The sequence below is a fragment of the Scardinius erythrophthalmus genome (genome assembly GCF_964197995.2).
Source record: "Scardinius erythrophthalmus genome assembly, chromosome: 23".
NCBI classification, from domain to species: Eukaryota; Metazoa; Chordata; class Actinopteri; order Cypriniformes; family Leuciscidae; genus Scardinius; species Scardinius erythrophthalmus.
The window spans coordinates 8,530,966-8,598,223 of record NC_138243.1 but is presented as its reverse complement, the minus strand read 5'-3'; the positions used below and the strand labels follow the sequence as shown (position 1 = coordinate 8,598,223).

Sequence of the window (67,258 nt, the reverse complement as noted above, 5' to 3'; positions counted from 1 at the left end):
TCCAGGAGAGGTCAGTGTTGTCTACTGAAGGCGATCCTCTGAACAGCTCTAGTCTTTGCAGTTGTGTGAAACCGCCTGCTGTTCTGATTTCACTGCTGATCTGTGACCAGTTTTATGGTTCTTGTAACAATACTGAAGCATTACGTTCAGGCTTATAAAGCTGATCCTGCATACGGGCAGTTTGGTAGTTTGGTACTTAATGGTAGTTTGAGCAAAGTCCCCAGCAGGCCTGCCAGGCTTCCTGCCCGCTGTTTCTCAGAATTCACGGCTGGTGATGTTGCTGTGAGAATGCTGGGAATATCCGGAGAGGAAAAAGGAACTGACGGCTTTCAGTGACCTTCCGGCCAGGGCCACATCACCTGCTCACACACACCCTCACACAGAAACAAATACGCTGAAGCCGTAGACAAGCATGTACAGTGGCTCCAAAAACTATTTGGACACTGAATGCATGCCTAAAATGTCTGGATTTCATTGCATTAGTTTCAAAATATCAAACCAAGTTTGCGCTCAAATGTTGCTGGAGCTTTTCTCAGAACTAACTTCATGATTTTAGTGGCTGTATGAAGTCAGTTCATGTCCTAGCAGAGTAACTACAGTTACTCTACAATAAAAGTGTCCACAGTATTAAAGGGGTGATATAATGCCCTTTTCACAAGATGTGAAATGTGTCTCTGATGTCCCCAGAGTGTGTATGTGAAGTTTTAGCTCAAAATACCCCGCAGATATTTTTATATAGCATGTTAAAGTTGTCACTTTTTGAGGGTGAGCAAAAACGCACCGCTTTTGTCTGTCCCTTTAAATGCAAATGAGCTGCTGCTCCCGGCACAGGGGGCGGAGCTTCAACAGCTTGTGTCCTTTTACCTCACACAGACATACACTGAAAATTTCAAAAGCCTTTAGCCTTTTATGTTCAAACTGAAGTCAGAAAGATGGACTCAAGCAGAAGTGACAACATTTCTGAATGGTTATTTGATGAATTTATGTAGCTAATGGGTAGTTATCTTCTAGTCATTGATTAGCATATTCTGTCTTGATAATTTTTAAATCACGTTCCCGGGGCCGGGTTTAAGTAAATTTTAGGGTTAGTGATGTCACTAACCTGGGAGGAATGTTGTGTAGTCCCTACCATCCGTTTGTTGTAGTCCTTAAAAAGCAATTTCTTTAAAAGCAAATATCTCCCTTTGCTTTGAACTTTGAGCATCGTAACTTTGCAGATGTTGTTTATGCTCAAACAGCAACATTACACACTAAATAAAGTTAGAAAAGTGAAATCATATTCAACCACCCCTTTAATACAATAAAACTGCACAAGACGTGTAGTGTGTACATATATAAACACACAAACATCCGCACTTACCAACACATGCTGATGCAGCAAACACAAACCCACAAAGCTACAGCACACTCATTTTCACATAACACATTTTCAGTTTTACCCAACCGCACATTGCAAAATCTGAACTTCTTTAGAAATCACACACTTGTGTGTCATATGCTACAGGTGTTTGCCCAAAAAGCACCGTGTGAAAATGCAAAAACAAATGTGAGCGACCGCCCCTGTCTTCACTACCAGTTCTACCAGAAAGACTCAGGAGGCAAAATAATGTAACAAGCATACATTTATTAACAGCCCAGCAAGCAAGTATTGTGATATAAAGTTCTTTGGCGTAAGCCCCGTCCGTAGCTCGCAATCCGAGGGTAATCCGCATTTCTTGCCTGAAGACGAAGGCAGGGGCACAGCCGACCCCCGGGAGGTATATGGGAAGAGACCATCCTGGTGGTGGTGGGGAGGATGGAGGGGAATGAAAGCGTCAGCATCTGCGAACTCAGACGTGTAAGAACCGATCTTTTATACTACAAGTATTAGAACACTATTGGATAGATGAGAAGGTAGTGACGTAACAATTGAGTCTTCCCAGCAGAACTTATGCTAAAGCTTTCATTTGATTTCAAACCCGCATCCACCTACTGTGTATAAATGTTTATTAGTGATTTACTTTAAGACATGCTACCAGCGATCATACTCGCTGGGGATGGAGATTTAAAAAAATAACGTGTATCTCATCCTGCACTTTTTGTACAGTGGACATGAATGACACCTCAAATCGTGCAGCTTGTTGTGAAGAGATGTACTATTACTTTTACCACCCTGAACACAACTGCATAGCAACACCCTGGAAACCACCTAGAACACACTAGAGCAACTGGGTAGTTGACAAATGGCCAAGAAAAAGTACTTTTACATATATTTATGGAGTATGAAAACTGCAGTTTCATAAAATAGTAGTGGTCACTCATTTTGTCAATGACCTCACATATTTTTTTTTCACGTTTTCATTCAACAGTACTGCAAATGTGTCCTATGGTGTGACATTTAAAAAGTACTAATAAATTATATTAAATAACAAAAAAATACTTGAGACAGAATTGTTCACATTATTAAAACATTATTTTCTTAAAGTGATATTTATTTTACATGAAAGTACTAATTAGAATCATTTTCACCATGAATAAATGAACTTGATAAACTTTTCCCTACAAATGTCAATAAAACTTTTTCGCCAACCTTACAAAACTGTTTGAAATTGCACCTATCTAAGAGGAGATATTATTGTAACTCCCCTAATGCCAAACTTGACTCTTTTTTTAAATATTCTAAAATAAGTATATTTTTCTGTTGTTAAATAGGACAAAACGTCACACCAAAGGACAAAGATAGTCATTGCATAAAAAGAGTCAGAATATATAGTGTTTATTGTAACAATTATCAGAATCAGAATCAGAATCAGAAAGAGCTTTATTGCCAAGTATGCTTGCGCATACAAGGAATTTGTCTTGGTGACAGTAGCTTCCAGTACACATACAATATAAAGTGACAAGACAAGTGACAAGTAACATAGGTATAAATAAAAAAATTAAAATAAAAGATTATAAATTATAAATATATATATAGTAAAGTTATAAGGTGCTATAATGAAATGTCGGAGGGAAGTATTGCACATGTTTGTTCCACAGTAGGGGAACATTAAGTGTTCATGAGGTAGATGGCCTGGGGAAAGAAACTTTTCCTGTGTCTGGTTGTTTTTGTGCTCGGTGCTCTGTAGCGTCGACCAGATGGTAACAGTTCAAACAGAAAGTGTGCTGGGTGTGACGGGTCCAGAGTGATTTATAAAGGAGGACATTTGCTTTTATTTGCTTTTATTTTTCAACAATATAAACTGTGCAAAACATAGCACACCATAAGTAACTTTGATACTTATAGATCCATTAATAATGTAGTCTCCAAAAAACGTCAATAAATATTAAAATGTAAGTCATTATTGAATTTAAAATCATCAAAACTGGTCAAAAAAAGAATGAAAAGTATGTTAACAAACTTAATCTATTTGTTTTAAAAGCTTCTTAAGGAGATCTTGTCCTATTATCTGACATCTGTGTCCTATGGTGTGACAGGCCAAAGTGTCACACCAAAGGACATTTCCTGTGACATTTTCTGTCACACCAAAGGACATTTGAGCTTTTGTGGCAGTTAATAACCATGCTAATACTAGCTGAAATGTCATTAGCAATTGGCATGATACATTTGCATAATATCACATAGTCCTGCTGTTAAAAATACAAATTTGAATTAAAAAAATGAAATTTAGGGGTGTCACACCAAAGGACAAAAAAACTTAACAACTTCAGTGGTCTGAAAACATAGTTAAATATTTGAACAATTCTGAGAGAAATACTTGCCATGTGCACTGCTCATGGGCTTCATAGGGGTCTTCAGTCACATGACCTTGAATGGGGTCTTTCAACTAAATGTAGTTGTCCATGATATTGCCCAACTTCAGGTTATTGCATAACACCAAAGGACATTTTTTTCTGTGACAAACTTTATGAAATTCCTACACTTTTAGAAATTGATGTATAGGAAAGGTGATGGCCACTTAGTGAAATAGACACTTAGTGAAATAGTGAAAATAGGCACAATTATGCCAGGAGTGTTCATTAAGATTTTTAAACATTATTTTCTTTATTTATAAAAGTTAATATTTATGAAATAATTTTGTCTACCATCACACCATAGGACGCTTTTGAGATTTGCCTCAAAGTTGTAAAAAATAACTCTGGAATTAAAACAACAAATTCATGTAAAACAAGAAAATGTTTAACCATTTACATTATTCTAAATGATGTAAATGTGAAATAAATATTTTTTTATCTACTGTGACGGTGAAAAAGCCACATCACGTCAACTACCCATCTGCATAGCAACACCCTGGAAACCACCCAGAACACATAACTGCGTAGCAACACCCTGGAAACCATCCAGAACACATTAGCAACTGCATAGCAAAACCTTGGAAACCACCCAGAACACATTAGCAACAACACAGCATTAATACAATTAAACTGCACAAGATGTGTATAGTTACACCCTGGAAACCATCCAGAACATCTTAGCAACTGCATAGCAACACCCTGGAAATCATCCAGAACACATTAGCAACTCTACTGCATTAATACAATAAAACTACACAAGACGTGTATGGTAAGTCCCTGGAAATCATCCAGAACACATTAGCATCATGGGTGGAGAGTTTTACAAAGGTAAGCACCAATCACATTTTCCTCAGAAAACATATAAATGTACTTTATATTGTATGTCTCATTGGTGAAACACTCTGGCACAGCTGAAAGGTGTTACACATAATTGAGCCTTCTTATATACATGTTGAGTCATGAAGTCAGATGAGTCTACCAGCTGTAGAGTTCCTGCAAACCTTTGATGTGCATGTTTCCCACAGGGTTGCAGTGGTCTGGGTAAATGAAGGATACATAAGGCATCTTGTGTGCGTCTATATGTGTGTGTGTGTGTGTGTGTGTGTGTGTGTGTGTGTGTGTGTGTGTGTGTGTGCGTGAGACTGGGACCAGTTTGTGGTGCTTCTTTACTGTGGGAAGACTGCTGATGTGTAAATATGAAAAGAGTGTGTGAGCGTCTGTGTGTGTACATGTGTCATGTCTGTTGGCAACTCAGGAAAAACGGTTTCAGACCGCTGAACAGGATCAAAGCCAGTCAGCTTAGACAGAAGGGTTCACTTCTCCTTCGAGATACACACATGGTCACACACATATACATTTTCACACACATTTTCAATCACACCCAGACTTTCCCACAGAGGGCCACTTTGAGTGAGCAGCTATGCAGAATTGCATAGCACACACACACACACCCTTGAAGGTATGGTTCACAGAAAAATGTAAAATTCTCTCATCATATATCAACCTCAAGTCATTCCAAACCTGTGTGACTCTTTTTTTCTGTGGAACACAAAAGAAAATTTTTTTAAAGAATGTCTCTTTTTCCCATACAATGAAAGTTAATGAAGTCCAGTGTTATTTTGGACACCATTGACTTTCATTGTATGGACAAAAAACAATAAAGGTGATTCAAAATATCTTCTTTTTTGTTCGACAGAAGAAACAAAGTCATGGAGGGTTGTAATGACACGAGGTTGAGTAAATGTTTTGGGTGAACTATCCCTTTGTCCCCCTTTCCAGTTCTCATCCATTGAAACAGCATGGAAAAAGTCTTTGGAATTTCTTGTTTTCCACAGAAGAAAGAAAGTCATGCGGGTTTGGAACAACATAAGGGTGATTAAATGATGAAAGAATTTCATATTGGTTTGAACTAATTATTTAAACCAGTTTCACTATGTCAATACATGCATCACCACAAGCACTCATTGCAGAAAAAAATAAACCACACAGAACATGATTGACCAGAGATGAATTGCACCTCTCTTTTCCATAGCAATTAAACACAAGTTCAAGCAAAAACCCGAGTGGGGAAAAAAAAGGGTGCTTGGATTCCTTTCTCCGTCTCCTTACAGGCTCTGAGCTCGACCGTGACCACAGGAAGAGTGAAGCCACTGATTGGTCATTGAGTCTCCACTCAAGCACATTTGTCAGCTTGGTTGTGTACATAATAAAGCCCTCAGCAGGTTAGAATTAACTTTGTCAAACACTTCCCTTGCATATGATCAAAGCTGCCCTCTTCCTGTGAAGATTTGACCTTCCTTTCATGTCTGACTGCTTCTTTTATTAAACAATAACTTAGCAATGTATTGACAATATTAGAGGTGCCATTTTCTTTCTTTTTTTTATTACTATTGAAGCTTGTTGAGACAAAGAGACTGCTTCTGTACAGTAGAAAATAAAGCTAATGAAATTGAGGCTGTCACTCTGTAGAATAGAAAAAAAAGCTTAAAAAAGGTCCAAGGACATATACTTGGGGTATACCTTTCACCATCCATTAATAATACATACGTTTATTATGAAAGACAACCAAAAGTGAAAGAGGGACCCTTAATAAGCAAGAAAGCCTAGTAGGGGTTTCTACATTTTTTACCCCTCTCTGTCCCCATTCGGTCTTCCCTCGTTGATCCCAACCCCCACTCCTCTCTCCCACCCAGACATCTCTCTCTCTCTCTGTCTTGGGCTGTATGGGGCAGCAGAGAGAAGGGGAGATGACAATGGAGAGAAAAGAGGGTTGCAGTTTGGGGGTCTACTGAATAGTCCCATTCAGCCTGCCCAGTCAAACAGAAACGCATCTCCCCACTCACTTACAACCCATAGTTTCACTGCAAACAACCAGGGCTTTATTCCCCACAATCACTTGCCAGCGCACACACTCACACTTGTGTTGCCCAAAAGGAGTGACGGCATGGCCAGACATACGTACGTACACGCACTCACCCGCAATCAATAGGAGGAGCACTGGGGTGACACACATAGCATATATTCAGCTTCAATGTGGAGCAGAAGTGGAACTGGTGAGCGAGATCTAAAGTGCTCTCTAGTGCTGTGTCGACATGTACATGGTCACATGGAATGATCACAGAATCAATGGAGGACATGAGAGTGTTGACGTGGTGGTCAAGAGGTTTGTTGCAAGCAGTTGTTTTCAAATGCGAAGGACACTCTCAAACCTGAAGAACTCGCACAGTCAGCAACAAAAGATGATTTTAAAGCAGGAAAAAATGTTGCTGATGGAATCACACTGATGGTTGCAAGTTAAGCTGGCGTGAAATGGAAACTTTTCTAAATGAATGTTATCGATCTTACTGCAAACGGTTCATCTACCATGTTTGTTTTCTTTTTCTTGACCTTGTACATTTTAATTAAAATGTCACCTTGATCTTCCAGTGAAATGACAGTCTTCTCTCTAGTGATATAGCCTATGTCAGACTTCTCCAATCATTTAGTCTGCTTAAACCCCGCCCCTTTCGTATAATTAAATGCAAGCTAGGGTTCAGATCTGCCCAGAACCAAGTCCAGCCCTATTTGTTTTGTTAACGATAATCCGTTTCACTTGTACATCCTTCACAATACAGAAGAAAATATCAGTCGCTACTCTAATCTCGACTTTAAGGATACATTTTGGGATGTTTTATGAAACCCAGAAGATTATATAGTGTGTATTTTTGCACTTCAGTTCATTCATAGTTTGTGCATTTTTAGAATCTAGATTTTTCCTCATTTTATCATTCGTCAGGTGAAAATTGTCATTTGTATTGCTTAGAAAAGTAAAAGCACAACTCTCTTTAACAAGCTGCACAATTTGAGGTAGCATTCATGTTATAGCTTGTCATTGAAAGAAAATAAAGCTATTGAAATTGAGGCTGTCACTCTGACTGTAGGATAAAAAACTTTTGTTTCTGATGAGCTAAAGGTACAACAAAATAAGGTTCTAGGACAAAACCTTTGGGTATACCGATTTTCCTCATTTTATCCGGGTGAAAACTGTAATTCGGATTGCCTAGAAAAGTAAAAGCACAGCTCTCCTGAACAAGCCTGACAATTTGAGGAATCACTCATGTCTGTGTGAAAAGAACAGTGTGGTTATTGCACCAATTTTAGTTCATCTGTACTTTTCACGTGACAGATAAGTTCACTAATTACCTTTAGTGAAATCTGACTTTCTGAAATCTGATGTTTCCCTCACATCGATGAACTCAGACATGGACGATAGTCACATCAGAGCGTCCAGCTGGGTGAGGTCAGTGACCTCTGGTTACAGAGACCTGAACATGTGTAGAGAGGAGAAAGTCTGACCCCAGTGCTCGCACCCTACTCCTTAACCTCAGCTCTGTGTGTGTGTGTGTGTGTGTGTGTGCGCAGGGGAGCGCCCTGCCCTTGAAGCCTGTTGCACGAATGCGTCGCTGACCAGACATGCCCTCCTAAACACACACTCACACACCCACACCCTCCCTCTTTATGGTCTGTTCAGGAATGAGGCAAACAGCAGTGAATGAGACGCACAATAGCAGAACAAAAGGTGCAGGCAGCAGGAGGGTACAGCGATGTGACAGGGCGAGGGCTGTGTGTACGTATGCATGTGTGCGTGAGTGTTAATGCGCGTATGCTCCATATGGGCGCTCCCTCGCGCAGAAAGGCAGATGTCACATGAGTGGCCCCGCCCCGCAGGCCATTGGGTCACGCCGCTCGGGGACACGTCTAAATAGCTGAGCAGGAGCGAGGATGGGGCCTCTCCCCAGCTGCCTGCTCCATAAACACATAACCATATTCATGCACTGAAGCGCCCGGGTTCCCCTCCTGCTTTGTTAGTTCTCTTTTTTCAATGTTTGTTTACTTCTCCATGCTGATTTCTGCTCGATTGTCCTCTGTCTATCATGCTTACCGTGCACACACTTCCCTCTCTCTCTCTCGTGGTAAACATCACACTACATGTTTGTGCATAAAATAGTTTATTGTCATTCCAATGGTATAAAAGTACATTAAAAGCAAGATACATTTATATATCTGTGGTAGAAAAGCAAAATGTTTGACCAGAGCAGTCTTGCATATTATACAGACACGACAAAGAAATGACTAAACAATACAAGCACTAAATGCTGATACACTGTAAACAATAAATGAATGTAAAATATCAATAATGTACATGCAATATTTTTATATATAGGTAGCTTTAAGGGTGTTGTTACATATATACACTTTGAGTGCCAAAAGTATATAGTAGTACAAAGTCACAATTCATATTTTGATGTGTTGAATGAGACGACAGTAGAAGTCATTCAAGAATTCACCCACACAAGTTTTCATTTTGCCATAATTGGCATTGTGTGTTTGCACACACTCTGTATTTTACATCTGAAAGCATTAATATTCAGGTTTAAAACCAAGACCAGTGTTCATGTCACCTATTATAAGCAGCTTGGGGCTTGTTGTTTTCTGTTTTTGGAATTATAAGGCACATATTTGGGCTTGTTAGTGCTTGACCATATCACGTTACATTTTGGCTGCTTCATTGTTATTAGGCGAGATGATGTTTCTCACTGTTGCAAGTCACTTATTTTAGGCTTGTTTTGTCAGACTTCTTTTTATAGTAAGTATCACTTATAAAGATGCATCTAACCTCATAATCACAGATTTCAGTCTGTCTGCAACATTCAGACGTTTTTTGATGAATGATAAATGGATTTTTGAATGGATGAAAGCGACTTTAATTAGGCATACACTCATTTTTAATGCACTTCAGAGCCCTGTGCATAGTTATAGTTAAGGAACAGTTGTGGATATTTAACTGCAGATTCTAGCCAGAATCAATATGTGTCTTGGATGATATTCAGGCCTTGGATTGGGAAATCCTGTTTAAGCAATTATAGGAGAGATGGTAAAGGTGTGGGCCGCCATGTAAAAACTGAAGGCCAACACACACACTGTGTTAAGTAAATCTCTGCTTGAAAGTAGGGCAGGATTATTGTTACTCTTCTCACATGCCTTTATCTTTATTTTGATATTTCTTTGACCAAACCTCAGTTTATTATGATGATACAGAGTCGTGTCTATGATTCCCTGTCATTTCCCCATCTCTCTATTCCTGAGGTTCATTAGCATAGCAGCTGCTGAGTGCAGGGTGTGTGAGGTGGAGACGGCTGGTGTGTGTGCGAGTATGTTTTGGAGGGGGTAAATGTAGGGGGGATCTAATCAATGGTGGTCCGTCTGGGAGCTGAATAGCGATGAAGCAGAATCCAGCAGGCTGGACAAAAAAAAAGAGGAGAGCATAGAATAGACCGAGAGAATGAATGTGCTTGTCACTGTGTGCTTGAAAAAGCACAGAGCGGAGCGAAAGAATGAAAGAGAGTTCAAACAGGAGAGGAGGGTAAGGAAGGACAGGCCTTGCCACCTGTCTCATTCTCTCTATATTTTTCCTCTCGGTTTTCAATACGAGAGAACTTTGTTTTACATATTTAACAGCATGCATTAGTGCGGTTTCTCATATTAAACTAAAGTAAGCAGTTTTCTTTGCTTTGACAGTGTTCAAGAGCACCGATTTTTTAAATCTAGATATATCACCTGTTAGTCAGCCCTACATCTCCTTTTTCTTTTTTTTTAATGACAAAAGCAATAATATAGGACAAGGACATTGTAAGTTGAGCAATCAGTCAGTGCAACTGAAAATAGTTTTACAGAGAATAACGCGTGGAACTACATTTCATTGCAAGTTTAATGAACCGAAAGACAGAAATGGGTCTGCACAATTAATAACATATTAATAACTATTTATATATAATATTTGTTTATATAAATGTATAATTAATATATTAAATGTAATATATTATACTTTCTATAATATCTAGAGCTAATTATTTTAAATAAGTTAAGTAAATTTGATGCTCCAAAACTAAATACAATGTTGGTCTGATTATAAAATGTTACAATGTTGGTCTGATTATAAAATGTTACAATGTTGGTCTGATTATAAAATGTTACAATGTTGGTCTGAGTACCAAAAACGAACAATAAAACCATTGCATCTTTAACACTATCACTCATTCCCACCAGCAGAAGAGTGCATTTATTGGATTATACTGTGTTTGAAATAGTTGTGGTCATGACTAAGCCATTGCAATAATCACTCATCTTCATTCCCTTCTGGCTATAATGTTCCCTGCCTTCTGAGAATTCGCAACAATTTTTGCGGCCGCAAACATGTTTTTCTCTGCATGTGTGTACTTGCACCAGGGCAAGCAATGTTGTGGGGCCTTTGTGGAATCACACAGGAAAGTATGTGAAACTACTGATGTGAATCTGTCCGTGCGGAGAGGTCGTTTTGATCTCTGAAGCACTTGCGCTGGATTTCCACAACTCTGAAGGTACGGGAAAACAAAACATTCCTGCGCACCTAATTACAAACAAAAAAAGAAAAACCTCCAACTCAAAGCCTCCACTTCAAATTCTCCGCTCTAGAAGAGGAGCATGTTTCCTTCTCGCTCTCAAGTACATTCACAAAATTCTTTTTCACATTGTTGGGTTTACACATCCCTCCCTCTCTCTCTCTAGCTAGCGGTGGGGGAAGGCTAGCGCGCAGAGCGACGGGACTCTGTTAAAATCATTTCCAAATTCCTGCGATGATGTGTGTCGGGACTGAGGCACATGAAGAATCTATTAGGGGGCCTCTCTATTGCACTCTGGGAAGGTGGCCAACTCAGCCGCCGGACAATGGAAATCCAGCTCAACAATAACATCCTGCCCGGGGAATGGAGGGGGGCATGGAGGGGGGGTGGAAACAGAGAAGGATGCCATTGAGGTCACAGTCTTCTAGTGAGGGTTGTCTTCAAAAGCATGCAGTAAACTAGGTTTACCTGCAGAAAACACCAGGCACTCAGAGCGGTTTGCTTGTGCTCTGCTGCAGTTCGGATTACCGCTGCAATAAAGCAAGCTCTGGGCGATGTCAGATAAAGTTTTGGGCTAATTTGTGAATCGCAGAAATGCACGAGCTGGACGTTCCACGCTTTGCACTAATACATCAGAACAGCAACAGAAATCAGCACACCAACTCTCTCGTTTCATGAATGCATGAAATGCAGAATACATTACTTCATTTCTAACGCTGTTAAGTGTTTCCAAGTTCACTTTCACTGTAAAAAGTGATTAGTTGACTTAACTTACAAAAGGTGAGGAAACCTGTTGCCTTAAAATTAAGAAATAAACTTCATGCGTAATCAAAAAAAAAAATAAGTTATGTGAACTTGACAATTACACATAACTTAATTTTTTCAATTACACATGGTTTATTTACTCAATTTTAAGGCAGTGGGTTTCCTCACTTTTTTAAGTTAAGTAAATAAACCTCATGTGCCGTTAAAAAAACATTGTTATGTGGAATTGTCAAGTTCACATAACTTAATTTTTTCAATTACGCATGAAGTTTATTTCTTATTTTAAGGCAATAGGTTTCCTCACGTTAAGTCAACTGATCGCTTTTTACAGTGTTGGAAGTCCAAAAGAAACTGAGGCAGAACTGCATGAAAATGAACAATTAAAGGTGCTTGATATGTGCTTTCTTAAGTTTGTAAAAGTATGAAGAAATGCTACGAGACTCCCAAAGAACAGAAGGGCAGAGAGCTGCTCCATGCACAGAGTAACATAAAACCCACGCAAACACACGGGGAGGGGATCTGTCTTTAAAACAAAATTACCCACAACCCCCTGCACTCTTTTATCCAGCATATGAAAGGACTAGGCCAAATGAATGACAAAAAGGAGAGAATGGAAACCGGGGTCAGGTTGGCCCAGAGAGGAGGCCCAAACCAGCCCAATTCTTCCTTAAAGATAGAAAGAAACTCTCACAGCCACACATTGAGGAAGGTTTAATTATTTCTTTACTGGCTTGAACACACACAAACACACACACATACATACATACAAAAAAAATATACAGCACTCATATTCTCACCACACATGAATCACAGTGTTACAAATGTTCAAAAAAAAAAAACTTACAAACAAAACAAACACACACAAAAAAGGAAAAGATAAAGTCATCACAGAAGAACATTCGCATCACTCATAAAACTTTTGCTCGCTGGAGACACAAGATGAAAAATAACTTGGTCCAGATAAAAGAAAAGAAAAAATACAACAGCACTTTTACTCATTCATATACACCTATCCAGTCATTTAACCCCCATGCCATAAATGTTATGACAAATAGTGGGATAAAATAACTATACATCGTGCAATTTATTTTTGTTACAATGATCTTACCATCACAAGTATTATTCCCCTTTATTAACATCAGGAGGAGAGCACTTCAAATAAGAAAGTGCTCTGAGATATCAGCGTCAATATATCCATATATACCATATATGTATACACATACACCCGGTCACAGAGATACAAACATCTTTGCAAACGTAATGTTATACGATGTAACACACAAAAAGAGACAATATAACCTGGAGCTTTTTTTTTTATACAATAGTATTTTGTTGTGTTCCTTTTTTCTATTTAGAAAAAATAAAATGTTGACCTGAAGTCAACGAATTAACAACAGTCATCATCAGTGCAATATTTTCAACAAGAGTAAAAATATCAAGTTTAAGACAAGCGATGCATATTTGTTCTGCCTATACCAATCGAATAGATGATCATGAGAATCACACCTGTTGTGTCTCCAGGTGTACGAGGAGCTCCTGGTGTGGTTCACCAGGTTGAGCGACAGGGGCTGGAAACATCAGCAACACCACTGAACTGTGGCATGAGTACAATCACACATGCTCACACAACTGCATGGGGCTTCTCGCAAAAACAACGACAAAAAAACTGAATCTAACTGATATTTTTCCTCATTCACTCACCGTTGGCCATTGTATCAAGAAAAAAAAAGAAAAAAAAACTTACATAAAAGCAGCATTGAAACAAACATCAGGTGCCATGAGTCTTAAAGGCGGCAGGCAGTCTTTTTGAATGAATCTGTCAATGTTTCCTGCAACAGAAGTCATAGTCTTCTCAATGTTTATATAAAGTCCTGCTCAGTAGTAACTATTGGGTAAGCCTCAGCTCCTGCAGTTACCCGACCAGGCACTAGGGGGCGTAAAAGGCTCCACATATATGTGCAACAAAACTCCCTGCATTTAATAGTCATGCAACGCATTTCACTTTTTGCAACTGAAATGGAAACAAAAAATGGCAATGCAAAATTAAGCACTTGGCTGAAATAAAACCTACAACCATGCTTGACGAAAGGAAAAAAATGTTTCGAATAACCAATGGATCTTAATTTTGGTTCACGGAGATAAATTGTCCCGAGTGAAGATTATAAAAAAAATGATTAAAAAAATGGCAATGAGAAAATATCAAGTACAATTACCCAAACAGGGCATGCTGATTCTGTTGAGCACTAGTGGGTAACTGAGAAGGGTTAAGGAGAAGGCTTGAGAAAGAGAGCATATGATATTGTCGAATACTTTCAAGTCGAGGTAGCTGATGCAGAGAACCAGAATAAAAGTAGAAGGGGACGCATTTCCCGGGAGAAAAAAAAAGAAAAAGAAAAAAAAAAGAGTTGTACACGTAGGGGGGCCGTGGAGAAGAATCTCCACACGGGACAGTTTAGCCTGTAACGAGTCCGAAGCAGCTTTAGGTCACCCTACATACTTTTACACTTAGGCTATAGTCTTAAAAATAACCACAACATAATTTAAATGCATCATCTCAATGTACCTTCATAAATAAAAAGACAAACCCAGCCTGTATTCACAGTGATGACCAGGGTGTTAATTCAAAAATACTGAAAAGAAGATTATAAAGTGTGTCCCAAAGGCGACTTTCCTGACGTTTTGATACAAAAAAAAAAAAATACAAAAAAAAAAGAGCGAAAGCAGCGGTTTTTAGTAACACGTTAACCATAGACGTGGGTCGCACTGGCCTGAAAGCTGTGTGGAAGCCGTCTGCTAGGTGAAGGCAGAGCACAATACACTACTTGTACAGAGAAACACAGTAAAGCTATGTGTACAGTACTTAAGAATAAGTCAATTGTTATTTCCGAGGACATATTTCAGCACTGGTCACCAATGCCACACGATCTGATTGATGAAACGACTTACGGTTTGTATTAAAGACAGTGTTTAGCCAAAACAGAGGATCATGGCCTTCATTCTGGAGTTCAACTATTCCAGCATTCAGCCACAGCATCAAGTGCCATCTCGATTTCTCCAGGTGGACAGGTCAAGAGGTCAAGCCCTGGGTAAAGCCACACAGTCCAGATCTGATGACTTACACATTCAATAAAAAGCTATAGTACCAACGCACATCCCCAAACAGTTTCTCGTCGCCAGATCTGACCATATACGTTACTCACGGGAAAGAAAAAGGCTACAGCCCTCATTTTGGTTTAAGGTACAAGGGAACTTCGCCGCCGTCTGTCGTGTCAAAGCTTGGCAGATCAATGCTAGTTTCAAACGAGCCCGGTCTTTCCGCGTGTTTCTACCGGATCACCGCGCGCCGGAGGAGTACTTGGCCTTGGTGATGAGGTATAACACGATGTCTTGGTGTCCTCCAAACGCGGCGATGTGCAACGCGCTCCATCCCTCTCGGTTCGCCAGCCGAATATCAGCACCGAATTTCACCAGAAGTTTCACGAGCTCCAAATTCCCGTCGATGACCGACTGATGCAGAGCCGTCTGTCCCTCGGGGCCGAAGGAGTTGACGTTAAACTCGCAGTTGGTCATGTTCTGCAGAAGCGAGTGGAGCTCCTTCGTGTTGCCTTTCTTCACCGCCTCCTGGAAGACTCTCTGCGGCGCCGAGCACGTCGATATCTCCGCCTGGCTCATGATGCTTTAACCGCCTCTTTTCGCCGTTACCGTCTCGTGTACTTGGATATAGTCGCGGCTTTACTGGACTAAAACCAGTTTAGGCGCGTGAGACTAGCGTATATCCCAAAAAAAGGACAAGTAAACGACACACTTGGTGTGTAAAATGCAGTCACTGACTATGGTGTATATATCCAAAGACCTAGCGAGAAAGTTCAATGATCCACAAGGTGCAAGTCTCCGTGTGTGTGTGTGTGTGTATGTGTGTGTGTCTCTCAGTAGCAGCACCAGGTTATGGCAGAATATGGAGTTATTTAGTGTGAGAAAGGAGGCGTGTGAACGGCGGTGTCTCCGGTTAAGCGCATCGAGGGGCCGTTAGGTTTAAAGACGTCTGAGGTAAATTTACCTCAAGAAATGCGTCTCTCGCGTCCCGCTGTGGTTTATTTGGCAAGGGTGACTGAAATAAACACAGAAACTGTTAAAGGACTATCCCACGTTACATCTAAAACTGAACAAGTAAAGATGTACTTGCCTATTTACGTGTGGACGGGTAGAAGTGACTCAAATAACTGCCCGCTTGCCCGCTTCTGTTTGTCCGTCGCGCGGTCCCGGTATTTCTCTGCCCTGAGCTGCGTTGCCAGGGGGATATTTTAGACGAACTACTTTGCATAACAATACGTCTCTATTGAATCAAGCATTGTGGAATGGGAGGGGTTGTGCGATGCTGATTGGCTGAGGGGTTGGCTTGGGGGAGTGGCCACGCGTTGAAACTGAGAAATGGGCGTGTCTCGTTGCCCAAACATCCCACCGTAATAAAACGACTGCGTTATTAGGTTATTATGTGTTAATATGCACACATTCGAGAGAGGAAAAATCTTTAAACTGATATAAACAACCACTTGAAAGATGGATATAACTCGACAGCAAGGCTTGGGTTGGGCTTTTATTCAGAATCTTGCCAAAAGCTATCCGTACGCAATTTGGGATCATATCTCGAAGTATTATATAAGGAAAATATTCACCTGTTATTACGGTGTAAAACATAAAGAGAGACCCACAGACAATTTTTCTCTGAACCTTAAAATACCTTGGCTTCAAAAAGTATCTGGATCTGCCATTCAGATAAAATCAGATTTTTTCCAGTTAGATCACTTTCCTACCTGTCTACACCAAATGGCAATAACCGCTTCTTTATTGGGGTTGCTAAAAAGTAACACGAAACACCTTTCTCTGAACCATTAGACTTGTGAAGCAGTAATTCCAGCTGTTTAAAGTCAATAACACAGTCTGTGCGACTTCCTGTGCGCGTCCACAGAGGTGCGCGTCGCGCGCGGTGTACAAAATTCCCGGTGTCACGCATGCGCCCTTAAAGTCAAACCTGAAGATTCAGCCCATTCTGCGCATGCGCGGGGCAGGAACTTGAGTGACACGCATAGCAGCTGTACCGTGGGAACCGGACGACTGCAATTTCTGCGCAGCGCACTCGCCTTTCCTCACACGCCGCAGTTTGGCGTGTAAAGCCACACACACACACACACGCAGTATAGTGTGCAGCCGTTTGCTCCATTTTACAGAAGCTTCAAACATTTGATCTGCCAAACTGTTCTGTTTCACTTATAACCGCTCGTGCGTGCGTTATAACCTGCACGTATGGCTGTTGGTGACGAGTTTAAAATGGCTTAAACGTAAATTGACATCGGGGTGAAATCAGGTTGAATTGGACACTTTTTCCCAGTCATCTCAACGGCAAAAAGTGTGCCAATCAACCTGAATTCACCTATAAATTGACAAAGATCCGCAAATATTCAACAACAACAAATAATTTTTTGTTTGTTGTATTATTGTCATCATTTTATTTTCACAGTTCCTTATTACTGTAGTTTCTGAGGTTTCTGAGTGAAATAGTAACTACCTGTATTAGGCTACTGTATTCTTACAATTTGCATATGCAACTTGTAGCCTGTGTGTCCTTGTAGAAGAATATAGTAGTACAGCCGACAATAAAACACATCTCTGCCTGACTAGTTTACTACACCTCTGTCAAAAAAGTGCTCAGAATTACTTCAGATGATCACTGGCTGTCAAATGAAGTCAACATGTTGCCTAAGGGTCTGCAACCAGAGTAAAATGTGTTTTGCAAAAATACAATATTAAATTAACTTCGACCAAAGCTAAATTTAAGAAGCCAAGTTTCAGACTTAAATGTTTGATTTCCCCACAATATAATGTGTGTAAAATTAAGAAAGTAAAATTCAAATGTGATGTACAAGTATATGACCAGTAGCACCCTTTGCTATGTTTCACCCATTTCACTTGAAACAGCCTAAGGGGCTTTTGCTTGCTCTCGGAAAAAGCCTCGTTAAAAAATTAAAAAAAATTCTCGTTAAAGGAGTAGAACACGTTTATAAATAGACTATTAAAAGCTAAAGATTAGATAAAGTAATTGCAGTTGCATTGCAATGGTTTTGTCTGTCTTTTCTTTGAAACTGGCCTCCGAATTGCAAAGGCCGCCACTGTATTTGACACTATACATTGTTTATTATTGAATGGCTTTGCAATGTATGCCTCATAAAGTAGGTATGGAATATGCATGTTCAGTGCAACACTCAGTTTTATACAATTTGATTTATGCGTGTATTTAAGTATTTTTCACGCCAACTCCCAGTTGTACAAAAATTAAAAACTGTGGGTAAAAGTTCACAAATCATTGGTTATGAGTCGGATATAGAGTTCTAATGTTAACATTCTTTTTGTACATGAAACTCAAAACTCAAAAATAAACCGTGTGAAACCAGACACATACACAGACTCGCTGGATCAACATGTGGAAGTAATAACACGTCCACATTATTAATTATTTGTAGTATCTTAACATGTCTTTTCCCCTCCATCACATATCCTTTAATCTCTCATGTGTGAATTCTGAATTTCAGGCATTCTGTTCTGAGATGTATCCCAGATTTCAGTACGCTCACAAATTATACTTCAACTGGCTAAAGCATACAGCTTTGGGAAGTTTTCTTTCCCAAGCAGAACTTTCCTGAGATTTGAAAGAATGAAGCGATGTGCACTTGGTATTTGACCATGTGTGAAACAGAAGTGTTCTTTAAGACCTGCCAGGGTAGGGCTAAAATATCCCAGCACATCTGTTGGCTAATCAGAAAGATGTGTCCGTGCGCTGGCCTTTTGGAAAATATTTGCTGAGAAAACGGAGGGCCTCTCCCAGTGCCCGGTTATCTCTGGACTCCGGGAATTTGCACACTTTCTGCTACTTGTAGTTAGATTTTCCTACAGTGGCCCCCAAAAAGCTTCGCCGCTTGAGGCATGCTAAAAATGTACGAATGTCACAGCGATGAATAAAAACATCAAAACCAAAGTGGAATTTAGGAAAAGCCAATGCATCATATCCTGAAAACTGGCTTTAGCAGCAAATTAGATGTGACCAATATCATTTACGTGCTGTTTTTATTTTCTGACTATAACATTTACACAAACATTCAGATTTACAAATGGACAAAATGCTTGTGCACCTTTTCAAGCTAAAAATGCTTATTTTTCCATTGTATTTAATCCTTTTTCCTTAAATTTTTAATCGTAATAAGTAGATACTGTTGAAAATGAAGACAAAAAGTGTTGTGCTACGTTGTGGTTGTCAAACATTAGTGGATCATAATGTGATGAACTACACTCTGAATGACGCCTATGTGAACTTGGGAAGAAACTGACTTCACATCTACTAAAAATAACCAGTTCATTAAATATCTATGCAAAACTGTTTTAGAAAAGTTAAATCATTTAAGAGAAAAACTTGATTTTTTTGAAAAAAAAAAAATATATATATATATTTTGATGTAGAATGACTAAAATATAAATCTTGAATAGGCTCATCTTTGAAAATTTACAGTGAAAATACAGTAAAATTTGAGACTTTAACTGTCTGAATACTTTTTAGGGTCACTGTATACTTCAGAGGGTCACATTTTTTAAAAAAAGTTGTATTCCTAACCACATAAATCAAGCCTGAATGGGATTTTTAAGTAGTTGAAGTCAACATCAAAGCAACAGGCTCTAATGAGGCGCTAATGGAGCCGCCGCTGAGAATATCCTGCGAGCCATTTGCTCAATGTCAGACGTACAGTACTTAACAGGAAGTGTGTCATTCCACCTGGGCCTGTGCCACCGGGTCACATTTATCAGAAATATAACCCAGTGAGAGCCAGCTAAAAACTCCTCCCAGTGTCAACGGGTGCAAAGATGCCTTATTAAAGATTAATACGCGTCGTAAAAGCTGGAAAGTCGATCTCTGTGGCATTTAAATCTCTGAATGCCTTTCAGATTAACCCTGTTTTATTCAAATCTCAAAACACAAAGTTCAGATTCACATTCAGTTCCTCGCAGGATAAAGTGAAAATAGTTGGTGTTTCTCTTTATGTTAGAAGAACGCTCATATGGCTGTTTGTAAAGATGTATGAATGTTTGTGCGCAAATAAATGTTATAATCACAAAAAAATTAATCTAATTTGCAGCTGGAGCCAGTTTTCAGTATACGATTCATTGGCCTTTTCCCTTCCTTTTAATCAAGATACGAGCTCTTCGTTCCAGTTTTTTAAATTTAAACATACTGAGACTGTACTTTTTATTGACTTGAATACATGCAGTTTTGTAGTAAAACCATAGTACCTACAAAATGAACCATGGCTTTACTACAGTAGCATGGTTTAACTGTGTTTTAATACCTTTACACTGTAAAAAAATGATCGTAATTTTAACGGTAAAAGACTGTAAAAATGCTACAGTGAAAAACTGTTAATTGGTTAAAAGAAAGTTTCCGTACTGTATATGGTAAATAACTGTGATAGATCTAACGGTACATTTAATGTAATTTTACTGTAACATACCGTTAAATTTACAGTTTTTGAAAGTGAAAAAACAACTCATTGTATAATTTACAGTGAAAAACCGTAAATTGACATTCCCACAATTCCCTGTGACACTTCACATTTGATGTATTTTTTTTAAATAACTATGTTTGTTTCTTCATAGTTTTCTTCGTTTTTTTCTAATCAGTTATGTACATTAGGGGTTTATGTTACATTTAATGTTGTTAAATTAATGTTTATTGCATTTTTTAAATTTCATGTGTTACCATGATGGTGTTTAATGTTTGTGTGAATGACACTGTGCAGCTTCTATATATATTAGTATTAACTTTCTTGTGGAAGAACTGCTTGTGTTGATCTTTGATTGATCATGTGACTTTCATCACTGCTGTGATTGGTGGTTATCAGTGTACAAAACAGATATTAATACTTCAATAGGACGGTAAATTAACATTATATCATATTACTGAAATCCAATTTTAAATATACAGTTTTTTCCGTAAAAACAACGGGAAGAAATTACCAATTTTTTTACAGTATTTTTCCGTTTTTTAACAGAAAATTTCTGGCGCCCCTGCTGCCCGAAACTTGCCGTTTTTTTACGTTTATTTTTTTTTTTTACAGTGTACATTTTGTAGCAAAACCATAGTAACTACAAGACTAATCCTGATTTTACTACAGAATTTGCAATAAAACCATTGTAATTAAAAGATTTGTAATGATTTTACAATAATAACCACAGTTTAACCATGAATTTTGTAGTTAAACCAAAATAACTAAAAACTAATCTGGTTTTACTACAGAATTTCCCGTAAAGCCATTTATTGTAACTAAAAGATTAACCATGATTTCACAACAATAACCATGGTTTAACCATGAATTTTGTAGTAAAACCATAGTAACAACAAAAATAACCTGATTTTGTGACAGAATTTGCAGTAAAACCAATGTAACTAAAAAAATACAGCGATTTTACTACAATAACTGCAAAAACAATCTAGTTTTACTACAGAATTTGCAGTAAAACCAGAAACTGCTAAATTAAATACATCACCTACAGCTTCACTATGGTTTTGTAGTAAAATCATAATAAACACAAACCTAAATTTGGTTTTACTGTTGTATGTGTACTGACTCGTTTATCCTGTGGGAGAAATAATGAAGAATGATATTATAAAGAAGACATTTTGCTTTGCATTTTACTCCTCAGCAACTACCATCCGAGTCAGTCTAGTCCAGCGCACTGTGAATGGAGGCGCGCAGGGGGAGCGTTCAGGGATCCGCCAGCCGGCCCCTGCGCGAGGTTTCTGGCGCCGGAGCCAGACAGCGGAGAGGAGAGGAGAGGAGAGGAGGGGGAAGAGCGCAGGCAGAGGCCCCTGAGTCACCGGCCCGGGGAACCTGTGGGGTTAGCGTGACGTCTCAATAGAGGGAGGGCCTTCAGAGTCCAATTCAGCCCCAGTACCACGTGCTCAAGGAGCGTGGGAAAGAGGCGAGCTTTTCTTCCCAGCAAAGAAAGGGCCAGTATCGAATAACAGAAGTGCAGGAGAGCCGGGGCGTCCTGAACAGGGCTAGGTAGAGCAAGAGCTCCTACTGCAAGCAGACAAGATTATCTCCAGCTAATGCAAACACGCAGAGCTACGGTTACAGTCAACACTTTGATGCTTACATTCAGGGAGCGCACATTTAAAAGAGGACACAGATATAGGCAGCTCTGTTTGAGTGCGACTTTATTGAACTCGAACTGAAGGACTGACTGTATGCGGCCCATCCTGTTATGAACTCGCAAAACTTGGAAGGAAAACAGCGTCTGGCACCATTTCAGCAGAGCTGTCTTTGGGGAACCCAGGCATATTATTCTGTAGTTTTGACAGATTTACAAATGGAGATATGAGTTAAAGACTAAACAATAAACAGCGTCTGACATGAAAAAAAAAAAAAAGAAGAAGAAGAAGAAAAAAGAAAAACAAACAGTTATTCGGAGATATCTGCAAGAGAGATAATATGCTAAAAAATAAAAAAATAAAAAAAATCTTGTCATTAAGGGGTTAATCCAATGTAAATCCTGTTTGATGAAGTTGTGATGAATCTTTTCAAAATATTATTAAAAAACCTTTAACACATTTTATGAACAACTTAGGTTTGTAAACAATTTATGGCTTTAAGTGTATTATGTTGTGTAGAACAAATTTAGATCTAAAAAAAGTTCCTTTTTTAAAAATAGAGAAAAACAAGATTTTGTGCAACAAAGAAAAAATTGTAAAAAATTATTTTATGAGTGAATTCAACGAAAATCCTGAAAATCCTATTATTAAAAACTCTTAACACTTGTATTTTATGAACGACTTAGGAGGTTTGTAAACATTTATGGCATTACGTGTATTATTTTGTGCAAAACAAATGGATGCTTTTGCACATTTATCATGACACAGTGTAGCAAATAAAAAATACCTCCGTAAAAAGAATTGTTAAAAATCTGAAAGAAAAAAAACAAAACCCTGCAAAGCAACAGCGAGAGTTCATTACACCTGGAGGCTTTCGCTGACGTGCAGGACCTTCTGGAACTGGGACAGCACCCGGTCGTAGTGCGTCCCCTCCCAGAACACCTTCCCGCAGCCGGTGCAGATGAAGTACACGGGGATCCGGGGAAGGAGGCCTGGGGGAACCGTCTCCAGCTGAACTTCGGCCCCGCTGGGGAATCTGAAGGTCTGGGGGTCCAGGGCCGTGCGCGGGGCCCAGCGGCAGTGAGGGGTGAACTCGGGGCCCTCTGGGGGCCTCCAGCTATTGTAATCTTCTTGTGTTTCATCCTGTGGTTCGCAGTCATCCCGCTTAGATACGATGTCCTGAAGAAGACCTTTGAAGAGAAAGAAAAAAACAACAGAGCTCAAAGCGTGCTATCCTCTGAGACTGACAAAAACTGGGGGGAATCAAATGCTAATTCACTGGAAATTAAATAATGGTGGAAAAGAGTCTGGATTAAATCTGTAAAAACATTTTAAGATGTACATTCAAATATATATGTGGGCAATAAATGGAAAGCGCGCGCCGACCTCTCTCTTTCATCATGCGGGTCATATCCTCTCTGGACAGCTTAAAGTACTCGTTACAGTTGCAAGCCTTGAAACGGGAGACAGAAAAAACACATCGATATGTAATAAAACATTATGACGTCATGCAAATCAATTCACCAACAAGATGTTCAATCAAGTGTTAGACAATAAAATCTCTTATGTCGACAGTTTATATATTTTGTATATAGCTTTTTTACAGTTTGCACTTCATCATTCTTTTTAATGATTATTTTCCACATTTTAGAATAACAGTACAGATATCAAAACTATGAAATACTCATATTGTGCTCACTGATATGAATCAAAAGTGCAGTGCATTCTAGTATTTAAGGAATGCGATGTGATCCATTAAAAATAAATAAAATAAAATACATAAATAAAATGTTAACTTTGTAAAGAAATGTATATGTATATACATTATACAAAAATAAATGTAAATATGTTCAGATGCAAAAGCCTCTAAGTGCCATCTGAAATTTTCTTCTAGAATGATCATTTATATCAAGCTCGTATATTTAAGTTCAGTAATTTCACTTAAATGACAATTAATAGGTAATTTGCATTGCCATTTAAGTGAAATTATTGAACTTAAATATACGAGCTTGATAAAAATTATCATTCTAGAAGAAAATTTCAGATGGCACTTAGAGGCTTTTGCATCTGAACTCTTCATATGTACGTATACCATACACACTACCGTTCAATAATTCGGGGTCAGTAATATTGTTTTTAATGTTTTTGAAAGAAGTCTCTTCTGCTCAACAAGACTGCATTTATTTGACCAAAAATACAGTGAAAACTGTAATAATGAGAAATAATTGTACAATTTAAAATTACAGTTGAACATATATTACAATAGAAAACTGTTATTAATTAAAGCAGTATTTTCAGCATCATTACTCCAGTCTTCAGTGTCACATGATCCTTCAGAAATCATTCTAATATGATGATGATAATCAAGAAACAGTTGTTATTATCAATGTTGTGCTGATTAATATTTTTCTAAAAACAGTTATACATTTTTAAAGGATTCTTTGATGAATAGAAACTTCAAAAGAACCACATTTATTTGAAAAATAATTACTTGACTGTCACTTTTGATCAATTTAATGCTTCCTTTATTCTTAAAAAAAATTGTTTTTTTTTTTTAAATCCTACTGACCCCAAACTTTTTAACGATGTATATATATATATATATATATATATATATATATATACACATGGGTAGATAGCAGATTGTGAACTCGGATATATTTTAAACAGTCTGGTAAGTCCCATACCAAACTCTCTCACGCACACACACACACACACACTCGTCTCCAGTGACGCAGGCTAGGTGTGAGGTTAAAAGTTTGCGTCGCCTCTCTTGATTTCACACTTCAGTGTGGCCTCTGTCTCATCCTCGGCGAGGAACCGATTCCCACCCTTTCAAACAACACATGGGCGCTAAAAGCCTCGTCGCTAAACGCCATCTCCACCTCTGCAACACCGGCCAGACTGAGACATGCTAAATGGGACACCTTAACAGGACAGTGACAATTCAGTCAGAGAACACATGGGACTCAGAACTGAAACTGAAATTGAAAGACTTCTCAGGAATTAAAGGAATTAAAGGAACAGTGAAAAGTTTGAACAGTTTCTCACACTCATGTGGTTTCAAATCCACTGCGGTTATTATTTCTGTGTCACACAAAAGGAGAAATATTTTCTTTTCTTTTATACAGTATCAGTTCATAGTACATGGCAGTCAAGTTCCAACAAGGCCCAAAAAACCCCCACCAAATATTCAAGTTTACAACTTCCATTATGACTTAAGACGACTTGAGATATAGAGAAGTGAAGATTTCTTATCACGAACACTAAATTTCTCTTTTTGGGGTTTTAAACAACATGAGGCTAAAAAAAAAAGATAATTATGTAAATGTACACTAGCGGCCAAAAGTTTTTGAAAGAAGTCTCTTAAGCATGCATCTATCTGCATTTATTTGATAAAAAATACAGTAAAAACATTAATACTGTGAAATATTATTACAATTTTAAATAACGGTTTTGTATTGTAATATATGTTAAAATGTAATTTATTCCTGTGATTAAAGCTGTATTTTCAGCATCATTACTGCAGTCTTCACTCTTCAGTGTCACATGATCCTTCACAACTCATTCTAATATGATGATTTGATGCTCAAGAAACATTTACTATTAATAAAGTTCAAAACAGTTTTCGCTACTTATATTTTGTGGAAGTCGTGATACACTATCATTCAAAAGATTTTAAAAAAGATTACAAAATTAAAACTGCTTTCAACATTGATAATAATAAGAACCATTATTAACAATTTAGCACTAAAATATAATTCATATTTGAATGATTTCTGAAGGATCACGTGACACTGAAGACTGGAGTAATTCAGCTTTGATCACAGGAATAAATTACATTTTAACATATATTACAATAGAAAACAGTTCTTTTAATTGTAATAATATTTCACAATATTACAGTTTTTACTGTAATCAAATAAATGCAGCCTTGGTGAGCAGAATAGACTTATTTCAAAAACATTAAAATAATCTTAATTATCCCAAACATTTTACCAGTAGAGTAAATTATATCAGTTCATAAAGTCTGTCTGAAAACATTGTTTGCAGATTTCAGTTTAAGTACTGGATCCATTTCAGAATTCAGTTTGAAGTATATATGTTTTCACACACGCACACACACACACACACACACACACACACACACACACACACACACACAAGGTGCTGTGAAAAAGCAAGGTGTGTGTGTGACCTGCACAGGTGCCCTTTGCAACCCCTGGCTGCTTACTCTCACGCTCTCTCCTTTCCACCTTGAGTGATCTCTTCCCACACACCGCAGAGGCTGAGTGGCCAAAAACATACCGCCAACTATTTACCCAGCTCCTGAGTTTCCCATGCAAAAGCAAGTCAAAACCTGCTCCGCCAACTCTTCATACTCATGCCTGCACCGTCGCGCTCTTTCTCCATCTGTGTTTGCCTCAAAACCACATGCGCAAGTTTTGCCTCATACATAAACAAGCGAGGAGGAGAAAGCGAGGCGTGACTAGACCAAACCCTATGGCAAATACGTCAACGCCATATGTGTAGGAGCCAGGGCTATAGTTCCTGTTGCGGGTCAAGCTATTAATGTATTTGTGATTGTCAATCACTTGTGCATTTCAATTCCAACATTGAGTCTCGTGTGTGTTCACACTTGTAGTTCGTTTCATTTGATCTGGACCAAAAAAAAAAAAAACGTAGTCCTGGTCCACTTAGCGTTCACATCGGCATTTTAACACCGAAGATACTGAACCTAAAGGCATAGAGATATGTTCACAACCTGATTGGTTGGCTTTTATTAGGTATATTTCGTGTTGGAGCTTACCGAACACCCAAAACAATGCTGTGTTCTGGGCTAAATGCTCTCGCTGTGTGTGTGTAGCTACATATGATGGTATTTTGAGCAGCTGAGAACTCGTGAAGAGCTTATAAAATGTGTAAAGGAGTAAAACAGCGTCAGGAATCCCTCCGTCACACACATGAAGATCTGCTGTGAGGAGACGCGGTTCTGACGCCTGAACTGAGATGGGCAACATCACCACTATGACGAGAAAAAAAAGGTATTCTTGAGCTTTCTGTCCTTTTTAGGGTCTCATCTTGTGACATCATGTCCTGTTTTTGGTTAGTTTACATGTCTTTGGTCTGTGATGCGTTCATATTTCATTCGAACCGTACCAGAGTTTGTTTGGAAGCAAAGCGAGACTCATCTTTTCAGTGGTTTCTTGTTTGGTCGCACCAGGGTTCACACTTACTCAAATGAACCGCACTAACAGAGCAATCGCACCAAACATGCTAAGTGTGAACACACCCTTAATCACACTTCAGGTTGGACATTTCTGAAGAATTCCTCTGAAGATTTGTATGCTTCGCCATATTATACAGAAGTGGAGTGGGATTTTTAACCAGTGAGATGTCAGTGAGGGCAACAGCGGCACTCTTCATTTGTCTCCGATTAGGACAAAAACTCAGATAAAGAGATAGAATCTATCACACCTAGTTAGGACACGCTTTGGAAACTCTGGGGTATTTAACGGGCAAACTCGTCCCGCACCGTTTGTGGTATGGAAATGAATGATGTGACTTTGACGTTGAGAAGAGATTAAAGCTGCGTTCACACCACCAGAGACTTTGTCGCTGCATGTCGCCAATGGCTGGCGGTGAGATCACTAGCGGGCGTTCCCACTACTGTTGTCTAGTAATGTTTGTGTATGACATTCATGGATGTTATCCCATGTTGTAGACAACGAATCAGTTGTTGCAAAATTGTGTAAAAAAATGTTTTTATTTTTTTATTTTAAATTCCAAATGCAACTCTAGAAGAGAAGAGACATTATTTTATAAAGCATTCAAGCTTGGATTTTCTCTGGTCAACAATTAAACGGGCAAATTTCCCATAAAACTTCATTTTAGCAGGGACAACATCAGCCATATTTAGGGACCAAAACATTAAACACTTGCAAATGGGCTCTTTTGACTTGGACCAGTAAGCAAACACCTTAAACCCCCTAAAAACCCCAGAACACAAACCAGTTAGCAATGTGCTAAAAAAGAGCTAAAAACCACTCAAAACAGCACAAGTCCTGGCAACCACATACAACATCCGAGCATATGACAGCGAGTGTTGGTATTTGCCTTCATTGTTTATTGAGAAAATGTAGTTAGTAGTAAGGTTAGTCACCTTGTGTTGTTGTACCAAAGGTAAAGACTGCACAAGATTTGACAGGTTACTGTTTGTACAGCACAAAAGCACAATGTTGAGTATGTGTTTCAAACGTCACCTCTATATGAGGCCAGCATGAGCCTCCGACGAGCTAAAAACCTTTCCAATTAGTGAGACGTGCTCGAGAAAAGCCAGAGACGAGAGATAGAGAGCTCCCATAGACGAGAGGTGGGGGAGGGGGAGTGGAGGGAAAATACTCATTTCGACTCCTTACCCCCCCCTCTCTCTCTCTCACTGCCGCTCCCATGGGAAAATCCTGGACTGCATACAGGCGGCGGGTTTGTGCTGAGGCTGGGTCACATGACCGAGTGTCTGACCAATGAGAGGAGGCTGCTATGATTCAAACTGAAGCAGAGGCAGGTAAGCGTGGGAACAGGAGTGCGGTTCAGATTCCTGCCCTGTCGGCACGGCAAACCTCAGCGTTTGACACATGTGTTGCAAGCTTGGGCGGCAAATAACAAGATCACTACCGTCTTGAGAAATGTAGATATAATTTTGTGGGAAAATAAATTGGGGTTGGCATTAGGCAATTTTTTTTTCTAACAGAGAATGCATATATAAATACATAAAATACCAATGTAAAACAAAAATAAAATAATGATAATACAGGACAGAGGGGAACATTATAATATAATATAATATAATATAATATAATATAATATAATATAATATAATATAATAATCAAATTTTGTATACGTAATTACTGCAAAAACAAGTATTTACAAATTAATATTTTTAGTTCTGTCTGTCTATTGATTAAAATATTTAACTAAATATTAACCAATGGTTTTTCTATTAAAAGGGATTTAGCGACACCTATAAAAGGAACTGAATGTTAGATCCAAAGTGACTCTGTGACGCCTTCACCCAATACCTAGTCACTTTGGATCTAATTTTCTTAGGAAGGAAAACTATATTAAAGTTGGTAACAAAAAGCAAAAAAACTAAATTAAAGCTATTTATGACTATATATATTTTGTTTGACGGTTTGAAGGTCCAAATTGCAGTTTCAATGCAGCTTCAAAGGCTTCAATTTATTTTTATGTTTTTTAAATAACCGATCGTTCGCTAGATAAGACCCTTCTTCCTCGGCTGGGATCGTGTAGAGCCTTTGAAGCTGCATTGAAACTGCAATTTGGACCTTCAACCCGTTGGACCCCATTGAAGTCACTATATGGAGAATAATCCTGGAATGTTTTCCTCAAAAACCTTCATTTCTTTTCGACTGAAGAAAGACAGACATGAACATACTGGATGACGTGGGAGGGGGAAATTATCAGGAAATTTTAATTCTGGAGCGAACTAATCCTTTAAGTTTAACAACTTTAAATAATAAATGAAATTATGAGCAGCTTGGGAAGCAGCTTCCTCAATACTGGAGGAAAGTCTCTTGGATGTAATAAGACACGAGACTGCTCGTTTACTTGAGGCATTAGTAGAAAGCTCATCAGGGCTGACCTCTCTTTCTCCCGTGACCCTGCCTGGAGGTGTTTTAGATTAGTGCTGTTGTCAGTGCTAATGGTCCGTTCATTGCCCAGAGAGCTGAACCTGACCAGACAGTTGGACAGGATGCAGTCGACAAGCAAACTGTTCTGACACTTTTCTCTTTTTCTAATAACATACATGTGTTCAGAAAACTCTCCCCTGTTGGTCTTGGAACAGCTCATACCCAGTGAAGTTTCTTGGCAGCTCTGGACGAGGGGGGTTGGTTTGGGACTGGAGCTCTGCAGAGAACCACGGGAGTCGGGGAATAATGGCCAGTGAGGAGACTCTTTGTGTGGGCTTTAGCTGCAGGGCTCAGGGGGGCACTGGGGGTTTTGTGTGGTAGCTTGGCCTCTGTGAAGCTAGCCTTTCCACCCACCCTATTGATACTTGCCCCTCTCTCAGAGCTGAGCTCTTTAGCACTGCCCAAATAGGGGGATAATAGCCCCACTACGAGCCCTGAAACCAAGAATGGCTCACAGCTCTTTCTTTTTCTCTCTTCTCATTCTTTCGTCTCAGGCGGTCAGATCAATGACTCTTACATACTTCCAGCAGTAAATACCCTTGAGGATGTCGCTGGGGAGGTTTTTTTTTTTTGTCCTCAACTAGATGTAAATAAATGATGGGTGGAATATATTTTGCTAGTGATTATTGGAATGATTTTGATTTTAATGTAATTTTTTTATTTGGCCATTAGGTTTCATAAAGTGCCAGTTAGAAATCAGTTCTTTTGAACCATCAATTTCAGTAAATTGGTTTAAATCCAGATTAAATAGTAAAAAAAGTAAAAGATTTGAAACCGTTCATGAAACACCCTGCATTGCATCTTCCATGCTTCGATATTAGGGATACACCGATATTAAAATTCTGGTCAAATGAGATAATCCAATTATTATTTATACTTTTTTGCGGAAATAAATGAAAAAATAAAACACTAAAAACTAATATAATTTTTTTTTTTAAATTCTACAAGTGATTTTAGGCATTACATTACAACATTCAGTATGAAAAATGTATATTCATTTTATGCTTTGTTAAAGATTACATTTGACAACGTTAACATTAATTTATTCGTTTAATGTTCAAATCAACGTTGGATGGCAGCAAAGGTACTCTAAATATAAATATGAATAATGGCACTTTTAGGAGTTTAGTAAAAGCAAGAATAAGACATGAGTTTTTGTTTGACAAGTTAATGAAGAACATTGAGGGTTTTAAAGACGTTGTCATTAAAGGGTTTTCATACATATACATATATAAATACATACAAACATATATACATACATACACATACATATACATAAATATACATACACACACACACAATACAGGGAAAGAGAAAGCAAGATGGGAGAGAGAAACTGAGGCCAAGGTAGTCGTGTCGCAAAGTCTTCCCACCACACCCACAGTAACTCGCTGCGGTATTTGTCCCGTCCTGTCTCCCGGTGTCTTGTCATGGGAGCTTTCTGTTGCGCAAGCCTCGTGCTGCGTTTCATACCTCTCTTTCTTCCCTTGCTTGCTCTCTTTAACCGACACACTTAAGCATGTTCGGAATGCTATTGTGAAGTCTTCATGATTCATCCCCAACTGTAAATATTGACTATGGCAGCCCTTAAGGGGGGGACGAGCCTGAGAAAGTTGTGGGATGACTGGTGCCTGGCCCACTCCACTGGGCACCACAGCTTTCAGACCCAGCAGGCTGACAAAAAACAGTTTCCAGACCACAGGGTGGGTCAAAACCCAATATTGAAAACCATCCGTGCAAGTAAGCATCTTTCCCATTGCCCCTTGGCACTTATGACACATACTTCTCAAAAAACTCTACCTACTTTTGTTGACCTAGCATAGATTTACCTACTGTCGGCAAAAATGTGCAAAAAAGGTCTACATTGATCCTAGTGACAACACTTATACCAGGTAGCTGTCTCACAAAGGTGCCGACAGTATCAAACTCTGGAAAACAGTTTAGCAAACCTGAAAGGCTCATTGTGCCGTGAAATAAGAGTGCAAATGAGGACCAATGAGCTTGATTTTCTGACTAAGATAATCGTGCACGCACACACACAGCATGGGGGAGATAAAGTGAAATGAAAGGGCGTGAGGGGAGAGAGGTCAAGTGCTAATGATGCTGGATAAGACTTGAGAGCCTGAGAGGAGAAAGGCAACTTCAAAGCACCCCTTCTCCAAGGAAAGGACAAAAACGAAAGGCTTTGGATGGCAGCAGGGGTGGACAAAAAGAAGTGTGAGAGAGAAACAAGAACAAGGGTGTAGACAGGAAACGGGACAACATGGTGAACAAAAGCCTGGGGGGAAAGACACCGAGGGGAGGGGGGAGATGAAGTGGAAACGCTGAGGTAGAGGAGGGCTTGAGGTTGGGTTTGGGGTTCATCTCGGGTGTGAAAGCGATGAGGTGAAGCCTAAAAAGGCCTGAGAGAGTTCCTGTGTCACAGACCCCATCGGCAGCCCTCGCCACCCCTCCTTCCCTCGCGTTCTGGTCGGTCCTGCTAAATTCCCCAGGGCCAGAGGCTGTCCCTTTTCAGTCTCCTGTGACACAGTCATTATGAGTGTGGGAACTGAATCTGTCCCTCTCACAGTGCCCCTGCAAGCCTGTTGCTCCGCCCCACCTCAGTCCACCATCACCCCCACCGGCTCCAGCTCCGTTTGCCCCCCCCCCCCCGATATCTCTGAGAGCCGGACCCCCGTAACCCCACTAGCTTCCCCGGCCCCCCTCCATGTAACAGAGCTGCTATCTCTCAGTGCAGAGCTGTCTTTCCCGGTCTCTGTCAAACAACCCACCCCCTATTCCAATCATCCTCCATCCTTGACGCTATCTCCTCGCCGATAACCATGGGAACCACTCTGTGGGAACCGGCTGGACCGGCCTGGCTCACCAAAATAGACAGCAAAGAAAAGACTGAGGGAAAAAAAAAACGGTGAGAAAGAAAATGAGAAATACCTCCCAGAGGGAGGGTTAAAACAGGCGGACAGAGACAGGTACGCAACCTGACCAATCAGTATCTGGCAGGGGAAGGTAAGGGGGGAGCGGGAAAGTTTTCCTTCAGCGGCTGAGTTTGTCTCTTTGATTTCAGGCTCTTTGGGCCACTGCTTTTACACTGTGGCTTTGGGGCCATCGGTGTCCCCTCTCTTTGTAATGGAGATCTTCAAAGTTACTCAAAAGAGAGCAGAAATCTAGAGATCAAACGCGGCAGGCTATTGAGAAGAAAGTCCTATAAGAGCCCGGGCAGGTAATGAACATATCCCAGCATGCTTTGGCTTGCCAACAAACCGGCTAATATTGCAAGTTCAGATGATATCACTGGGGAATCCCTTTTATCCATTAAAAGGTGAAGCGGATGAGGTTAACCTTGGCACCTCCTCCTCTTCCTCATGCGCAAGCATCACGGATGCACTAGCGTAGTTCCTGTGAGAAAACCGAAGACGGAGGGAAAGAGAAAAGGGGCGAGTGTGCATCTTTTCTTGTCTGAATTTGGCTATTTTTCCATTCCAATTTTATTTGACGTCGTTCAGCGGTCTAGGCTCTCCCAGCCCTTTCCCAAGCCAGAGAGGCTGACCCCCATGTCCGTATACCTCGCATGTCCCACGGGGGGCTGCTCTTCGACCCTTCCCACCCCTAACTGCCCAGTAGTCCCAAAGCAAACAGACTTCCAACCCTCGATAACATCAGCCGGATCAGACACAGAGGAAGCACTGCCAGCCTCTGTTGACCCCCATTCCCAAGCCCGACTCGGGGCGGGGTGCAAGCAACGAGCGCAGTAAAGTAAAAAACTGATTAAATGTCTTATGTTTAGCACTTTCACTCACTAACCACACACAGGCACACTACGGGTCGCCAGTCCATCCCTCATTAACACACACAGAAACAAATACTCATTAACAGTGGGGTTCCTGAGCTGTGATAGCTCACACGCTGAAGTGACAGGCTTCACTGGGGGGCCCATTTCAGAGAGGCATCTACACTGTGCAAAGTGCAAAGACCAGCCATGCAAAAATAATCCATCAAGTCCAACAACATGTCCATTGACACTAGGCAAACCACTATTAGCTACAACAGATAGAACAACCCTATTAACCTTAGAAACTGCTCTTCAGTCCATCAGCAGCACTAGTTAGAAGCACATCCATCAAATTCTTGTTTCAAACATAGTGCATGTATGATTTAATGTGGGAGGCATAACAAAAGGCCCATTTTGAGTAAACTATTGTTCCTAAGACAAATGACAAATGTATTGGGGAAAGTGAACTGCTAATAAGGTGATTTTTAGTGGATGTATGACATCAGTTCTCACCAAGTTTACACAGGTGTCCTAAGAACGGTACCCACAAACATTTAACAACTAATAAAATGTTATTTTTGAGGTTTTGCTTGAAAATTTATCTTTTTATTCAGAATAAATGGCAATTACCATAACGTAAATGTTTTCAGTGAAAAATTATGTTGTTCAAGCTGCTCTATTGCATAAAATATGGACCAGGGCTAAATAAGCATATTTTTACTTTAAAAGTGCGCTTTGTGCTGTCTTTATTTAAAATAAATGTCTTTTGGTTTTATATTTTGCCATCTAATTCAATGCCAATCAAACATTCAGTGACATTCAACATTAAGCGTGACATACTTTTTAGGCCACTTCGAGGCTGTGCTTTACAAATTGCTTTGAACAAGTAGCTTTTTCTGTAATTTTAGCTTAGTAACAAAGTAAGAGAACCGGGGAGATAAACTCGGCATAATTTAGATGACCAACTAAGTCCCATTTAGCTGCTCAGCCAAAGCAAAGTAAGTTAGCATTTACATTGGCAACGGCAGGCCATTCTGCAGAGCTACAGGGAACCCTGCACGTAGCCCTGCACTTTAGAGGCATGCCGTGTGGGTTCATGAAAGACGAATGGAGATAAAAATGGACTTGAATGATAGATTAACTAAAACATAAAACAGTCGGTGAAAACATGGAAATTTGTAGATAAATTCTGGGGATGGAAAAGCTGGCAGATATACACACATGGTGACACAGTCGGTCTCCCTTTCACAGTAAATCATGGACACACACATGATGCCTTCCTCCTACACGTACACGCACACACTCCATTCATAAGAATGACCGCATTGAGCAACCCTCCTTGAGTACAGCTCATAAAAATGCCCATCAAAGCACACTTTCACACATCCGACTATTAGGGGGTCGCAAGAGACAGGAAAAAAAAGAGTGAAGAAGGAAAGAGTGACAAAGACAATCAAAACCTTTTTGTAATCCTATGGTATTCTTTAAAATCCTTACCTTTTACATGAATGCGGTAATCATTCAATACTAAAATCCTATAGTATTACCATCTGATAGCATATTTGTACCTAATACCTGAAAAGCAGCTGGATCTTATGCCAGCACACTAACTGTCCTGTATCCTCATATATGATTGATGTGGAACACTCTACTTAGGGAGCAACTACAAAAAAGAAAAAAACTCAATCTGCAGTTGAAACAGAGTCTGATATTAGCATGGTATTGCTAAGATAACAGCGCGGTGCTCTAAAGGCCAAAATAAACTTTGGTATTTGCGCATATGCTAGGGTACGCATACAGCAACCAGGACTGGGTATCGATTCAGATGTCCTGATTTGATTTGATTCTGATTCACAAGATCTCAATTCGATTCAATTAATTCAATTTTCACTGGCAACACCACAAAAAAACAGTAATAAATGAATAGACCAGTTCAGTGTTGTTTTTGACACATGTATCCTTGTATTGTGATAAATCAAGTTATGACACCCAACATTTTAGATACCAGTGAAAATTAACAATTCTCGACTCCAATTTCGCTACCATAGCTAAAACTACCAATATAAATTTCAAAGGTTATTAAAAATAACTAAACAGTCATTAATAAAGAAGAACAAATAATGAAACTACAAGCAATAAGACAAATAAATAAATCAGAAACAAAGATACAAATGAAATAATCAGTGCTTTTAAGGTTTTTCTGGTAGATCTAACAGTTCTCTTGCGCTTGAATGCTTATATTGGCAAGGCTTGAAAACGCACACAAATTATAAACTTTCGTGACCATGCAGAACTGGCCCAACTGGGACACTGACAGTTCCTTCAACTGTGTGGAACGTCTTTCACGCTGAAACGCAAACTTGCATCCGCCATGTTCAGCTCTAAAGGAATGACAGGCTCATAAGTTTAAGATAAATTAGAAGATGAAATCTTGTAGTCTAGTAATAAGATTAACGACAATCAGATATTATGTTCAAAGTCTGTGGAAAAAATACGGAAAAAACGATTGATTCGTGGCTTTTGAGAATCGATCCTGTATCGACCACATTTAAAAAAAACGATTAATTAAAAAAATCTTGATTTGAACAGCGACCATGAAATAAATCATTAGCATAGTACATGAATACTGTACGCATACTTCCAGATATGCAACAAACAACAAAAAACAAGCAACAAACTACTGGAGATGCAACAACAATAGACGGCCGTGTTGACGAGCACTTGTGTGAAGGGGTTAAGCAAAACACGCAACTATAGTTTAAGACTTTTTTAGGGCTGTCAAACGATTAATCGCGATTAATCGCATCCAAAATAAAAGTTTGTTTTTACATAATACATGTGTGTGTACGGTGTATAATTATTTTCTATATATAAATACACACACATGCATGTATATATTTAAGAAATATTTGCATGTATATACTGTGTATATATATTTATATTATATATAATTTATATTATATATAAATATTTGATATATAAATAACACATTTTCTTAAATATATATATGCATGTGTGTGTATTTATATATAGAAAATAATTATACTCCGTACACAGACATAAATTATGTAAACACAAACTTTTATTTTGAATGCGATTAATCGCGATTAATCATTTGACAGCCCTAATTTTTATAGTCATAAACAGTATCTACCATTTCAGTCTTTTGCCACAAAAAAATATATTGTGTAACTTCAGAAGACGGAATATCGCACACAAGTTGTGTGGACTACTTTTATTTGCTTCCTGTTGTATGGAAACGAGTTTCCTCAAAACACTTCAAAATGTATCCAATTGCATTCCAGGGAAACAGCATACAGGTTTGAAAGTAAATACTGATTATTTTGATTTGAGGCAAAATAATACAACTGCTTTAGGGACAGTAAATTACAGGAGGAAGGTAAAGCGTGGTCTCACTTTAATCTCCCGGTCTGTATCCATTATTACAACACACTGTTTTATACTGCTACTGACTAAGCTGATGTGACCTATATTTTAAATGACGTTTCTTGCTTAAAGAATGTCAAACTTTTGGAAAACAGTGTCGGATATTTAGAGCATCAAATAACCATGACAGAAGCCTAAAACATGACAAGAAGGCACAACAAATTTCAGAAAATGTGGAGAATTCCTGAAGGGTAACTACACAAAAGCGCGCGCACACACACACTGACTGTGTTTGTGTCTGAGCTTCTCTTCCGACACACATATTTGCGTGCTGTATGGAAGTGATATATGGTTCTGTCTCTCGGTGAGGTGAAAGAGTGCGGCCCCTCCTCTCCGAACAACATTAGCAGGCCTGTCTGCCCCGGGCCAGTTCTCATGACATCATCGCTGCACAGGAATGCTCTCAAGCAGAAAGCAGCGAGAGGAAGAGCTCATTTCATCTCTCGCTCGCTCTTTCCCTCTCTCATTCCATTCCTATCTCTTTCTGAAAAGATCCGTCAATCATTTACCCTCCCTTTCCCTTACTTGGGAAGAATTCTTATGTTCACTGTATCTTTCTCCTTTGTGTTTTTTTCTCACAGACATTCATAAGCTCTATTTTGCTTAAGCAAGCATCACTTTTATTATCGTTCATACTTACAGAGTTATGCATACTGTAACTCGCCCCATGGCATTCGCAGGCACGAATGATACCTCAAGTCACGTAGCTTGTTGGGGAGAGGTATGCTATTACTTTTCTAATCGATCAGACTTAAGATTTTTCGCATGGCGGATGATAAAAACGGGCTTTCTGGTTGTGGAGGGGAACATTTGCCGTGACTTAACGCACTCACACGGCCACCGAATGCAGTTCATTTATTGGAAACCTATGACTTTTTGTGGTTTTACTGGTGTGTTAAAATGAACTTCTGGGTTATTTTCAATATAAGTCTACGAACAGGGTGTATGGCCAAATCAGAGGCTTAAAAAACTCACGCGTTAAAGGGATAGTTCACACAAAAATGAAAATCACCATAATCACCATGAGAAAATCTCAGAGTAAAACTGGGAGTTGTGAAAAATATGATACACCGGTGTTTTGCCAGATGAGAAGTTTATCTATGTATCATCTTTTAACTCTTCTAATTCATTTTATAACTGTATCATATATCTCTTAATTTCTTTTATAATGGTTTTAATTTTCCTTGCTTTTAGTTTGATTATTTTAATTATTTTCTGTAAAGCACTTTGAACTGCCATAGTGTATGAAATGTGGTATATAAATAAACTCCCATTGCCTAATTTTATGCGGATTGCCCACGTTTATCAGATGTGTTCTTGTATTCAAACAGCTAAACCGAGCCGCAACAATGACACAGCTTGTAGGGATCTCAAGATGTGTTTTAAACATTTTTAAAACTTGACATGCTGCCTTAAAGTCACGATGTAAAGGAAATGGAGACAGATCACTTCTTACATATTGTGACAGAGATTATCGTAAAACTTGGTTCGTCCGTCGGTTATTGATTGGATGAAGGCAGATCTGAATGTGAGGCCGCAGTTATTCTATGAAAGGGACGGGTTTATGGGGACTAATGGTGTTCACCCTTGTAGTTCGGTTCGCTTGGTCCAGACCAAAAAAAAAAAAAAAAAAACATTTAGTCCTGGTCCGCTTAGCGTTTACATTGGCATTTTAACACCGAAGATACTGAACCTAAAGGCATAGAGATATGTTCACAACCCGATTGGTTGGCTTTTATTAGATATATTTCGTGTCAGAACTTACCGAACACCCAAAACAATGCTGTGTTCTGGGCTAAATGCTCTCGCTGTGTGTGTGTAGCTACATATGATGGTATTTTGGGCAGCTGAGAACTCGTGAAGAGCTTATAAAATATGTAAAGGAGTAAAACAGCGTCAGGAATCCCTCCGTCACACACATGAAGATCTGCTGTGAGGAGACACGGTTCTGACGCCTGAACTGAGATGGGCTAAAACCATATGCTTGAGCTTTCTGTCCTTTTTAGGGTCTCATCTTGTGACATCATGTCCTGTTTTTGGTTAGTTTACATGTCTTTGGTCTGTGTTGCTTTCATATTTCATTCTAATTGTACCAGAGTTTGTTTGGAAGTGGAGCGAGATCTTTTCAGTGGTTTCAGTCCTCTTGTTTGGTCGCACCAAACATGCCAAGTGTGCACACACCCTAAATGATTGGATAAGTCCAGCATACGTCACCAGAGATAAGTCTGATGCTTCAACAGAGGATCGAGTTATGACATTTTGATAAAAAAAATGCCATAAATTAAACTTGCATGGAGAAATCTTTCACAAAAAGATCAATTACACGCATGTCGATTTAAAGAACACAACGCTAACTGTCTAAATGCGTCCGGCTCTAGTGGTGGTAATTCATACATATTAGGAAAGGAGTCAAAATTATCATCTGTGCTAACGGACAACATACTACAGATGTTGTCCATAAACATTAAGTTGAAAATAACACCGATTATTTCTTTAATACCCTGCAACATGGACAGAGGCAGCTGTGTGTGTGCTCGCAGCGCGAGATCCGTGGAAAATACGGAAATTACGCACTATTTAAAGGTATATTTAGGAAAAGTCCAAGTAAGGGTCCCTCACTGTCTTTCTCTCTGCAGTAGCAGGAAGCAGCTTGGCTCTGACACAATGGCTCACATCAAACAGCAAGGATCCGCATTGCGTTACCGACACACACATACACACCAATGCCAGTCGGGCCAATCAAAACACAGCGTGCAGAAAGCACAAACAGATCTAGGCAAACAGGACATTCCAGCTGCCGGGTGCTACAGATTCCTCACCGCAGCGAATCGCAGACCCAGAGAGTGAGAGCCACCGGGGGTGCCAACAGGAAATACGCTCCTATTATACATCTCGAATACAAGCACGCACACACATATTCAGGACTCGTTGCATACCCTGACCCTGTCCACACAGATCGACCCCTTGCACCGGACACACAGACAGAAGTGCAAGTTTGCAATTCTTTCCGGCAAAATGACACATCAGGGGTGTGAAAGTGGGAAGAGGTTAGCCAAACCACAATGTTCTGCAACTGTTTACTGGTGGGAAAAGGTGTTAGATAATCTTGACAAGCATCATTGAGCTCATTTCCACTGACTAACAAAAAACATCACACGCACCTCTCCTGAACTAGACTCAACATCAGACAGAACGCCCACAGTGAGTTTAATGAACAAAACTGGTAAGAGTTTGCTGAAATAGCCAGATCCAATCACACTGGATGGCTTTACACAACTTCCAGAAGTAACACTACATGGGTCGGGTATAGGTTGCACTTTAGAGAAAGAACTAGTTATTACTTTCTCTCTTTTTACCTTTTTGATCATGATTATAATAATTTTATGCATAAAAGATCCATTTATTTTGTTTGAGAAAATAAGTGTGATATTGTAAAGAGAACATGAGGTAAACTAATATTTCAATGAATTAATATTAAATACTTTTTTATAATAATAAAATAATGTTATGAATAATAGTTAATATTAAAAATATAATAATAATAAATTCAATAAATTATGTTTTATATGATCACTGTACACAAAAAAAAAAGAAGTGAATAATTGTTATATTCCCTGGAAAATATTTACTTTATAATTTACATTATTTTTCTACCAACAAGCAGGTCATGATTTCCAATCAGCCTTTCGAAAGCAGAATGAAAAATTAAGTACTAATCATATATTGGTAAATATATTAAGAATTACTGCATTAAACACATTTAATTAATATCTTAAGTAAACATTCATTTTGACAAAAAGTCCTATAGTATGTTTTTTCTCTGAAATGTTGCGGCCCTGGCTTTTTGGGTCCCCTGAAATAGTAATCCATGATCAGAATTGAGATTTTCATACCATTATTTGATTTATTTTTTTGACAACAGATTATTGTGGTATAATCGATTTCAGATGAACCCTCCCCCTAAACTGCATGTAAAACAAAACAAATTGTACAGCTTATTACATCCAAGATCCCCCCACTTGAACAGACCCTTATGCCAATAGTCAAAAATATATATCTACACATGAGTAGCCAGGATCTTGCTCTTTATGAGGGAAGATGAAGAAAAAGAAAGAAAATCGAACAAGATTCCTGCGCCTTTCAAAAGATGTGCTTCATGTGACCTTTTGACCCTTCCTCGTCTTTCAGTCTCACCGACAAGCACAGATTCAATTATTGTCACATTGACTTTCTCACTCACACTTTCCCACACACACACACACACACACACACACCCTGTGGTCCGTACTCTGCTCCGGTGTAGACAGCTTGTCAGTCAGTGTGTCAGATTGGCCCCAGAAACAGGAGTCATTCGCTCAAACACACACACACACACAGTGTGGATCGCAGTGGGAAATATTTGGGATGGTTTCCCTCGGAATGTCTTGGCATGTTTGAGGAATGTCTCCCTGCTCTCGTCTCCTCTCTCTTCCTCCTTTTCCCTTTCCTTCTTGCCCTACAGGGTTGTGGTAGAGCGGGAAGACAACAGCAAGACAACATGCCTGTTTTTAAACTCGCTGACCTAGATTGGGTTTTTCCTTCCATTAAGATGAAAATGAAATAATACTTGCAACTCATTTTACTTCTGTATGAGAAAAGATTTTCAGCAAAAAGGCAGGGTTAAACTTACTGGATGGTGAAAACAAAGAGTCTCTATTTGATAGTCAGTTGGAGGGGAGTCATTTCTCAGAGGTGGAGAAAGTTTTTATGATTTTAAAATACAAAGACAAACTTTCTTTACAAATCTTTTTTTCCCCTTTAGAATAATGTGCGCCCAAGATCCAAAAACACTCATTGGTGCCAAAAATTTGTAAATGGCTTTGGGAAAGTAAAGTATGGTTTTAGTTTTATTTGACGATAATAACCCTGCTTCAATGTCATGTGATCCTTCATAAATCATTCTAATATGCTGATTTGGTGCTCAAGAAACTTTTGTAATTATATTTAAGTGTCTTAGGAGTCCAAATATGCTTTGAGGCCACTGTACATGTCTATGACATCAGAGATCCAGCTTGCACTCCCAACCAATGCCAATATTCCTAAGTTAAAATATCTGCCTGACACATATTTGAATATATATAGGTTTTGACTTGTGCTGTCTTCACGCCCACCAGTGAAACTGATGCTTTTTCCATACAGTGAAAGTGGATGGGAACCAGGGCAAGCTCTAAAAAGGACAAAAATGTGCAAACTAAAAGCATTATAAACTTGTCTATTTGACCCTGCGCTAAATTTAAGTCTTCGTAGCTGGATTTTCATCAATTTGTTCAATCTTTTTTCATAATCTTAAAAATTCATTATTAACTCAAATCTTGCACCACAGCCACAGTCCTATTCACTTTCATCATGGAAAAGGGCAGCTTTGAAAAAGATTTGTGATCCCCGTTTCCCCCACAAAAAAAGTGCTGCTTATGGTTTAGACCGCAAATAACAATGGTATGAAATGTGCCAAGAGAAAAGAGGAACTGAAATAGGATCAATCAGCCAAGAGTGTTTTGCACACTTGCTCTGCTGCAGTAGAACCTCAAAGTTGTCCTGTCTTTTCACATTCTTCCCTTTTTCTCAGCCTTCGTTAGATCAAAGAGGCAGAAATCCTTCTTTCAAACACCCTCTCACTCTTTCTCTTCCTCTCTCTCGTTCTATCTTCTCACGTCGTTTCGGTTCCTGTTCACACCCCACAGCCGGGGCCCCCCAAACGGCACCGTGGGAACTCCTGTGTGAATGCCATGGCAGCGTCTGCGATACGAAGAACCTGTTAGTCTCACATCTAAAAAAAGGGTCGGGAGTCATCTGATGCTGCTGTAACGAAGATCAACGAGTAAACGCAGAAAGATCGACTCTGTGGTTTGGATGCCACATCTGCAGAGAGTTCCCCACAGAAATAGCAGAGATCAAGTATTAGCCCTGCCAGTCTAAATCAATGTGACAGTTATGGAATGGTATAAGAGGGAATGATACGAGTAACATGGTAATGTGTGAGGAATTGTACTGTATTACTGGATACCAGACAGAGGAGTGTTGCGGGATATGAAGAATATGGTGTTGGTTTCAAGAAATCATATCCATGTGACCAAAATAAGTGCTTCTTGCTGAAGCAAGCATCACTGTTACTGTTGCTCATACTTAGTCTTTGTTCAGATCCTTAACCCTGAGTCGAGTAGACATGCTTTTACTTCTGATTTTTTCCTGGCAGATGATGGAAATGGGAAAGGGAAAAAAAACAGATTTATAATAAAAGGAAGGACTCAGACCATATTGAGGGACCAGAATATCAAAGTCTTGGGGGTGGGCTCTATTGACTATTGCCAGTGAGAAACTACCCATAATACCATGACATTAGGGGCCTCTGGGCCTTTTCATAGTTCCTAGAAGTAATGGCGGAAGTACCCACTTTTTGGCATCTTTGCACCACAGGAACTGGGAACGATTTTAGTTCTAGGAATGCCTTTTGGGGAACTAAATTAGCTCCTACTTCAGAGAAGGCTTAGACCAGAACTATAGGAACTACCAGTGACGCAAGTGTACGCTGATTGGCCCAACGCATGCTAAACATGAGCACCCGCCATTTAAAAAAAAAAAAAGTGTTCACTCCACAAACCAACTCTACATGGATGGATGGATGGATGGATGGATGGATGGATGGATGGATGGATGGATGGATGGATGGATGGATGGATGGATGGATGGATGGATGGATGGATGGATGGATGGATGGATGGATGGATGGATGGATGGATGGATGGATGGATGGATGGATGGATGGATGGATGGATGGATGGATGGATGGATGGATGGATGGATGGATGGATGGATGGATGGATGGATGGATGGATGGATGGATGGATGGATGTTTTCAGCATCATTACTCCAGTCTTCAGTGTCACATGATCCTTATTCTACAATGATTTGATGCTCAAGAAATATTTCTTATTATTGATGAATTCTTTAATGAATAGAAAGTTCAAAAGAACAGCATTGATTTCAAATAGAAATCTTTTGTAACATCGCAAATGTGTTTACTGTCACTTTTGATCAATTCAATAGATGTCAAATAAAATTATGAAAAACCTAAATCACAATTACGGTTTCATTTTTTACTTACATTTCACAAAGAATTCTTAGGTGTATCCAAACTTTTGACTGGTACTATTAGTGTGCTTTAAAAGTGTTTACAGTAATTTTGGTGAATATGCTACTGACAAAAAACAACAACATCTAGTCAGATCTCTAATCCATTTAGTGTGGTGACACACTTTTGAACTCAGCTTAGCCCTGATCCTAACTTAAACCTGATGTGGACAGAGAGGAATTCACAGGAAGAGGCTGATAAACTGATAAAGCAGTGAGAGAGAAAACAGAGAGAGCAAGAGATTGAGAGAGAGAGAAAGAGAAAGGATTATGGCAGGGTAGAGGTTAATGATTGGCAATGAGTATCAATGGGCCACACAGGGGGCTTTAGGAATGTCTCTCAGAGCCGGGGGCAAGTCACCCAGCCACTGTTAATCAAAGGACTTTACCATCAGATAACAAAAGGGTTAACTTAGCATGGGTGGGCTTCCACATACCAGCCCTGGGGTGCAACTCCAAAACTGCATTCTTTATCCCCCCCCCCCCACCACAATCATACAGTGTTTATTTCAATCTTGCCATCTCATTCCAATGTTTCCATCTCATTCAGAACTTAAAAATGCCACAGTTTGGTTTTCTAGCACAATTTGTTGGTACATTTTGTTCAGCAAACATGAAACCTCGGGCCACAAATGGTGGAATGCGACTGTTCCGGATGGGAGCCGACGGCCACCCGATCAGGAAAGGTTGGTGGCCACAAAATTGACACATTTGGGGAAACCACCACCCACGTGGAGCTCAGACGACCCACGTCTGGAATTTAACCGCGTTCTCCTGTCCTCACTGGCTATAGGTGTGAACTTGGTGTGGTAGAAACTCTTTTGACTGTTATAAGGTGTGTGGCAAATGATACATGCAGAATTGCACAGTCACTGAGTTTTTAGTATGTCGCGTCAACAGCTTAATGGCTATGACATAAACAATAATAGGCTGTACTAAGTATTATTAAAAGAACAGTTCACTGAGAATTAAAATTCTGTCATCATTTATTCATCCTCATGTATTTCCAAACCCATGTGTGACTATTTCTTCATGCTGCTCTTTTCTTTACACTAAAAGTACACGGGGACAAACAACGTCAAGCTCAAACAATGAATAAATGGCAGATAAAAGTATCATAAAATTAGTTAATTGGTCATAAAATAAGTCCATAAATAAGTCTTTTAAAACAATATGATGGCTTTACGTGAGGACCAGATCAAAATCCAAGTAGCTATTTATTGAAATAAGCATTCAATTCTCATTCACGCTTTTGCATATTTAAAACTTGTTGCATAACATTTATGCCACTGATGACAAACAGTTCAATGAGTTTTGATGCTCCAAGTTTGAACTCTTGAATCCTAAAATTACAGGAAACAACTGTCGACCTGTGGTGGAGCCGGAGGTGCAGCTCTAATGGAGATCAGGTATTACAGGAGGAATGAGTCAGGCACATATCTGCCTCCATCTCTCCATTTGTCTCACACCCTAGTCTGTCTCTCCCTTTGTTTTTCTCTCTGTTATCTTTCACTACATCTTTCTGCCTGTCCTCTCTTGCGATGTTCTCACTCTATTCTCATCATCTCCCAGTTTCCATTTATTCATCCCTTGATGAATCCCTTAGCCAATATTATGTTTTGATAATATGAAAGAATCACTTTTTACTACTGCTCATATTCCTATTAAACCTCTAACTACAATTATTACATTTAGACACATAACCAGTCCTGTTTGGCTATGGGCATGATCTATACCTTGAATTTGGTATAATTCAATATAATATTTGGTATAATCAGGTTTTTTATAAGGGGAGTTGTATTGTGATGTTTCTAAGCAATCTCACTTATAATTTAGGCCAGTCACTTGAACAAGTAAGCAATTAGCAGGAACCATCAAGAACACCCTAGCAACAATAGCACTAGGTGGATCTGGCTTCCTACCTATGGTACACTCTTCTGTAATTTTACATTATTTGACCTTGTTTGGGCATACAGTGGTTAAACAGCAAAGGTCCAATGATCGAGCCTTGAGGGACACCACGCGCCACACACAAGTGATCTCACTTATGAATTTAGTCTATCATAGAAACTCTTTTGAGTTGAACTAGTAAGCAATTAGCCAGCAACCACCAAGAATACTTTAGCAACCAACTAACGACCAAGCAACCATATTAGTGCATCTCTAATGATAACTTTGTACCTTTTTTGTCTTAACTCTTTCCTTCAGTTTGTCCTCTGTATCCCTCCGGTAATTGCTTATTTCCTTATCCATTCCCATTGTCTGAATTCCGATCATCACTTATGTGAGAGGAAATGCCTGAAAAAAGTTCCTTCTGCACTTATTCTACTGAAAAACACAGTGACATCTCAAGGCAATGATTAACAGGAGATGTGTCACCAGAGAAGCCCTCTATCTCTTTAGCTTCCTTCTGGTCTCACAACTCTTGTGTCTGCAGATAAGACAAACATTTCTCAAGACAGGGAGCAATTTCATTGAGAATGTTTAGGTATCTCAACCTTAAGATTGAATAAAATTCCAAAATGACTGATATAGTCAAATAGAATTCATAAGGCAAAATGCTGGTTGGTTACTTCCTCTAAGATCTTTAAAAACAAACCTTGTTCCTCCATTTTGTCAACTTTTCTAAAGGCTCCTAGTGTTTGTTTGCACTGTCAGCGCACTTTTCTGTGGTATATGCCACGATCAACAGATTGATAAAGAATGATTGCGATGCATCAGTGAATCTCCTTTTATCTTCCCTTTTAATAGTTGATAAATGTTGATAAAAAATGCAAGCGTTCCTTTTAAAGAGGAAGAGGTTTCATGTCCTAGTGATAACAAATGTAAGAGACACACGCATACAAGCTTGTTTATAGGCATGCACAACTGACCTGGCACCGACTGAAGATGTCTGCAGGGGTTAGGCGGACGTGGAAATGTCTGAGAACGTGCACGGCCTGGTCACGTGCCTTTTCTGAGCAGTCCAAAATCAGGCAGCGGCCCTCTCCGACCTGTGACCGTAGCTATTCACACAGATACACACATTCACACACACATTTAATTCAAGTGAACTGGAGTTTTGTTAAGCAGAGTGGGGCTTTGTACTAAAACCTAGCGAGCTTCTTATGGAGGGAGTATTTTAAGGCATCATAGGCACACTACCTATGTAGGCAGTAGGACGCAAGAAAGCCCACATAGCTTGCATGTTTCTCAATACCTCAAACACACTTACTGTTTGGTAGGGCTGACCTGCAGTGAGGATGACACGACCTTCAGCACGGGCCAGCTGGAGGAGAGAATATAGCATAACATGACAGAAAATACATTACTTTAAAAATATATTTTAGCAAATACATTATTACTTTTTTCAGGATAATAGTAGGGTGATTTAGTTATGCTTTGACATGACTACTAAAACTGAGATGAATATAATAGAGGACACTAAGTCTTTAAACTTCAGGAGGAATTTGCCTTAACATGTTCTTTATGGCCAAATACATCAACCTCTGTTTTGTCTATTTAATTGTAGCAGAATCTATGAGGCTGTAGTCAACTGATGATAATTGTAGATAAATCTGGGTGCTTAACTTTGGTAGGCATTTCTGTTACTTTACATTATTCTGCCTTCTGTGGGCATATATATGTTAAACAGCAAAGGTCCGAGGATCGAGCCCTGAGGGACGCCACATGCCATGGAGGTCCATTCAGATTTTTAGTCACTTGTTCTTTATAAATATGACCTGAAACAGCTGAGGACCATTATATGATGTCCTACCAGTTTAAAAATTAAATGTAAACCAACAAAAGGCGATTAATTGTTTCACCTCCGCTGCTACTTTATGGTCATCTGTGTTTTCCAGCATCTTGACGTCCACCCCCAGACATCGCAAAAAACGTCCCAGACCCTGCAGCATGTTATCACAGACCACTCGCAGCTCTGGCGGCGTGATGGTGGGCCCTTGGTACTCCGAATCCTTAAAACAGTCCTTCTCCACAGACTGGGGCTCGTTCGCCTTTTGCCGAGCCTAAAGATTGGAACACACTCCAACATCATTGGTGAAGATGACATTATTTCTCTATTCTAAAAATAGTGATCCACTATATTGCATCAAAAGATTGGAGAAAAGGGTGGGCAGGACATATTAGATGGCTTGTCACATTTTTGGGTCTTGAAAGAAAATGGTAAATTATACATCAAATATGCAGTGGCTTAAAATGACAGATATTTGAATAATTCACAATAGGCTTGGGCGATATGCTCCATTTTCATATCGTCTTATCGTCAGCCTGTGAGATCGGCGATACACGATATTATCGTGAGGGGGCGGGCCTTACTTATTTGATTATTAACTTGCTTATTTACTCATCAATTTGCTTGTTTTACTACTTCGTTTTAAATATGAGAATTTGGAAAGCAAAGGTGGAGTGTTTATTAATAGGCTAAACCAGGTTATTTCCCGGTATAGTGAGGTAAATAAAGATCCTAATCATTCTTGTATCTGACTCAGAGTATTTCAACATGTCAGCGGGAAATTTACGGACACACATTATTCTCTCATGTCGTTACAGATGCAGCATTTTGCCTGTAGGCTACTTCTGCACGAGATGAGAACACGTTTTAATTTCTTGGGTCAAAAAAAAGTGTTGGAGTCTGCGATATGCTATATGTCCTCCTACCAGTGCTCTCTCTGTCTGGATGCACTTCACTTATGCGCACCGCACTTCAATAAGCCCAAATAACGCGGGTTTTAAATGCCGGGAGAAATCAGAGGCAAAAATCTAAAAGTCGATCGGTTATACTTAAAGCTATGACTTGACTCTGATAAAGGAAAACGGGTTAATGCGTTTACATGACCACATGCATTGTCTGTTTATTCAGCATAATCGAGTTAATAACGTGCATGTAAACGCGCTCATTCCCTGAAAATGAAAGCAGAAACGGACTGAGCTTTAACTGCATTAACGGCGCGTTCTCTCAGAGACGACGGTGGATATAACGGTACAGCAACTATCAATTTACTGGCTTAATATTTCTCTTGTGGACTTACATTATTGACAGTGAAAAAATTTGACGAATATTTCTTGTTAAACAAGTTTGAAGTTGCTTGTGATTTTCACAGATGGCAGAGTTTCACAGATATGCTTTGTGAACTAAAGACTTTTATTAGGCCTAGGCGGCCTATATAATTTTATTGATATTATTATAATTAATATTTTGTAATTGTATTGTTTTTAGTGTTATTAGTGTCATTAAATATTTTGTTAATGTGCTAAGGAAACAAAATACTGACGAACAACGATGCCGTGTCTTCATCTTGGCTCTGTATAAGAATGATGCGTCTGTTAAAACAAGCACTCTTGACAATTTATGAATGGATCACCTTGCAATTAAATTTCGTTGTGGGATGTAGTTTTTTTAGTCTGTTTTAAAAACATTTTCTTTGAGGAGTCCTCATACGCGCGCGTTGGTGATGTCGCAAGTGTGGTTATGTGGTGATGTCGCAAGTGTGGTTATGTGGTGATGTCATTATGAATTTAGGCAAGGCAAATATAATTGTAGTTCCTATTTAATTTAATAACTATACTAGCTTAATAATAATAATAATAATAATAATAATAATAATAATAATAATAATGATTTAATACATTAATGGGAAAATGAGCCAATTATTGTATTGATATCGTCAAACGCATCTGCCATCGGCGATATCTCTGTCTATCGTCGATACACGATACTATCGTCTATCGGCACAACCCTAATTCACAATGTGACTAATTAAGACAACCCCACTCAAAAAAAATGACTATTGTTTGCCACAATTTTAGTTGTTCTCCTTAATTTCTGCATCATAAAAACCCCACATGTTTCAGCTATTTATATATTGAATTTTATGACAGTAACTATGACAACAGAGTAATTTTCTGTACTACATGCTCATGAAAATTGCAGCCAGAGAGTGGCAGACCAGTGAAATGACCTCTCTTCTTTTAGACTGCTTGTTCTTCTCTTTGGTTTTCTTCTCCTCACGGCTCTTGGTCAGTTGGGCTGAGGGAATGGAGCAGAGGTCCTCTGGCAAACCATATGCCTTCGGGTCCCGGGAGAGGACAAGGTAGACGTTCAGCAGGCAGTACGCATCAGCGGCTGAAAATAGACACAGAAAGAGAATGGGAGAAGGTTCAAAAACATAATGCTATCACATGAATTTTGTGTTACCAGCATAGCGGAGTTGGCTGGTCCGGAGTGGCCGGCGTTCCCAGTTTGAGAGTTGCTCGGTTTTGTTCAGTGGTTTTCCCAACACCTGCTGTACTAGCAGACTCAGGCCCTTCTCTGCCGGACCCTCGCAAACTTCCACTGACCGACACCTTTTGTTCCCTAACCAGCACCGCTGAAGCTGTGGGGACAGGGGTCATTTGTAAAAAGGATAAAATAGCAACATGTGAACTTGAATATGATGCATTTGTTACATTTTTCAGCTAATCAATCCAATCAGAAATAGTTAAGCTGCGGGTCGTTTTTAGCAGTACCTCCTGATGGACGTGGAGCAGGTCCAGAACTCCTTCCATTTTCATTGGCTCTTCCCTGAGCTCAGGCCACGTGCTGACCAGACTCCGCAAGTCTCCAGACATCCCATAACCTAGTAAACACATACACAAGCTAGAAATGCTTTTCAAAGCTCAAGGCAGAATTTCTCTATCTTTCCTGATAGGCCACCCACAGTTTGCGTCTGTGACTTAATTTGTCTCGAGGTCTCCTACCTAGTTTGATGATGCTCTTGTCTGACAGCAGAGCCCTGATGAAGTCCACTGTGATGCTGTGGTGGCTAATGGCATGAGCACAAAGGTCCAGCAGAAACACCTGTTCCTGTAGGGCCAGCTGGATCAGAGCCACGCGCTGAGGCAACACTGTGCCAAAACCAGCTCTCCACTCCATGTCAATTCCAACCACACAGCCAGGCTGAAGAAGAGCAAGGAGACATATAATGGAAAACAGAATCTACCTTGTTCTTTAGAAATAATTAAAGTTGATGTTAAAATATGAACCACACCAGTACGTATAGGTTAGTCAAATCATAATCGTAATTTACATAAATGTACAGTAGCAAAGTGTTACCTTTAAAACAGCTTCTCTGCACTGCTCAACTTTATCTAATGTCTCTACAAAGTGGACGTTTTCTCTGGCTAGAGGCAGCTGGTAGTATTTTTTCTGATCAGACTGAAGGGGTGTCCAGGACTCCGGTGGGCCGCTTACAGCACACATCTCTCTGTGACAGGAATATACTTGTGAGGGTGATGGTTGTGTGTGTGTGTAGAAGTCAAAGTATCTTCACAAATAGTGGAACATAGTTTGTGTCAGTTTGTGTGAGGGTTACAAAAAATACTATTATTTGTACGAAAATCATTTATGGGAGGTCATCAAGAGTCTGTGTGTGTGTGCATGCATTTTATTTAATACTTACAGCTCCTTGGGGGAAAGGCTCTGAATTTTGTCCCAGACTCCTATTGGAAGCCTGTTTCTGGGTATGCTGTAATGTGCAGCCCACTGGGCAGCAGTCTGGAGGCTACAGTGTTTAACCAACAGCTGCACCAACTGAACCTGGAGCTCTAGATTACCTTCAATCATGGCCTGAGATCACACACACACTCACTCGTTTAAAGCTCAGTTAAAATGTTGAAGTTCTGAATCAAACCAGAGTAAGTATTACCTGAACATGTATTACCTGAACATGGTCTCTCCAGTTCTCTTCAGACATACCTTTCTGTCAAATACAATGAAGCAGACACATCACTGCAATACATCACATACAGCATTTGCAAAACAACATACAGTATTCACATTTAGCCTCTGTCACGTGATGCATTTCTGAGTGCACAAAATATTCAGCAGTAAATGAAGGGTGAGACTTGGTTGGAAAACATTACATTTGATCACGTGACTAATACTAATTTATTGACAAATACATTTAAAATTGCAACTCATTACACATAAAATTATACCTCTTTTAAGATGAGAATAGTTTAAATTTCTGTATTAAAATGCATTTTATCAGGAGATTACAACTGTCATGTCATAATGAAGAAAAATGCCTGGTAAAAATTAAAATTCACAAAAAGAAAACCGTGTAAAAATGTTTGGCATTTTCTTATTATTATTTCTTAGAAAAAAAGGAATTTATATTTTAACAAAACTGCTTTACTAATTATTAATAAATTAATGTAAAATTATTTTTACTTTAATAAATGTTTTAATATTAAATATTAATAAGTAAAATATTTATTAAATATGAATAAACTTTAACTTTGAAATATATCAAATTTAAAGTCTATAATAAATTATATAAAATATTTATAATAAATATTTTACCTAAATTAATAGTAAAATATCATATTGATATTATAATAATATTTTTAAATATTAAGCATTGTAATTAAAGTATATAATTTAATAATATTATTTTTAATATGAAAAACCTAATAAATATCATAGTCAGGTCCTCTATAGACTGTCTAAATCAGCAAGCCTCTTAAAATATAATTTAACAAGATAATTTGATTTAAGACCAGGCAAGGTTAGTTCAGGTTGTCATGTTGTGCGACTCAAATAAATATCAACAAAAACACAATATTTATGAATTAATAATTCCTTACACTTGTAATAACAAATACTGCTTGCCTTAAAATTTATATCAAAAAACACTGATGAAAATAATGATAAAGATGTGTACTTTTATTCAATGTGTTCATTTATCAAAAGTGTAAAAGAAATATTTTCTTAATTGATGGGTTACACCAGATGACATATTTAGAGTCAATGAACAGAAACATTTCTTGGAAACATTTTTTAAATGCATATGAAACCACCGTAAATACAAAACGTAGATTTCTAGGAACTTGACACTTCACACCCTTATATGTTTTTGACCAATGATATGCAAAAAAATGGCTGTGAAAATGGGGAACTTTCTCACCTCGCCAAAGGTTTTGTACATGAGAAACCTCAGTGAGTCCAACTTCCTCTTGTAGACAGAATTAGAGCACAGACCTGTTGAAACCAAACCAAACCCAACAGCATGAGTGTAAACATCAAATACACACGCATTCATAGAGATGATGAGAGTGTCAAACAGGCTCACTCACCTGGGTCAATGCAGAACTTCTCCATGAGTCTGAAGACATGTTTACTGAGCAGCTTGGGCTGAATCTGGTCCGTCTGATGTTTGGAGAGAACCAGGTGTGGGTACTGACTGAAACCACACAACACCTCACAATCACTCAGAAAACTCTGCATTAGAGCCAGATATACATCATCATCATCGCCATTATTATTGCATCGCCATTAAACTGTACAGTACGAAAAAAAGTGGATGAATGATAAATGATAGATTAGACTAATAATAAATAGACTAATAAATAATATAAACTAATAATAATGATTATTATTATAAGCAATTAAATATTTATGATTTTACAATTTTTCACAAGTAAAACCAGATGTAATGTAAAAAAGATGGATACATTTATTGAATATTATTAAAAGAGATAATAGACTAGATCAGATTAATAATAATACTGATAAAATCATAACGTCATAAATATTATTATTATAAATGTTTCAATGTTGATATTTCAGGTGAATGTCATGAAGAAATGTCCAGGTTATATATGGCCCCAAAATATTTTTTTGCATAAAGCCAAATTAAGGACTTTTTTTTTTTTGTCCTTTTTTGTCTTTTTTTTTTTTTTTTTTTGACATTTATTTACATGGCAATTAAGCACATTTTCCTCATAAATTCCTAATTCTGTATTGAGACATAATGCACAATAGGGCAGGGACATTTTCCACCCTTTCACTAATGTTCAGTATGTCGACCCCTGTGCCGAGAGCTCACCTGAGCAGATCCTGGATGCTGAAGCTGGGGTCACACCAGGAGTCCAGCAGTGCGAGCAGCCGCCGCTGCAGCTCTGGATGATCCCGCACGTACAGCTCCGCCAGAGACAGCTTGTCCAGGAGAATGACCGGCACACACATCTGCCGGCACACACAGCAACAGTGCACATCAGATAGAGGAAACATCCAGCTATATTCATCAATGTGATTGAACTGACCTTCTCCATGTCCAGATGTTCCTGGAGCTCCACTTTAACACTGAACACCAACGCCTGTTAGAAAATACAAGATTACTGTCATTACAGCAGCTTATAATGCACATCATACTGGTCATTATACTGGTATTGTCAAATAAAAAACATCTTAGATGATTAGTAATCAAATAGGTTGATTATAAATAACATTTATAATGCTTGTATCAAATATACATTTTTAAAAGTATTAAAGTTTTCTATTGACATTATCTTTTGGTGCCTAATATTTCTTGAGTAAGATAAAGTCAAAATTGTAGACTTTCTTAATTTTTTTTTATTGTGTATTTAATTGACAAAATAAAATGAATATTAAATGACTGTTAAAAAATATATATTAACAAAATATAATTTCCTTTTTTGATCCCCCCATTTTATGACAGCAAATGAGATAACTTTTAGTTTACACAATAATTTAAAATTCACACAAAAGTATGAAATAGAAATATGAATGTGACCTCAGAAGCTCAGATTCTGATCATACAATGGCGATCACTTCAAAATGTCACAATTTTGTCAAAAAAAAAAAAAAATCATCCAGGCCACATTGCACTCTCAAAATCATAATTATATTTTTTATAATATTTTATATTTTGCCCATAATCAAATACACCACAAATCTATTTTTCCCATAACTGGCCTGGGCCGTGTACGTTTCTACCCCTAGCAACCCTTTTCTGGTATGCTGATGTTGTGAGAGAGCCCCCTCACACCTCTTTGAAGCAGCGGAGGTCCTGCAGGAAGAACACATGAGCCAGCAGCAGTGGCTTCCTCAGCGAGCTCAGCTGATACACCTCCAGCAGGGGGTCCATGAACCCGGGGTGCGAGTCTGTGAGGAGACCCAGCGCTTGCTGCTGGAGACGCAGTCTCTCTTCTTCCCTCAGGACATTCAGACTGGCCTGGGGATTACTGGTCCTCCAGCGCATAAACTCTGAGAGAATGAACTGGTTCGGACTGGTGGTCTTGCCCTTTTGGATGGTAGCGCAGCCCTCCAGGAGGTCCAGCAGACCAGACAAGGGCTCCTGCATCTGCGAGAAACTGCCCGCCAAAAACTGCCGCAGCTGAGGGAGGAACAGGGGAGCTTTTCAGACAGTTTGGACAAATGGGACGAGTAGAAAAGGAAATAATAATTTAAAGAAAATGTGAAAAAAAATCAAATCAAATATTAAAATCAAACCAAAAAAAAAAAAAAAAAAAAATCAACAAAAAATAAAATAAAAAGGAAGATATGGATTAAGTAAATTAATAATCAATTGTCAAATTAATGTACAAAAATCAAATCAAATATCAAAATACAAAAATAAAATAAAATGAAAATAGGGATTATGTATATTAACAATCAATTGCAATTACTTTAATATGCATTACTTAATATTGTGTATTCTGCATTTGTTTCTTAACAAAAATCCAAATCTAAACCTGGTCAATGTTGCACAATGATTTGATTTGTTCTTCGAGTTACAATTGTGTTGTTATTATTATAATATAAAAATATTTAACAGTGAACCCAAACTAATTGAATTCTGAACCAAATGATTTACAGCGCTGAGTAAAGCACTGGAAATGCAACACAGTTTCTTATACAAAAAGGGGGAAAGGAAGTAAACAGAATGAACGTGATTATCATGAATTCTGGTGATAAAAATGCGATGATATAATTTTGGTGATAATCTGAATACTACACAAGAAAATGTTCGATACAAGGTAAACACCATCAAAAGCATTTGTGATAGAATATGGATTACCACAGAAAGTTACAACTCTCTCTCTCTCTGTCTCTCCCTCAAAAAAAAAAATGCTATAAACTGCGGGACGAGTTGAAAGAATTTTCTTTTGTAATAGTTATCACACCATAAATGCAAATTAATTAACAACCTGTACGACCCAAATCCTCCTTTTAATTCACTGCGGTTACAACTTTGATCGTTTCATTGGAAGTCTAAATTATGCTCATAAGGGCTGGAGCAATATCTGCATCACATACTATAGTTATTTTGAAAAGTAATGGAGTATCTCCTAAATACAGCGGGGAGAAATGGAGGAATTTTGCTAGTGGTTCCCTAGGCCCCTCATGCACTTCAAGTGCTCTTATCGGCAGGATCTCGCCTCGAGTGTAATTACATCTGTGCCTTACCTCCTCCTGCTCTTTCCTGTTCCACAGGGCCCAGAGGTGCTCCTGCAGGGCCGCCGGGTCAACACCTGGGCACAAACACACCACAGCCGGGTCACACTCATACGCTCTCCACTGCATGCCTGCTTTCACTCCACCTCACAAGCTCTCACTCAACTGCATTGCACTTTGCCACTTTTTATTAAACCGTTAAAGCAGAGAGTGACAGGAAATGTTGCAGGCTGGACTCGAACATGTTTTTCCCATACGGGCACCACAGCGCCAACGGCCATTGCTCTGATGATTTTACTAAGTGTTGTCATTCCTTTTCCAACATAGACTGATTTCATAATTCGAAATCTTTCATCAAAACATATTTTAATTTATAACACTTTGTGAACCAATGGTGTGAGTCGGTCAAACAGGCGGGAAAACCTGTTTGACCGACTAATGGCAGACGAGGCAATGTTTGAAAACAGACATTATTTCTGCAAATCTGTTTGTCTAATTCAATGCTTCACTTTAGTTTAAATTCCAAATGATCTGCTTTCATAATTGCAAAATGTCTTGGATCAAAAAGTGGATCAAAGTAATTTGAGGGGAGAGTTAAAATAAAAAAAATCAGTAAAGGCAGCCATACAAGAAAGTCATTAGGGCTTGACGCTTACTTTTCCCCCAAAACATTTAGGAGCGCATAAAGATCTTTACGGGGGGCAATGAAAATGCATATAATAATTTTTAAATATGAATCATTTTTAATAATTAAGAAATACAAGAAGATTTTTTAATACAAAAAATAGGACTTTGTATAATATTTCGACTTTAAACTATTTATTTAATAATTGTGGAATGAAATAATATGGAATAATCGTGTATATTCTAAACATTGATTAAAATCCCAGATACAGTTTATTTTTTAACTTTTGATTATAAATAAACCAGGGCTCTTATTTTGGAAACTCTTATTTTGAAATGCAAATGCTAGTGAAATACTCGCAACTGTGAAGCCCCGATGTGGAGCAAACAAGGTTGTAACAGGTAATGTAGCAGGCCGGACTCGAACTTGTTTTTCCCATATGTGCTGACACCAGTGTTGGGTAAGTTACTCTAAAAAAGTCATTAAATACAAGCTACTAATTACTCTAATCTTCAACAGAGTAATTAGATTACTGTACTAATTATTCTCTTTAAGAAGTATTACATTACTTGTTACTTTATAAATCCCGTATCAACCTCGGCCAGTTGAACAACACAAGGATAAACATGAAACTACTCTTTTAAGAGTAATCTTTCAAATAAATGATATAAAATTGCACTGACCAACGTATTTAAAGGGAGAAGTTTACATTGAAACCATTTTATCGTTAGACATTACATTTTGATGTAAATATAGTCTTTAAAGTATTTAATTATGTCAGAAGTAACTAATTAAATTTCAGGAAAATTAATAGGAATCCCTTTCTTTACTTTTTCAAGGGAAAAGTAATTAAATTAGTTATTAAGTACTTCGTAATGCATTAAACCCAACACTGAGAGCATGTGCACTGCCGTTGGTCGGATGATTTCACAAAAGTGTTGCCATTCTTTAAATCAAAATAACACTGGCTAAACCAATGGCGTGAGTTTGGGGCGGGAATACCTGTTTGACCGACTAAAGGCAGACGAGGCAATGTTTGAAAACAGACATTTCAGCAAATTTGTTTAGAGCTACAAGCGGCGCAAAATTTGCTGCATGAGTCCAAATGAAACCGCATTCATAATCGCAACCCACTTCATTCCAGCAACATGACAGATTTCAGAATATTCGACGAGTAAAACCTGACTGGATCCTGAAAAGTGGTGTCTATATGACAGGTGGTTTGAAGGGAGCGTTCGAAAAAGTCCGCTGAAAACGAAAGAAGAAAAAAAAATGCGAACACTATTTGTTTTTTTCCCTTCAAAATAAAATTTTGCAGCAATGAATCATTCATAACAAGACCAGGTACGCTTATTAAAGAAAGTAAATAAAGTTTCAATGCACTTTTCCCACCACTGTAAGACTTTCCTAACTTTTCCCCTTAAATCCAGGATACAGGCTTAACTATTTTACTTCCTTTGTAATGCACTCCTTGACTCCTTTTTCCCAGTCAGCTATTGTTACATGTGGATACTTCACACCGCATTTGAATTGAGCAAAAAAGGGTCAGAAAATTAACACTTAATACGCGTAACAGGGAGAGAAAGGAGGAGCCTATTGTTGTGTGAGAGGTGTTGGGGCTTTGTATTTCGGGGCAGTGATTCCAGGCCACAAAACTGTGAGAAGATGAGCCCGTTTTGAGGAGGAAGGGGGAGCGGGACAGGAGCGGCCGGTGACAATGGGGTAACGGAGGGGAGGTATATGGTCCTTTGAGAAGCCCTGAAAGCAACTGCCTCTCTCATGCTGTGTGGCCAACACCTTTCTTCTCCTCGCCTCTCCTTCTTCCCAGGGCCGGTTTTCCTGTCCCCCCCCGACCGGCCCCCCTTCTGCGTGTTTGTCTCGGATTTCCCCCGGAAAGGGCAACACGGTGGTCACGGTGTAAAAAACCCAACCTTCCTGACCGACAGCCTGGGAAAGTGGTGCAAAGGGCTTTTCTCCGTCCACTCTTAGCACCACTACACACACACACACACACACAGTCCTGCACGGAGATCATCCTATTTGCTCGCAATACTTCACGGGTTGTCTTAAACATTACTAAGGATAGTCTTTTCCCATAAGTTAAGCTTCCGTGATTGGTGTGACGCACGCACATGACACAAAAACACATGATATCCTCTGGTGTTTGTCTCAACTCCACCCTAACCTCATTCTTTTACAGGCATTAACATACACATACACACACACACACACACACGCATGGGAGGAAAGTGGGCCGGAAGGACATTAAGGAATGTAGACTACGCAGCTAGTCAATGGGAAGTTTGAAAAGTGAGAATGTTATTGAAGGAGACAGGTATTTACTTACAGAAGTCAATATCATCTCTGACTTCCACTTGTGGAGCGAACTACACTGCAACTCTTTATCGATTAGATTATCATTTTTTTGGATGTGCAAAACTCGCTGGCACGATGTTGAAGTTGACCTGACATTCCCAGTAAAGGCCGGGACACACCAAGCCGACGGTCGGCTGTCGGGACGTTTTTGAGCGTCGGTGGGCTTAGCTTTTTCCGGTGTGTCCCGCCGAATCAGCGTGTTGAATCTGCGTTGGGCCGTCGGTGAGAGAGAGAACTCTGATTGGCTGTTCAGTTTAGCAAAGGAGTCAGTGCCCGAGAGAAGTTTTTCTATCTTAGCATTCGATTACACAAATATTTTCATAATAACATGAGCCGACTGGAATGAAGAAAGTGATCAGCATGATTAATATTGAAAATGGTAAGCAAGCGCTGCTTTATTTACGGTTCGTATATCTGGAGTCCTAGTTTAGGTTACTCTTTTTGAATGATAAACATAAACTACTGATACCTGCTGATATAGACAGATATTTACTCACACTAAGGCACAGAACACACAAGCTAGTTGACAGTCGCCTTTAGTCTATTTGATGTTCAAGCACAGCTTTTTGGCCGAGACGCAGCCGACGAGAGGCGACACAGTCAGCATTCGACGCCGCTAGTTCTTTGACGTCAGCTTGGCGTGTCACAGGCTTAAGCCTTTCCTAAGGTCGTTGCTAGGGTATTCAGCATGGTTGCTAGGCAGTTGGTAATTGATCGGACTGGATACGATGAGTGGATGAAAAATACGAGTGTTTGATGTCAGGCGAAGAGGAAAGTTGTTTCAGAGATGGAACAAATTATTACATTTGAATTAAAAAAAATTCTCATTTGAAATGACATGCACCAAAGAATTGTTCGCATTAGTCAAAGGAACATATTAAGAAAAGCTGTATAATTAATAAAGCTAATAATTTTGGGGATGCAGAGAAAATAAATTATATAATACTTATATTACCTATATACTTATATAATCAATAATTATTTTCATGTTATGGCCAACAACTGCTAAATAGCCAATATTAAAATTCTATACTATTTTGTCTAAATAAATAAAATAAAAAAACACCTAAAAACTAAAATGAATTGTTTTACATACACAAGTGAGCTTAAGCATCAAAACATTATAATGTACAGTATAATTTCACTACGGTTTAAAAAAGATTTTTTTTTTTGTTTTTGAAAGAAGTCTCTCTCAAGGCTACACATTTATTTAAATGCAGTAAAAACAGTGATATTGTGAAATATTACAATTTAAAATAACTTTTCTATTTTCATATATTAATTTATTCCTGTGATCAAAGCTGTATTTTCAGCATCATTACTCCAGTCTTCAGTGTCACATGATCATTCAGAAATCATTCTAATATGATGAGGAAACATTTATTATTATCAATGTTGAAAACACCAATATAAAATATAAATTTTTAACATTAGAAATCTCTCCACTTTTGATCAATGTATTACACCCTTGCTGAATTGCAGGATTACTATCAAAACAAACAGAATCTTACAGACCCCAAACCTTTGAACGGTAGTGTAAAAAACTCAAGTAGCGGCCTCTAAACCAATATACGGTACAGATTTATTTTGTATGCCTATTTGTTTTCATATTGACTTAACTACATACAAGTGAGAAGTTTGTTCTTATAATTATCCCTAGGAATGATCAGTAATATTCATGCTAGCTTTAGCACACAATGCTAATTAAAAGAGTCCACGATGCTCACCTCTTGATTGTCCTCCCAGGCTCATTCTCGTACACCAGGTGGCGCTGTCTGGACTCAGCGCTTCCACACCCTGTGAGAAAGAAAAGAGTGGTTGTTATGACTGTAAAGTGCATAGAAAAACTGATTCCCAACACAGCAGGCTTGAACGTGCTTAGGAGACTCTAACATGTCTAACATTGCATAATTCTTCTGCCTGGTGGACTTCATTAACATTCATCGCCGGTTTATACCTGAAAAAGAAAAACATGACTTCAGAATGCCTAGTTTTGTCTCTCAGTTCTTGCAGGATTTGCTAGATGACCTCAAACAAATGATTTTTCCCCATGTGGCAGTCCCTAAAAATGTGCAGTTTGGCAGCTGGTCTTAATATTGTTCTCACACATTCTCATGCAGTTTCTCTCAAGTCAACAACACACACAAAAATGTGTTATATATCACTCCCTCCCTATTGTATTTGCAATGCTTAAGGGGTGAGATTTACCTTCAGATAACAGGGTTTTTTTTCCCCTAGTTTGTTAACATAACAGTTATTGACTCGTGTTGAGCAACACGTGAACAAGTGCCTCAGGTGTCAGTACCCACATGTACACATATGAGTGTCTCGCACACACACACACACACACACACACACACACACACACACACGTTTGCTCTCCCTCCCTGTGGGAACAGCAGCCCTGGAGAAGGCAGTCTGCCAGCTGGCCGGGCGACGTGCTTTACAGGCTGAGGATGTTTGGGTTTTTTGGTCTGGAGTCTGGACTGTTTCTCTCAGCAGTCTCAGGGGAAGCTCCTGGCACTGAACTCCAAACCTCACGCTCCTGACGCCAACACACACCTCCTCTGGTCTTCACTGACATCTAGTGGACACACGCCATATCAAATCCTCCTCCGCATTAGCCTGGTTGTTTGACTGTTGCAGCAGGGGTTGCCTATATTCTTTGACTAAAGCAGATTTGCGAATACTATGGAGGCCACCTATAGATGTAATATGAAGCTGTCACTAGAAAGTTACTTTTTCCTCAAGTCTATGTAATTTGGATGGTTAAGAACCTTAATTTATCCTCTTTAAAATACATTCTATCTGGTTTTACATACATCTGAATCCAGTGCTGAGTGACTGATTACATGTAATATGGACTATGTAATCAGACTCTAAAAATTAAAGGGATACTCCACCGTTTTTTCATATTAAACCATGTTATTCCCTTAACTAAGACGAGTTGATACATATCTCTCTTGTCTCAGTGCGTGCACTCAATCGCTCTGGCGCGCGGCGACACTTTGATAGCACTTAGCTTAGCCCAGTTCATTCATTAGGGACCAAACAGAGATGAAGCTAGAAGCGACCAAACACCTCCACGTTTTCCCTATTTAAATACAGTTACACGAGTAGTTACACGACCATGTATGGTGACACAAAATAAAACGTGGCGCTTTTCTAAGCGGGTAAAAAGGATAACTATAATATATGTCGGAATAGCACTGGGAGCAGTTCGACACGGCGCAGTAATATCATCACTCCTGAAAAATCCTCTCCCTCTCACTTCTGTCATTAGAACCAACGTGACTTTTTACTGCGCCGAGTCGAACTGCTCCCAGTGCTATTCCGCCATACCTTATAGTTATCCTTTTCACCCGCTTAGAAAAGCGCCACGTTTTTTTTGTGTCACCATACTTGGTCGTGTAACTACTCGTGTAACTGTATTTAAATAGGGAAAACATGGAGGTGTTTGGTCCCTAATGAATGAACTGGGCAAAGCAAAGTGCTATCAAAGTGTCGCCGCGCGCCAGAGCGATTGAGTGCACGCACCGAGACGAGAGAGATATGTATCAACTCGTCTTATTTAAGGGAATGACAGTTTAATATGAAAAAACAGTGGAGTATCCCTTAAGTACTTGTAATTAGATATTACCTTTTAAAATACTCGTATTCAGACTACAGTTACTTTCCTATTGATTACATGTTATTCTTAAAGTGGCAGTAAATTATTCATAATTCATTGATTCTCCCTGTCTAATACCTTTTTTCCTTTCTATAAAAGTCTTCTGCTTATATACGTTCAGAAGCTCTTTAGATGCAATGCAGAGATTCCCCAACTTTTTCTGTCAGCTGAACCTCTTTGTCCTAATATATTTACTTGAAACCCCCTGAGAGTTCAAGTTAATAAGTTAAGTCAATAATAATAATAATAAATAAAGTTAATTCACGGTTCTCTGATGTCGTTTAATGGTCACATGACATGCAGGTAAACAAATGAAAAAAATATATATTATTTTTAGTAGGCATTTAATTTTGATTGGTTTTATTTTAAAACTATTTATTTTAATTTAACATTTTTATGATTTAAGTACTTAATAGCTTTTCATTAATCTCACAAACCCCAGTCTGGGAAACCCTGACGCAATGTGATATTTAAAGGGGTGGTTGGTTATGATTTCACTTTTCTAACTTTAGTTAGAGTGTAATGTTGCTGTTTGAGCATAACCAACATCAGCAAAGTCACGACACTCAAAGTTCAAAGCAAAGGGAGATATTTGCTTTTAAAGAACTTACTTTTTAAGGACTACAACAAACGGTAGAGACTACACAACATTCCTCTCGGGTTAGTGACATCATTAACCCTAAGATTTACGTAAACCCCACCCCCGGGAACATGATTAATAGATTATCATGATATAATATGCTAATCAATGACTAGAAGATAACTACACATAAGCTACATAAATTCATCAACAAACCACTTCCACTGTTGTCACTTCTTCTTGAGTCTCTCCATCATTGTCTGAATCCGGTTAATGCTACAAGTTTTTGAAATGTTCAGTGCATGTGTGTGTGAGGTAAAAGGACACAAGCTGTTGAAGCTCCGCCCTCTGTGCCGGGAGCAGCAGCTCATTTGCATTTAAAGGGACTGACAAAAACTGCGTTTTTGCTCCCCCTCAAAAAGTGACAACTTTAACATGCTAGGCTATATAAAAATATCTGTGTAGTATTTTGAGCCAAAACTTCACACACACACTCTGGGGACATCATACGCAGGCATGGACTTAAATTCCATTGCTATGCTGATGATATTCAAATCTATCTTACCACCAGCTCCGATAGGCCATCTCTGCCTGACTCACTCACTGCATGTATCAGGGACATGAAGCATGGGATGTCCCTGAATTTCCTTAAATTAAACGATAAGAAAACCGAGATATTAGTGATCGGCTCTACTGCCAGTCCTTTGACATTGATGGAACTCAGGTTAAGCCTTCGTCATTGATTCGTAACCTTGGTGTCTTATTCGATCCAACTCTATCTTTCGGCTCTCATATTTCTTTTGTTAAAAACTCTTTTTTCCATCTTCGTGCACTAATCACATCACGCCTGGACTATTGCAATGCCTTATTTCTTGGTCTTCCCAAAAAACTTATTGCAAGATTACAGTATGTTCAAAACTCTGCAGCAAGAGTTCTCACCTCCACTAGGCGTTCACCTCACATTACTCCTCTGCTTCATGACCTTCACTGGCTACCTGTGGCATCACGTATCCACTTTAAGGTATTGCTCTTAACGTTCAAAGCATTAAATGGACTTGCTCCCCAATATCTGTCTGACCTACTCTACCCTTACCACCCTGCCCGGTCCCTTAGATCAGCTGAACTTGGTTTACTGTCCATCCCTCGTTTCCGGGTGTCTAGGTGGAAGGTCATTTAGTGTTAATGCTCCTCAATTGTGGAATTCGCTACCTCTACACTACGTAATACCTCATCTGTGGCTACTTTCAAGACCCAATTAAAAACATATATATATATAACATGCATTTTGGATACTGTGACTATATGTATCCTATGTGACTGTAATGTATGTGTGGGTGTTTAAATGTATTGTAATGTACAATGTAAAGCGACCTTGAGCTATGGAAAGGCACTAAATAAAACTACTTCTTCTAGATATAAAATATTTTTTCAAATATAATTTAATAAGTATAAACATATTTTATTAATTTAGTTAATATAATATAACTTCCTGTTTACTCCTTCAAAGATACGTTTACTACTGTTATTCACAGTGACAGAGCGCGTGCCGGGTGGAAGCATGAATCTGTATAATAGATCAGTGGTGTATAAGCATAGACATATGTCTGTGGTGTGAAGTCTCTATGGTGACGCGTCATATGATTGGCGTTATGGGAGTTTGCTGTTATTATTCAAATAGACGCGTGAGTGACGCGAACAATAGAGGCACGCGACCGGCCGCATCAGGACGCGCTCAACCACACTGATCAAACCGCCGTGATTTCACGCGCCACAGCCGGCGTTATATTGCTCATTCTCTCACAATGACTTCTCTTTACATAAAGATGCTTTAACCAGATGTGTTGTAGTTTTTACAACTTTGCATGACATTATTGTGCCATATTGCGATGTGTTTGATTCTTTAAATCAACCGAATTGAGTAGAATTATTATCAATAATCAATGTCACTCCCATTAAACAGGATAGCGTCAGCACACATTTTCGATAAATACAAGTGTTGTATGATGTTTTACGCCAGATATATATCTAAAATATATAGAACAAAGACCAGCCAGTGAAGAGTAATTTTTTTAAACTTGAAAATAATTTAATCTGAAGCCTCTTTCACATAAACTTAAAAAAAGAGTGTCCCAACACGTCTTTAAAACACATATTAATCTATATATTTTGAAACGAGAGCAGTCAGTAGACTCAAAAAGACATTTGTTGACGTTGTAACTCAGCAGCATCACAAAATATGAATTTCAGAACTGAAGTGGCTAATGTCAACGTGCTAGCATGAAAACATCAGTGTACTTTTCCACGAGGCATAAACAACTTGACAACTGCTGGCGTTAAAAACGAGACGAATATATCTACGTGTTTTGACTGAGTCAGTGTTAATTGTGAATATTCAACTTACTTAAAAAATATTGATGTCACCCACAGAGGAAACTGTATGTTGGATCAATCTCTCCACATATCCGTGCGGAACCATTAAATGCGGGGAAGGTTTATTATCGACATTTGATGATGTGACACGTGACCAGTCTCGCGAGTTTGCTGAAAATACTTGGTGCAAAACAAGTGTCAGAGTGCCAGAATTATGCGACCTAAGTTAATATCTGCGACAGTAATAGTTGTTTTGAAGGACAAATAAAGGCTGCGTTTCACTTCAAATCGGTATGCCCTTCAAACCTCCCTCCGTTTTGTGCACGCGGATGTGCGTCATTGCCCGCGCTGCACGAGTGCCCGCTACTGGCGGCGGGAATGAATGCACTAGCCCTTGATCACCATGGAGATGATTTATTATTTAATAATTAATTACTTATTACCCTTCTTTTAATTATGAATTTGTTTCTATACGCATATAAGTTGTTGGAGAAAATCATATACGTAGACAAATAAAATTACACAAACAGAAAAAAATATATATAAATAGTATAAACTTTGACTAGCTCGTATTATGCAATTAAATCTCAACATAATTAATATATTATCCACTATTATGCGATTAATTCTCAAAATAATACAGTTGAGCGTGAACTGCTGTGACATCACAGTCTAGTTGAGTTGCTTGAAAGAATAGATGGATTAAGCATTTCTTTTAATACAAAAATAAAATTTGGTATTTAATTCCTAATCTAATTTCTGAGATGGGTCTAAGATGGGTGGGGTTGCTTTTCTGTTGCAATGCAACTTTGAAATCAGTAAGATTCCAGTTAGATTAAGTAATTTTCACAGGCAGGTGCTACTCTGGATGCTTATCTATAAACATCGTTTTTCTCCAAACAAATGTATAATTTGGAATAACAGGTATATAACGTTTAAACATAAAACTTTGTTGTTGTTGTTGTTGTTGTTGTTTTTTCAAAAATGGGTTGATAATGGCATTATATTTGTTAAACAGTTAATTAATAAAAACGCTCCTGTATACCTAGAATTTCTTCAAATGTATATTCCAATAATCTCTAAAGAATATATAGTGTTTGATGCTATACCATCCGGTTTAAAATGTCTGTTTAAAGGAAATGTGAATACGG

The 67,258-nt window shown here is 38.8% G+C and overlaps 2 protein-coding genes across 3 annotated transcripts; both read right to left on the bottom strand.

Annotated features, from left to right (window-relative positions):
* Window positions 1-12,662: 12,662 nt before the first annotated feature.
* On the bottom strand, window positions 12,663-16,345 carry nrarpa (NOTCH regulated ankyrin repeat protein a). The gene is made up of 2 exons (XM_081353705.1): window positions 16,141-16,345; window positions 12,663-16,065 (listed from the first exon to the last, which is right to left on the bottom strand). Exon 2 carries the CDS (start codon window positions 15,627-15,629, stop codon window positions 15,291-15,293), a length of 339 nt encoding a protein of 112 aa, XP_081209831.1. The 5' UTR covers window positions 15,630-16,065; window positions 16,141-16,345; the 3' UTR covers window positions 12,663-15,290.
* Window positions 16,346-22,198: 5,853 nt separating this feature from the next.
* Window positions 22,199-66,430, bottom strand: exd3 (exonuclease 3'-5' domain containing 3). 2 transcript variants are annotated; one of them, XM_081353691.1, is made up of 21 exons: window positions 66,139-66,430; window positions 61,215-61,284; window positions 56,499-56,563; window positions 55,078-55,425; window positions 54,332-54,385; window positions 54,115-54,254; window positions 53,363-53,469; window positions 53,194-53,267; window positions 51,946-51,984; window positions 51,685-51,851; window positions 51,339-51,489; window positions 50,984-51,182; window positions 50,753-50,862; window positions 50,442-50,619; window positions 50,206-50,369; window positions 48,052-48,252; window positions 47,460-47,513; window positions 47,119-47,250; window positions 23,536-23,602; window positions 23,014-23,339; window positions 22,199-22,344 (listed from the first exon to the last, which is right to left on the bottom strand). In XM_081353691.1, exons 2-21 carry the CDS (start codon window positions 61,237-61,239, stop codon window positions 22,261-22,263), a joined length of 2,685 nt encoding a protein of 894 aa, XP_081209817.1. In that variant the 5' UTR covers window positions 61,240-61,284; window positions 66,139-66,430; the 3' UTR covers window positions 22,199-22,260. The 2 variants fall into 2 exon arrangements, with proteins under 2 accessions (XP_081209817.1, XP_081209818.1); XM_081353692.1 differs by having other exon boundaries at window positions 22,206-22,405.
* Window positions 66,431-67,258: the final 828 nt, after the last annotated feature.

Excerpts from the sequence above, each read along its gene's own strand:
- nrarpa (XM_081353705.1), bottom strand. The coding sequence starts at position 15,629 with ATGAGCCAGGCGGAGATATCGACGTGCTCGGCGCCGCAGAGAGTCTTC.
- exd3 (XM_081353691.1), bottom strand. The coding sequence starts at position 61,239 with ATGAGCCTGGGAGGACAATCAAGAG. Across the intron at positions 48,253-50,205 it reads AGCAGTCTAAAAGAAGAGAG|GCTCGGCAAAAGGCGAACGA; the intron begins GTCATTTCACTG and ends TCCAATCTTTAG. Across the intron at positions 47,251-47,459 it reads CAGGTCAGCCCTACCAAACA|CTACGGTCACAGGTCGGAGA; the intron begins GTAAGTGTGTTT and ends CTGTGTGAATAG.